This window comes from Marmota flaviventris, chromosome 4 (assembly GCF_047511675.1).
Source record: "Marmota flaviventris isolate mMarFla1 chromosome 4, mMarFla1.hap1, whole genome shotgun sequence".
Classification (NCBI taxonomy): domain Eukaryota; kingdom Metazoa; phylum Chordata; class Mammalia; order Rodentia; family Sciuridae; genus Marmota; species Marmota flaviventris.
Genome location: NC_092501.1, coordinates 134,059,463 through 134,131,551, shown reverse-complemented (window position 1 = coordinate 134,131,551; position 72,089 = coordinate 134,059,463). Strand labels below are relative to the sequence as shown.

The 72,089-nt window shown below is 34.5% G+C and overlaps 1 protein-coding gene across 1 annotated transcript; it reads left to right on the top strand.

The window, feature by feature from the left end:
• The first annotated feature begins 44,428 nt into the window (after window positions 1-44,428).
• Window positions 44,429-57,417, top strand: Ufm1 (ubiquitin fold modifier 1). The gene is made up of 6 exons (XM_027928879.3): window positions 44,429-44,530; window positions 44,607-44,663; window positions 48,242-48,299; window positions 51,245-51,284; window positions 52,297-52,329; window positions 53,840-57,417. Coding segments are annotated over exons 1-6 (258 nt in total). The 5' UTR covers window positions 44,429-44,528; the 3' UTR covers window positions 53,908-57,417.
• The last annotated feature ends 14,672 nt before the right edge of the window (window positions 57,418-72,089 follow it).

The following is a 72,089-nucleotide window of genomic DNA, read 5'->3' as shown; positions in this document are numbered from 1 at the left end:
TTGACAAGTTTCTGGGAGCTCAATGCACAAAAAACTGAGTGATTAATCTCCAGGAACCCCATCAAAGTGGGACAACCACACTATTTTTTACCTCTAGGCACTCTGACAGCTCCCCAAAGCAAATATAAGAGAAAAATCTTTTCATTGCATCTAATGGGGGGTGGGGTATGAGGGAAATGAATCATTTTGAAATATGCCAAAGCACTGGCCTACTTAAAAAAGCTTACCCCTAGGACAGTCTATTTTATTGGAGGGTGACATACTGGGGTTATATCAGAGCCTGACCTATCTGGTTAAACTAACTTACTCAATTCCAAAATGTCCTAGTCTTCAACAGAGGGGAAAGCAAAGCTGTAACCTTAGCCCTCACCAGTCATCCTGCTCCATCAAAGTGGGATGGGTTACTGAAAACCATGGGTGAATTTCAAAGCCCAAGGGCACTGGCTCACCAAAGCTTATAGAATGCCTCCCCTTCCCCCACACCTTACCACTGCATCACTAAAGGCCTATGTATCGAGTTTCTTTTACCCAGAACATCATATTCCTTCTTCAAAAGAAAAAAAAAAAGGTATAGTAAAAGTTACAAACTAGCATCAGAAACACAGTAAATAGAGTAGGAATGTTGGAATTATCAGACCAGAAATATAAAAAAATCAAGACTTTTAAGAGAAAAAAAGTAGACAACATGTAGGAAAAGATAGATGATTTAACAGAGAGATATAATTCTATGAATCAAAAAAAAGTAAAGCTCAAAAACATGTAAAAGAAATGAAGAATGCTTTTGATGGGCATATTAATATATGGGACATGGCTAAAGGAAGAATTCCTTCCAAAGTTTAGCTATTGTGCATTGTGCTGCTATAAATATTGATGTGGCTGTGTCCCTGTAGCATGCTGTTTTTAAGTTCTTTGGGTATAGAACAAGGAAAGGGATAGCTAGATGCCCTTCAATAGATGAATGGATAAAAAAAATGTGGCATATATACACAACGGAATATTACTTAGCAATAAAAGAGAATAAAATCATGACATATGCAGGTAAATGGATGGAGTTAGAGAAGATAATGCTAAGTGAAGTTAACGAATCCCAAAAAGCCAAATGTCGAATGTTTTCTCTGATATAAGGAGGCTGATTCATAGTGGGGTAGAAAGGGGGAGCATGGGAGGAATAGACGAACTCTAGATATGGCAGAGGGATGGGAGGGGAAACGAGGGGGTATGGGGTTAGAAATGATGGTAGAATGTGATGGACATTATTATCCAAAGTACATGTATAAAGACACGAATTGGTGTGAATATACTTTGTATACAACCAGAGATATGAAAATTGTGCTGTATATGTGTAATAAGAATTATAATGCATTCTGCTATCATATATAAATTTAAAAATTAATTTAAAAAGAAAGAATTTCTTAGATAGAGGATATGACAATAGAAACTTCCAGAACTGAAAAATAAAAAAAATAAAAAGAATGGAAAAAGAAGGAAGGAAGGAAGGACAGAAGGAAGGAAAGAAGGAAAGAATGAATGAATTAAGGAAAGAAGTAAGGAAGGAAATCAGAATATCCAGGAAGTAAGCAACAACATGGAAACAAAACACAGCAAAATCTATGAAATGCAGCAAGAGTAGTTCCAAGAGGAAAGTTGATAGTGATGACTCAATAAGAAATATCCCAAATAAAGAATCTAACTCTATACCTCAAAAAATTAGAAAAAGAAGAGCAAATTAAGTCCAAATTTAGCAAAAAGAAAGTAATAAATATCAGAGAAGAAACTTTAAGAAGTAGATACTAGAAAAACAAATCTTGAACATTAAACTGGGAAGATGATCCATTCACATTATTTCCTGATTTTCTACACCATTTTGCCAGTTGTTAACTCCACATTTACTTATTGGTTCCGCCACTCAACACAATAACAATGAGAAGTGAAAATGCTCCTTATCTTGATTATGGACTGTCTTAGAAACTCCAGAACATGGGAAAGCATACTGAATTCCCTTGCCTACAGAGAAACAAGAAATAAGAAGAAAAGGACAAGTGAGCTGGGCACAGTGGTTCACACATATAATCCCTGTGACTCATAAGGCTGAGGAATGAGGATCACAAGTTTGAGACCAGCCTTAACAATCCAGTGAGAACCTGTCTCAAAATAAAAAATAAAAAGTTGCAGATGTAGCTCAGGGGTAGAGCATTCCTGGGTTCAATCCCCAGTACAGAGAGAAAGAGAGAGAGAGAAGGAAGGAAGGAAGCAAAGAAGGAAGGAAGGAAAGAAAGAAGTAAGGAAGGGAACGAGGGAGGAGAGAGAGGTTGGGAGAGGGGGCAAGTGACTGTTTCAAATGGCTTGAAGTTGGTCAGAGATATTCTAGATCTTCTAACAAGTTTTATCACCCTTAGGAAGATTTCCAGTCAACCACATCATTGTTAATCTAGTGTCTGTGTCCTACATGATCTGGGTGGGAAAGGGCCCCAAGCGTGGAAAGTAGGATGTAAAGATTGGATTCCCCATTTGACCCAGCTATTCCTCTTCTCAGACTATACCCAAAGGACTTAAAAACAGCATACTACAGGGATACAGACACATCAATGTTTACAGCAGCACAATTCACAATAGCTAAACTGTGGAGCCAACCTAGATGGCCTTCAGTGGATGAATGGATAAAAAACTGTGGCATTTATACACAATGGAATATTACTCAGCATTAAAAAAGAACAAAATCATGGCATTTGCAGGTAAATAGATAGCATTGGAAAAGATAATGCTAAATGAAGTCAGCCAATCCCCAAAACACAAATGCCAACTGTTTTCTCTGATATAAGGGGGGTGACTAATAGTAGGGTAGGGAGGGAGAGCATAGGAGGATTAGATTAATTCTAGATAGGGAAGAGGGGTGGGGTGGGAGGGAAAGGGAGGGGGAAGGGGATTAGCAAGGATGGTGGAATGTGATGGTCATCATTATACAAAGTACATATATGAAGACTTGAATTAGGTGTCAACATACCTTATATACAGAGATATGAAAAATTGTGGTATATATGTGTATTAAGAATTGTAATGCAAAAAAGTACATGTATAATGGCATAAATTGATGTGAACATACTTTATATACAGAGATATGAAAAATTGTGCTCTATATGTGTAATAAGGATTGTAATGCATTCCACTGTTGTCATATATTTAAAAAAATAATAAAATCAATTTAAAAAAGATTGATGTTTCAAGTTGCTGCCCGAACTTCATATGCTACCTAATAGTTTTGTCCAGAGGAGATGAAGTGAGTGGTTAAAAATAGCAGTTTTAGAGGAAGAATTGAAACATAAAAAGGTAAACTAAAGAAGACAAGGTTTGTATTTTTCTTATATTTTGAAAGATTTTTCAAATTCACCACCATTAATTTCTGAGTTACCAGTATTTATTTTCTTTTGTTTTTATATTCTAAGGAAACATGCATCTCATGTTTCTCCTTCATCTTCTTTATTTTAAATATGTCCTCTGTGTGAATATGATGTTGTTAGGGCACAATAATGAACAAAATAAATAAATAAATAATCTGAATTAAATGTATCACAGAACTTATTTCTAGACTTCCAAAACCATGGCAAACAATTTTCTACAGATAAGCTCTCTGGGGAAACCATACCACTGTCCACATCTCTCAAGAATGGGTACTTAGAGAAGGTCATGCTCAGCTTCATATGTCAAATGTAGAAGCAGGTGAGAATTTAAAGCCATTGTAAAAAGCCACAGTATGAATCCCAAGGCCTTCTAGAAAATAAAATGCACTCTCTTTAGACTTTGAAAGAAAGGAATGTCATAAAGGAAATAGATCTTAACTGAGACCTAAAAGAAAAGGAAGAATTTTCAGAGCAGAAAAAGGGAAGAAAGGGAGAAAAGGCAGCCTTGCAATGTGACCCAGAGTCACAGAAGAAAAAAAACAACTAACTTATTTGTCAAAACAGCACGTCAGGGTATAATATCAGCTTTTGACATCAGTTATATTTGCATGCCCAACCTTAATGATTTCAATTGTTGTGATTTGTGTTTATTCTTATAAATCCAAAACATATTTTCCTAGTCGAGCTCTTACTAATTGTCTTCACAGAGGTACATCCAAACACTTATTGGCATTCCAATTGCAGATCTCAGAGAAGTCTAAAATTCAGCACGACAAAACTAGTATCCCTCCCCAAATCTCTTTTCCTAAAAATGTGCTTCATATTTTCATTTATTTGGTTTAGGCCCTGATTATTGATTTCCTCTATTATAGTGACAACAACCTAATTGATCTCTTGAAACTCCCAACAAATTTCTCTGCATCCAGAGGGTCTTGATCTCCATTGGAATCATAAAATTCTTTCTCTGATAAGAGTAATGGCTACTTTCTTACAGAAATGCACATATGCACTAAACACAGGATTTTTTCCCTACAATTTTAAACAGATATTATATGCAAGGATTCCATCCTTAATCCCTCTACCAATTCTTGAACCCCAGGTTAATTAATAGTTCTTACACTAAGCTATTCTCAAAATTTCTGCCAGAATAATCATAAAGAGCTAACTCTATGGTGACCCTATCCTATAGAATATAATTAAAAATCCTTGACACAGCACAGAAGCCTGTCATTTGCCACTCTTTACCTTTCTAGCCTCTCATTTGCCACATATCCTTTTCTTTGATCTGAACCAGTCTGTTTCTGGAGAGAAACGTCCCTGATAATTCTACTTTTTTATGCATGTTGTTGTCACTGCTTCATCCAAACAGGTTCTCACACTTAAAGACAGCTTAGCCCTCATGTTCCCCAACAAATCTTATCGAATATCCTTTTTTCTCCTCCATCCTCTGCCTGGATTAGTCACCACTCCTGTAAGCAACCTCTGTTCCAAAAGTAACTCCAGAGTAGATCTATGAGTTTTCAAGTAAATCCCCCCAATCCATGAACAACTGGAAGCTCCCTGTGTTCATTTGGCTTGGGAGAGAGTTGAAGAATTTTGTGTTTGTTTGTTTGTTTGCCCATTGTTTTTGGTACAGGGATTGAACTGAGGAGCATTTAACCACTGAGCCACATCCCCAGCCCCCCCCCTCCTTTTTTTTTTTCTTTTTTAATTTTGATACAGTATCTCTCTAGGTTGCTTACAATCTTGCTAAATTGCTGAGGCTGGTTTGAACCTGCTAACCTCCTTGTCTCAACCTCCTGAGCCTCTGGGATTACAGGCCTGGGCCACAGCACCCAGCTGTAGAAGGTTTTGATAGAAGGAGAAGGAACATTTTTAACAATTATCATAGAATATTTGATCCATGACATCAATGGGTGAATTACCATTTTCCTTCCTTCCTTATTCAATCTTCTAATAAAGCATTGGGGAAAAGTGTAAGAAAGAGAGTTCTGCTACTTTATACTAAGGGTTTCAATAGATATTTCCTCTAATCCTTAGTAATAGTCTTTAGCATGGGAGGAGGATGTCAACTGCCTTTGGGTGTTAGCTATCTTTGTCATTTGACCGTAAAAACTTCCCTTCTTGATGCCTGTGTCTTCTTGCAGAGGTTTTTGTTTTTGTTTTTTCCTGCCTGTAACATGCATCTTCATAAGGCTCACATATAATTCATGAGGCTAGATAGCACAATTTGAGCCACCCCACTATATACCTTCATTCATCCCTATAAGAATCCTATACACAAATGTTTGTCCTTCCTAAGTCCAAACCCCCAAATTCTCATGCATATTAACTTCTGTCAGTTTTATTCCATTTTTGCAAGTAGTCCTCAACATTTCTGAACTACTGTTGGAGGATATTCAACTCAAACCTGGATGCATACTATATAGCTATTAGAGTACTTGCCACACTGCAATGTATTATCTGTTTGTTTGCTTTATGGAGTATGGCCTCACTGAGGCCAACAACTTCATGTATTAACTGGATGTCCTAAGCATCTGGCACATGATTGGCAGTGGTCAGAAGTATATTGTTAAAAAAGTTAAATAAGATAATGTTTAAGAAACTATTGCCTGGCACACAGTGAGCATTTAGTAAATGTTATCTTGTTATTGTAGTAGGCAATGATTAAATGTTTGCTGATTGTTAAGGATAAATATAAAAATGGCTTAAAAATATCTTTCATCTCCTACAATTTTAATATAACTGGAACAATATCCAAAACATATTTTCCAGTTTTAGATTCCAGATTTCTTAAGTTTTTTGAGACTCCAGGTGTCCATGTGTTTTAAACAAAGACATTTCTCAGTAGGAATTGTTGTAAAATGGAAGAGTCTCACTGAGAACTACAAAAATGTAATAGCCTACACCTTTTTACAGCTGGGCACAATTTCCTGAGGCTATACAGTATGTACTGCACAGAGAAGAATAGAAATAAAACTGACATTCTTAAAATTATATCACTAAAAACATCAACAGCTTCAGGCAAATGAACAAATGGGAATTTATAGTACATCTGAGAAATGCAATGTATTAGAGATTTTAAGGACAATAATAATAAAAGTAGGAGTACTGTGGACCAATCTAGTAAATATTCATGTTTCTGATGCAAAGAAGAACTTAGCTAGCTTATGGGAATACATGAAAAAATATATTTGATTAGACTAATCAGTACTTTTTGGTACGTTTTCTTATAATGCTAAATAGACGAGAATTGTCATTTTTATCCTTAGCAGCATAATTTTTCCTTGATTCTGAGTTACTTTAATTTTTATGTTTTTGTTAGTGAATTATAGTTAAAGGTAATAGTAGTGTTCATTTCAGCATATTTGTATATGCATAGGATAAAATTTGCTCCATTACAATCCCTAGTACTTCCACTTTCCCTCCCTTGCTCTTTTTCCTTCTCCAGTCACCTTTCTCTACTAGTCTTCCTTTGATTTTTCTTTAATTTGGTAATTTATAAAGGTGGAATTTACTGTAGTATACTCATATATGTACACAGTATAATTTGATCAATTTAATTATGAAGTTCCTCCCTTTTCCCATTCCTCCCCTTTCCGCTTAAACCCCTTTCCTTTCCTGTACTGGTGAGATTTCATCTCACTCCAGTTAGAATGGCAATCATCAGGAATACAAATAATAATAAATACTGAGAGGGATATGGAGAAAAAGGTCTACTCATACATTGATGATAGATCTTGAAAATACTACAACCACTTTGGAAAACAGTATGGAGACTCCTCGAAAGACTAGGATGGAACCTATATGACCCAATTATTCCATGAACTGGAATTTATCCAAAGGAACCAAAATCAGTATGTTTTAGTGATACAGGCATATCACTGTTTATAGCAGTTCAATTATAACCAAGTTAAAGAACCTAGCCAGGTGCCTATCAACAGATGAATGAATAAAGAAAATGAGATATACATACATACACACACACACACAAACACACACACACAGTGGAGTTTTACGCAGCCATAAAGAAGAATGAAATTATAGCATCTTTTGGTAAATGGATGGAACTGGAGAATATCATGCTAATTGAAATAATCCAGACTCAGAAAGCCAAATGTTTAATGCTTTCTCTTACATGTGGAAGCTAGAAAGAACTAAGGAAACTAAAAAGGGGGACAGGGATTCCATAAAAATATCAGCATATCTTTTAAAAAAATATTTATTGCAAAATTTACACACAACTGAACTATATAAAACAGGAAATTGTGCAAGACAACTACAGGTTCTTTTCACTACATTCTGCTTCCCGAAAGCTTATCTTCTATGTAGTTTCTTGCATGGTTTGAATATGGTGTGTTTTTCTTAAGCTTTCAGTACTGAAATTTAGTCCCCATTGTGATACAGTAAAAGGGGTAATACTTAACCTGGTTCTGATGCTTAGAGCTGGGGCCTTTGAGAGATGATGAAGACTAGATGATGTTAGAATTGAACCCCAATGATTGAATCCTGATATGTTTATAAGGTGGAAATACCAGAATACATATGCATACACTGCTCACCATGTCTCTTGCCATGTTATGATGCTCTGTGCCACCACCTGGGAACTCTGGCACAAATAAGGCCCCCTACTTTGCACTTCCAAGACTCTGAACCTAAATAAATTATAGTAATGAAAAACAGACTAATGCAGTTCCATAAAGCAAATCAGATTCCTTCCATTTCCTACTTAAAACCATCCAATGGGTTTATTATGCACACAGAATAAAAAGCAAATATCGCATCCTTACAGTGTCCCACAAGATCTTGTCCCCACCAATCTGTTTAACTTCAGTTCATCCCCTCTACCTCCTATCTGTAAGTTGTAGAAAACTTCACTATATTATGTCAAGCTCAAAATTTTGTTCAGAATTTCACACAGGCTCTTTTCTCTGCTGGAAACATTCTTCTGTCTAACTCATGAACTGGTGAATTATTCCCAACAATTGACTATTTACTTATAAAAACTGACACCTCCTCAGAGATGACATTCCTGACCATTGAAATAATGAAGCCACCCAATCACATTCAGTCACTATCCTGTTTTAACTCTTCACACTTACCGTTGGTGTTTTTGAATTTTTTTCCTCTCTCTTCTTCCTTAGAATTTATATTCTAAGTAATATGAACTTTATTGCTTTTATTGGCAATACATGATATCTCAAACAATGCCTGGTATAGTAGGCATTGAATGGATGGATGAATGAATGAATAAATGATGAGTGGGCTCGTTTCTTTATTTTTTCACACCTTCTTCTCCTTATTTTTGCCTTCTTTGCTTTCATTTTATTATCCTTAAATTCTTTCAGAGAGATTCTTTCAAATACTGTAGAGAATTTTTAAAGTGCACCCCATTTTAAAATTTTTCCACATTCTCAGAAAAAGGCACTCCAGTCCTATAGATAGAGAAATGCTAAGTTTATTTGTTGAGAGAAACCAGTTTCCATATTAAGACACAGCATCCCTCAGCCACTTATGCCCATTCTTTCTCTTCTATATGAAAACATTTTTTGTTATGTAAACATAAGTTTTCAACTATATCAGTCGACAAAGAGTGTGATCACTGTCAGGAGTCTCATCTTCACACATTAAGGATAATGAGAAATTGATTTGCTCCCGGCAGATCAGTTTGTTCCTTTACTGAGATAGCAAGATGTAGAAGGAAACCAGATGGCTGTGACTAGGAGGAGGGGTGGCTCTGGAAAATAAAAATGCATCAATGCAAATTCTGTGAGAAATACTGAATATTTGCAGTTGATTTTTTTAACTCCTGTCGCTAGTTACATAAATTTTCAAGATATGCATGGTAGATCTGCGATTACCATATTTTTAAAAATCATTCTAAACATATAATGGGATTTTATTCTCAAAAGAGTACAAGGCACTTTACTGATTATAGTAATTTATATTTTCCAACATTCCTGTAATGTAGATGGGAAACTAGACTTATGCATACATGAATTTTTAGTTCCTTTTGGTCCCCTTTTTCAGCCCTGTGACCTTGAGTAACTTAATGTCTCTTTAAAAAATCTCATTTTATCATCTATAAAATGAAAAGAATAATAGCTCTGCTATATGGTTTCTGTAAATTGTAAATAAACCAAAATAAACATGTAGCCATATTCCAAGACAGAGCACACAGTAGATATGCAGAAAGCATTAAAGAATTCCTGCTTTTTCATTTCTTCACAGCAAAGGAAACAATCAAGTGTGTGTAGAGAGAACCTAAAAATGGGAGAAAAATCTTTGCCACATGCACCTCAGATAGGGCATTAATTTCCAGAATATCCAAAGAATTAAAAAAACTTAATAGCAAAAAACTCCACAAATAACTCATGCAATAAATGGGCAAGGAAACTAAACATACACTTCTCAAAAGAAGAAATGAGAACAATCAACAAAAATATAAAAATATATATTGCAATTAGAGAAATGCAAATGAAAACTACTCTGAGATTTCATCTTACTCCAATCAGAAGGACAATTATCAAGATTACAAGTAACAATAAACTCTGGAAAAAATGTGGGGAAGGGGTACATTCATACATTACTGGTGGGACTGCAAATTGTTGCAACCACTGTGGAAAGTAATCTGGAGATTCCTTTGAAAGTTTGGAATTAAACCACCATTTGACCCAGTTATCACACTCCTCAGCTTATACCCAAATGACTTAAGCATACTATAGTGACCAGTGACATCAATGTTTATAGCAGCTCAATTCAAACTAGCCAAGCTTTTGGAACCAACCGAGGTGCCCCTCAACAGATAAATTGATAAAGAAAATGTGGTATATACACACAGTGGAATATGACTCAGCCACAAAGAAGAATGAAATTATGGACTTTGTGGTAAACAGATGAAAATGGAGAATATCATGTTAAGTGAAATAAACCGATCCCAAAAAACCAAAGGTCAAATGTTTTCTCTGATATGTGGAAGTTAAACAAGAGTAATGGGGGTGGAGGGAATAATAGAAGTTCAATGGATTAGACAAAGAGGAATGAAGGGAAGGAAAGGGGTTAGGAAAAGGAAAGACACTGAAATAAATCCGACATAACTTTTCTATGTACATATATAAATACGCCACAGTAAATCTCAACATTCGGTACATCCACAAGAATGGGGTCCTAATTAGAATAAGATATAGTCCATGCTTGTACAATTATATCAAAATGGATTCTAGTATATAATTAAAAAGAACCAGTATAAAAATAAGAATTCCTGCTTTTTACATAAGAGAGTTCCTGAATGTTTAAGTTATGATGTGATAATATATTTTAAATTTATAGATCTCTAGATCAAGAGCACAGCCATTTCAGCTCACCTCAACTCTTTTAACTGCAATCAGATTCTTTATAACAATTCAATGCCCATCCAACCTTCTTGTTTAAGGAACAGAACTAAATGATTTTCAGTAAAAAATTCTTGGGCCATGCACTAGATTCTGCATACTGAGGTTTCTTTCATTCAATTTGTTGTGACATATTTTGTTAGTATTCTTTTTATCAAAAGAAAATCTCTTCACTTAAATCCTTGGTTCTATAAACTCATGGCTTTGACAAATACACCAAGAACTATACCTTTCATTTCTTGCTTTTTTAAAACTCTCTGTTTTACTTCATCCTTTACATTACAATTTAAGGATACTTTAACATTTCCCTTTCTTAAACAAAATTCATGAGCCCATATACCTTCCCAGCTATTTCTAGAAATCTACTCTACTTCTATTCACAGCAAACTTTTATGTTGACTGCACTCTACTGCTTTTTCTTCATTCTCTTTTTACTTGCTCTCCATCCTTCTCCTATATGAATACTGTTCCCACCATTCTCAACATCTATTGCTGATAATCTTCAAGCTTCAATCAAAGAACTATTTACAAACTTCTTCTTGACTTCTTGGTAGCACCTGGCAAATTTATCAACATTTCATGCCTTTTCTATTGATTTCTGTGACATCCATCTCTAATCATTCTCTTACCACATCTATGAATATTTCTTCTCAGTATCTTAAGTCCAAGTCATCTCCTTTCTCTGATGTCTAAATGGGAGTTTTCATCACTTTGTTCTAAGTCCCCCCAGTCATCGCACTTGTTCTGAGTTTATTCAACCCCAGCTTCAATACTATAAACACTGGTTTTCAATTCTATATCTCCAATCATGTCCTCTTTCTCTATCCTCAAATTCCTGCAATAAATTGCTTACATTATTCCTTTTCTTAAATATCTTATTCCTATCTCAAACTTACATTCAAAAGAATGCCTTCTTTCATCTCTAAACCTGATTATTCTGTAGTCATTCTTTATCCTTATTAATCGTACTACCATCTAAGGTTGATTTTGACTCTTCCATGTGACTATCACATTGAAAGAGTAAAACTTTATAACATGATAGCAATTCAAAAAACCCAACTCTTTATTATTTTTTGCCCCAGTGCCTGATCAAATCTGCTATTTCTTTTTTTCAGGCCCTTGACATCTGAAGTAGATCACTCTTTCCATTACTTAATTACATAAGGATTAGGAGCTATATGTTGTTATCAATGCCCTTAATTGTGAGAGATTATTTTACCACATATTGATAGCCCAGGTAGAGATCTGAATTCAAAATCCAAAGTACCACTTTTACTGAATAAATAGCACTTTTAACCACTGTAAAATAAAAAATAAAAAAATCACAAATCAAGCCATCATAGATCAAGGACCATCAGTATAGGCCTACTATTCTAATATGAAAAACTATGCTGAAGCAGATTAGTTAAGTCCTCAGGTGCACAGCATACAGATATTGATTTGATGAATGTGTTTTCCTGTCTTTATGAGAAAAAAGAAACAATTGTACTTTAACATAATATTGATAATAATGTCTATTTACTCTATGGGTGTTAATATGCTGCTTTCTTTCATAATGTAATTTGAAGAGATCCTGGTGGTCTAGACAGCCCTGAACATCACACTGATTGATTATATGAATAACATGTAACTCCAGCATGCTGGAGTCCTGAGCATAACACATGTATTTCAAAGACTGAGCCCGTGGTAAATAAGCTCTGTGAAGACTCAAGAACCTGTCATGTGGCAAAGTTCCTCTAGTTCTCCTCTGAAAGGTGGCAGACCTGTAGAATACTTTCCCCAAAACAAAAGACAAGTTATTGCCTCTTGAATTTTTTGTCATCTACTGCAGCCTCCAACTTCCTAAAGAGGAAATAAAGAAACAAAGAAAGCCCAAACCTTTTAAACCTGGATTTTGTGGGGGTTTGGGAGGAAACACATTTCAGAATTACTAATACTTAACGTGAAAGTCTGCTACCTCTGAGTGGGTCCTCAAGTGGTGAGGAGGGGATGCAAGTTCTCTTGTAAAGACTAATCCCTCTCATGAGGGTTCCATGCTCATGACCTCAAATAATCTTAATTATCCCCAAAAGATAATACTAAAAGATCAATATGATCTCCTTTTCCTAATATGATCACATGAGGAAGTAGATTTTCAGTATATGAATTTTGAAGGACACAAACATTCATCTCATGATGGAAGCAATACCTGGAAAAGGCCATTTCTGGATATGTCCTGCATGGGAAGAGAGTGGGTAACTGTCGGAGATGTGGGCTGGCTGCGAAATTAAAGCTATGAAAGTAGCATTACAAAATAAACACAAAAGACAAGAAATATACAAACATACACACATATACATATATATTTTAATACATAATATATATATATATAAATATATATATATATATTTATATAAAAACAGGAGCAGTGACGGGTGGATTAGACTTGATGGTTCTGATTCCTCATCAAGAGAAAACCCCAAGAATACTTTATTTATAGCAGTACAGACCAAAGGGGATTGGTAAGGTGCTTCTTCAGGAAAAACAGCATATTTGGTGCTTGGCAGGTTATGACCATCTCTGTGCAGCAGTGTTTGATTCTAGGGCTGTGAGCTAAGGCAGGGTTCCAGTGTGATCTGGGCTTTCTTGGGGAATTTCACTCAGGAGTTCCCAGAAAAGCAGCTTCCCTGCCTTATGTTGGCTCAAACAAACCCATAATTTATACATGGCTTCCGACAGACCATTACTAATACATTTGGAATTAAATATACAATCATATAGCTTGTTTTATATTGGTGCCACATGCTCCTTGTTACATTTTAATTGTTAATAGGTGCGGAATTCAGTCAAAAGATTTATTTGCATCTACTGAGATTATCATATGGAACTCAGCAAGAGGGAAAGAAAAAAAATTACTGTCTATTATTATTCAGGATAGTCTGCTTTATCAAACATCTCCCAAATCACAATAGTTTATTTTTCTGTTCATTCTCAAGAGATGGAATTTCATCATTTTCAATTCGAGTGGTTATCATGACAATAGAAATAGAGTATGGATAAGTTTATGCCAAATATTAAATATTTCTGTCTATAAGTGACACTTTATACTATCATGTCTTGGGCAAAGGTAAGTAATGTGGCTTCAGACAATAAGGAAATGTGAACACCCAATTATTTGGAAGTAGAGGAGAACTCAATAGCAGTGAATAATTACCTTCCACAATACCCATCTACAGTTCCTATGTTAACATTGTAAAAGAATGGAAAGATAATGAGCCATTAAATCAATTTGAGGAGTATGATGAGTTTAACCTAGTAAACAGCAGGGAACCTTGATAGCTTTAAAATGGAATGACATGTATAAATGTATCTTCTTTATTCTTTTACCCAAGAGCTTGTAATCACATGCATTCTCATTTTAAAAATCTTTGCAAAAAAAAAAAAGTCTTTGCTATTGCCAATGGTAGTAGAAATAATAAGAACAGAGGCAAAAATATTACTAAAAACTCAATCCACACTATCAATTATGTTTTTTAATAGTGAAAGATATGCAATGCACCTGTCATTGATCTCTAAGCAACAATTGTCTAAATATGGACTAGTTCCATAAAATAGATAATAGGATGCACTTAAGCACATCTTAAATGACTCCTCTTTGTTTTGTTCTTCAATGCATTTATTGTATTTAAACATGTGAGTTTAAGAACTGTCTTGTCATGCAATGAGCCCAGTCACTTATTCATTTAGTGAATATTTATCTAGTTCTTTCTCTATTCCAGGGCATTCAGTGGAGCCAAAAAGGTATATGCCTCAATAAATGTATATTCTCAAGTTTAATGAGATTTAGATTTTTGTTGATAAACAGTTACATTTTCTTTTAACATTAGCTTAAAACTTTTCAGTGGTCAAAAAAAAAAAAAAACCCTCAATCTTCAAGTTCAAAGAAACGTTTGTTGTCAGAATCTTTCCTTTCTTCTCCTTAAATAAACATATTTTCCAGGTATGATTCAGACTCCATTAATGTGTTGTTTATTCCTTTCAGTGACTTATACCTAGGGACAAAAGAAAACCTAGCTAAAATTAAAAAAGCCATAATTTTAGTAGCTTTGGTTTGACTCAATCATTTAACTTTATGATTAACAAAGGCATTTAAAAATATTTGTCCTAATATGTAGAACCAAACAAAATAAAATTCACCTCCTAGTCTGCTGATGCACTATTATGAAATCTGAATAGAAAATTAATAGCTACTAATCAAGAATGTGCCTTGGTAACAAGTCATTCAAAGTGAAAATCACAGACTAAATAAGAACCTAGAAAATAAAGTGAGTTAGAATTCAACATGACAATAATATCTCATGCATGAATATTGGACTTTAGACTCAAGTACTCTTAAACTAATCTATGATGCATATCAAAGTACTCTTAAACTCATCTATGATGCATGTCAAAAGAAAGTGAGGAGGAAGGGCCAAGGAGAAGAGAGCATCTTTTCAAATTACAATATCTAGAAAGCATATGAAGGAATCAATCACCTTAAGTTTTATATCAGTTTCTAGGGGAAATTGATAATTTTGTTCACAACAGTAAGAATCTATAAGCAGAAGCAATAATCTTGTAGCCAAGTAAGTAAACTTCTGCTAATTCAAAGAAATTTAGATTAGAGAATATCCATAGGCAACCACCAGGGATATTATGGTCAATGAAGCAATTTAAAGCAGCTTAATGAAGAATACAGCCCACCTAAAAGAAACTGAGTTCACAGGAAGTTACCCAGAACTTTTTTAGTAAACTTTGGGAACTGCTGGGAAATTCTGGTGAAAAGGGCATAGAAAACAAACAGAAGGCTCTGTGGATAAACTATAGGCAGAAAGGCTAATGAATAAAGGCTCTCTATCCTAGAATAGGCATTTGTGATTCTGGATCTAGAACAAGAAATACTTACATATTGAGATTCAATCATGTTGTCATGTACAGTTGAGGTATTAGATATATAACAAATTTTACACATAGTAGTTTAGCAAAGTTATAGACCAATATGAAGCCAGGACAGAACTCTGACCTAGGAAGCTTAGAAACTGGAAAAGAGGACACCATTACTATATATCAAAGGGCAATTAAGCTGGAAAGTCAAACTAGAGGAAAAATTGATAGAATGTGTAATGTATATGTAATTCAGTGCATGAACCAGGTGACTTTCAGTACAGAAAGCCTATTTCATGTAGATACAAGATAGTTTGGTTCTTCTTGAAGCATATTTTACTTTTGTCAATAAGCATTTGCTGCCAGTTATTTTTTATATATGAATCCTTCATGCTGCCTCATCACTATTTTAAATCCAGCAATATCCTTCAACCCATTTTCTCATAGCCACCTAAGTTTTTCTCACTTTTTTCAACCTAATGAAGATGAAACCATAAAGAGAAAGAGAATAAAATTATGCATTCTAACAAAAAGGTTCTAAGGCTAATTTTATAAATTGGGCCCTTTCTAGTTGGCAAAATATTATCATTGCAAGTGTTGGCAGGAGTTTATAACATTGCTCATTTCATATTCTGATTCATTAAAACCAGCAATATTAAGGGTTGAAGAGGCCACTGTATGGAGTTGGGTGTTATGGTGGGTCTGGGTTAGAAGGACAGATGTAAGGGGATGATAGATAAATTTTGATTATTTAAGACAGTTTGTTATTTTACCAGGAAAAATATCTAAGAGATGATTTCCAATTTTGTAATGTTGAGTGAATTAATGTACTAAATGTGAATAAAACATTATCATCCAGTTATCACCATGTGTCAGTAGCTCACTTATTTTGAATATATTTTTTCTGATGGGGAGATATATCACCTGAAAATCAGGCTGAACAAACAAGAATTTATCAATATAGGCATAATTATACATATCCTAAAGGGGAGATAGACAATGAATTACCATATATGGAGTGTATGAGGGTTCATTGTGTTGCTGGTAGGAAAAGGGTGAATTAATCAGCTTTCTGTTACATTGAACAAAATACCTGACCAGAACAATTTAGAGGAGGAATAGTTTATTTTGGCTTATAGTTTCAGAGATTCAGTCTATGATCATCTAACTCTATTGCTCTGGGCCCAAGTGAGATAGAACATCATGGTAGAAAGTTGCACAGCTCAGGATGATAAGGAAGCAGATGGGGAGAGAGGAAAGGGACATGACAGATATCATTCAGACCATGCCCCCTGTACTACTTCCTCCAGCCTTGCCCTACCAGCCTGCAGTTACCTTCCAGTGGTTCATTCAAATTATTAATCCTCAATTGGATTAATCTACTGATGAGGTTACAGCTCTCATAATCTAATCATTTCACCTCTGAACAATTGCCATGCTGGATGTTTCCCAGCACACAACACATGAGCTTTTGGGGGACACTTCATATCTAAACCATAACACAGGGACAGTCTTATTGAGGCAGAACTTGGTAAGGAGAGGTTCAAACTCCCCAGTATCTCTTTGGGGATGTCACTGACAGTATTGATTGATTAATCTAATTTAAATCATCAAAATGTAGACAATGAAGAAAATTCAGATGGGTATATCCAAGAACAGAATTTATGGTAAAAAAAGGGCCAAATCAGTGACTTTCAACAATTCCCCAATGCTTCTATAAAGATGATATTATTAAGTTGCCTGAAAAACACTCATATCTAGAATACAAACTGAACTAGTTTATAGTGTATGTCAAATACTATCCAAATAAATAATGGCAGAATAATCTAGGAACTCCTCATCAAAAGGAAGTTTTATCTGTTGATCTTTGATAAAAAAAAACTGCCCCTCAAATATAGTGGTTTAAAATAGCAACAATTTATTCATCTCATGCTCCTGTGGATTTAGATTTGGGCTGGGCTCAACTAGGTAGTGGTTCTTCTGATGCCACCTAGTGCACCTATGTATCTCTCATGAATTTCAGGTCAGCTGCCAGGAAACTGGCTAAAGAGGTCTCAACTGGAATGGCTTCTTATCTTCTGGCAGGTTAGCATGGATACATACACGTGATAGTAGATATTTTTAAGAGCATAAATTGAAGTGAGCAAATTATCTTTGAAGTTAAAATCTTCACCTCTATCATACTGTGTTATCCAAAGCAAACCATAAATCCATTGTATACTCTAGATATGAGGAAACAGACTGTACTCCTTTATAAGGCAAGTAGCAAATAATTTCTGGTCATTTTAAAAATTAAACATAGAAGTTAAAAGTCTACTCGTTCATTTCAAAGACTAGCAATCATTATCAGATTTCCACATGTCTACTGAGAGCCAACAGGTATGAATGATGGCAGAATTAACCTCTGTTTAATTGTTTTTAAAATAATTTAATTGTTTTTAAAATAATTCCCTCAAAATCTGCATTTCAAATTAGGAAGCAAATAGTTTTGCTGCATTTTTGTGTCCTGCTAAAGCAATAATTTGCACTTCCTAATTTTTTCCTAGCAACCATTGTCCTAAAGTGAAAGTGTGTTTTTGGTGAGTAAATTTTTAGAATGGCATACTCCATATGATGCATTTTGAAGGATCAATCTAAGCTATTCATGAAACAAAATACAATTATTTGGAAACTGGAAACTGAGCCCATCACACAGTAAAATTGGTGGACTATTATAATGAAATGCTCTACTCAGAATAGAACATATAACTTCACATGGTTGCTTCTAAAATGATGCATCTTATGTATGACAGTTCTCTTTATAGGCCATGTTATTATTTCCTTCAAAACAGCCCCTGCTTTTTTATGAAACTGCTTACAATACCCTTACAAATGTTCCCTGCATCACTGGAGACCTCACAATGTCTTTTGCTCCATTATTAAGTCCTGACTTTCAATACTTCCATGTGATTTTAATACTACCATGTGATTTTAAGTCTAGAGACTTGAAAAGTAGGAGGGAGTGGTCCCCAGGAAGTAAACAGAGTAACAGCCAAAACTATCAGAAAAACATTGACATATTTTTGCAGAATCCAAGTTGAGATAAAAAAAATTGTCCTAAAAATGATAACTTTACCAATAACACAAAAAGGATTGGATCTATCATTTGGTATGGCCATCTGCTCAGTGGTTTCTTGAACCATCCAGGTTTATTCATTTAAGTTTTTGAGACAGCAGTGAAGCCAAGAGACTGACTAGCTCTCTTTTAATTTGTAGTGGAAACTATGGTACTCTGTCAGCTGAAGCCTTGGGGCTACTCAAGGATTCAACTACCCAGACCCAATCATATCATGCAATGGACGGGTAGGGGGTGAATTTGTCAATTTATTTTAAAAGAACTTCTTTCAAAATACTAACAAAGAGGTACAAGATCAGTCTAAATCCTATGCTAAGGAAAGCATAGGAGAAAAAAGCCTGAAGAGATAGGTACAATGAAAGAGTTAAAACTGAGAGTGAAAGTCAGAGAGAAGGCAAGACCAATAGTCTATATTCAGAACACATACTATTTTCCATATATGACATAGGTAATATTCCTATGTTATGATTAATCTTCTCAAAAATAACCCTGCAAGGTGGGTATCAATGTATTCATTTTATAGATAAGTAAACTAAATCCTTTGTTGGTCAAAGATTAGAGCTTCACATCAATGATTGATCTATCTTTAATATAAGCATCTTTTTCTTGCCATCTTCCTAATTCAAATTATTGTTTCATACACTAATATAACAATAGCCTCCTTATTGATCTATATTTGTCCAGAATCTTCTTTCTCCACTTAATTTTTAAGTCAAACTAGATTTAGTTTACTATAATCTGTCTTTCATCATATTACACTTAAAACACTGAAATGAGTGTCCAAATCTTAAAATTAAAGTAAAACTCCATATACTTTCTTCCAACAATCTGAGCTCAGACACTATGCCAACATTTTACTACTTCTTGAAAATCACTCTCATTACCTTCTCCCCACATGGTTCACTTCCTAAGGAATCTACTCAAATCTTCCTCTTACAGATTTTGCTTTCTTTTCCAGTTTGGCTGTGAATGACAGAAACGCACCTTCATTCATGTCCCTGGTTGACTGAGTTACAGAAAAACACCACACAAAAACTGGACTTAAACTATTTCCTGGAAATTTGAAATTGGAATTGGGAAACTCTTAAATTGTCTCTTAGATTTTGGGACTATAAAGTGGTATGGATCTAGGATAGCAAAGAGTAAGTACTAAAGAGAAGGTGCATGTTTACAGACAGGAAGGGACAAAAGTGGTTTTTCAGAGAAAAGTAGTAATAAAAGTCCTTAAGAAAGAAAAGTGAGGAAGAGAACAATCTGTTCCCTTAGAGTATTGTTTTGTTTATTTTTTAAATTTCCTATTAGAATGGTCTGTGCAAGCTCAACAGGGGCAATACCACTTTCAATGGAATAATTAGTTCTCAGAGTAGAGGTAAAAATTTTTAGATTTTGCAATAACTTTGGCCCCCTCCAAAGTTCAACTCGACCTGAAAAACACCTTATTTATTAGTGTTTAATTCCAAGGGAGGAAGATGGTAGAGAAGAACCTCTTAAAAAATGATCCTTACAAGAGTGATGATGGTTTAAGTTGAGAAATTCAGTTCTAGCTCCTTATTTATTTAATTAGCAGTAATTACTGAACACTAGTTATATTCAGTATAAACAGTATTCCAGGTACCTAGATATCATAATCCATAAAGCAGTAGTCCTGCCCTGGTAAAAGCATCATATTCCAGAAGACATGTCAGTATCCTTAATTATATTTTATTTTTTGAAGCAGTTTGACTAGATACATTTGTATAAAGGAAAACCCTTCACTAAGGCACTTTTACATAAAGGAAAACCCTTAACTAAGGCAATGAACTTCCCTTCCAACCAACTAGGGAGATCTTTAATCCCAGTTTGCATGCAACTTCTTAGACTGATGATTATATTCACAATTTATTGAACATTGTCTATATATTAGATATTGAATATAAATTCGTTCAATTCTTTTCCAAAAGCCACAAGATAGAGATATACTTGTTACTATTTTTAAAATGAGGAAATTGAGTTTAGGGAGGCTAATTTGTTTAAAGTTTCAAAGCTGGCAAATCAGAGAACTGAGAGTTTTCACTAGTACTTCCTGGCTCTAAATTAATGCTTTTTCTGCTATACCATCCTGCTTTTTACATACCTAAACACCACATAAAAAAATATGACATCTATGTTTCTTCATCTGCTCTGAGGATTTAAGGGTTGCCAAATTTCTCTGAATTTTAGTTAGCTCATCTATACAATCTGGGAAATAATGTCTGAATATGGTAGATAATTTCTTAACTTATTTCTTAGAGGAGGTAAACTAAACACTTAAAGCATAAGAGATTTCATCTACAGTTCCTCAATGTCATATCACTTATAGAAATGTCACCTTGCAACTTAAGAAGTTTCCTTCCAAAAGGGAGTCCAGCATTCTTCCATCAATTGTAGAAGCTTATTATGGGCAAGTTTTTTTCTGTTATTTAATCATCAAATGTAGGATTCATTCTTTTCTATGATGTAGAGGATTGTTTCATAAATCTTATGTAGTTACAGACACTTCCATGAATTACTATTATACTTCATTTGCTTTTAGACAATATTTAAATTATTTTTAAAAATTACATTTCTGTTTTTAAATAAGAAATGTAAAAGTTCAAATTTTACTAGAAAATAAATAGGGAAATGGATGATGGGGAAGGATCTCTCTCTCTCTCTCTCACTCTCTCTTCTTTCCTTATCTGTTAACAAAATTAATAATTTTCACAGTGAGCCAATAAGAGGTAATATTATTTTCACATTTCTATTTATCAGTGAGTAAAATGAGGCACAAGGCATTAAGATACAAGAGGTTAAGCAGCTAAGGCTCTAATTATCAGTCACAAGTGCCATGTTAAGGAACCACACTCTTCCCACCAATTAACACTGTCTCCTACATGTTCCATACAAAATTCACTCCCCACAGAGGAGAGCTTTTCCTCTTTTTGCTCAAATTTTTTTAACATCAACTCCATGAGGCTGGAATTAATGATAATGAATTCCCTCCCAGGCAAATATTTTCATTCCTTTTTTATTTCATTCAGCCCTCAGGCAAAGCAATTTATGGTAAAGGCAAAAATATCATTTATGTTTATGTTGTTTCAGAACAAAGTCGTTCCTCTCAGGAAACATAAAATCATGCAAAATTGGAGATTTTGAATAAGTTCACACTTGTGTTTACTACCAAAAGGTAAACTTTTAAGGGAAAAAGTGCCTTGACTGTGTCAGGCCTTCTTTTGGCCCACCTTCCTGCAGCAGAAGAAGGTTCTCCAACTGTCTCCACAGGCAGAATCTGTAGTGTTCACCATGAGATGATTACTATGCCTCCTATACATGTTGCCTCAAAAGCATATAGATACGTAACCAACAGCGCAGAATATTAGAAATTCAGGTGGCTCTTAAAATTTAACAATGAAAGTAGGTGTAATCCAGCTCCTGTCTAAAGCACAAGTGAGATAACAGAAATATGTAGCAATCCCTCTCTTTAGGGCACTATCTTTGAAGAGTAGTTTTCCAGTATCATAGACTTATGGAGTGGTTCTCACATCAAAAGGCAAATTCTCTAATTGGTCTTAATTCACTGAATTGGAATCTCTGGGATTTGTGCCTGAGAATCTACTCTTGAATGACCTAACTCTACAGGAGGTTCTATGCACATTCACCTACTCTGTTTCTAGCACTTTCTTTCTATACTTTGTTAGAATTTATAGCAAGAAATATAGAGAAAGTATATTTGTTATATAGAAATGGTAGAAACTATGTAATGATTATTCAGATTTGCTTTGTAAACTGTATGGATTTAGGAAATATCTCCTGAAAGTATTTTTCCAAACTATGTACAAAATATCAGCTCAAATGACTATCCATTATATTTTTATCCTTGGTTTAACTTATAAGGAAGCAATTTGTCTCTCAAGAAAAAAAAATTATGATTATTGTGATATGTCAATAGGAATTAGGTGACTCTTTATATAGGCAACTATAAATACAAATCACCAAAATATGGGCCAACTACCACTGTAGCTGCTGGAGATGTAAACCAATTAAGATATTGTCTCTGTTGATGATATTATAGTCATAGATAAGGTACAAAAGAATTAGAAAGTATGTATCTTGGCCTTAATTTGAAAAGGACAAACTAAATTGCAGACTTTCAGTTTAAACTTTGACATGTAGTTGGTTGGAAAACATGACTACTTCTTGTGGGGGAAAAAAAAAAACTGGGAAAACTAAAAATCAGTAATTTTTTACCCCAACAGAAAACTGGGGGCTCCGAACAAATTGCAAGTCCAAAATTCTAGGCAGACACACACACACACAGGAATCATAAACACTACCTACTACATCAGGAGTCATGGAAGCCATAAACTGATAAGAATACTTGAATGGTAAATCTCATGAGTTGCTAGAGGCTGGATATGAACTATCTTGAGAGTAACAACTCTTTCTGCTGCACATGATCCCAAAAACATTGTGGGCCTTATCTCTAGGAATCCCACCAGGTTTTCATGGTAATCTGAGAAAGCCCCCAGCCTGTCTCTGGCAGGAGGGGAAGGACTCACTGTGGGATACACTCCCAGAACCCTCTCCATAGCATATACTCTCTAGGGAAAAACACTTTACCTTTGACTTATTCTAGCCTGAGGAAGGAAATACTTCACACTCCAGCCCCCCCTTCTGTCTCACCTAATTCGAGGGCGGGATACAGTTAACAGGGGTCAGAACATGAAGAAAATGGATTAAGAGCACTGCAGCCAGAAGAGCTAAACCACGGGTTTTAGTGGGCCCTGACACACAGTGCACAACAACTTATATTTGATTGTAAAATTACAGGCCATTCCCCATTCTCCACCCCTTACCACCAATACATCAGGGCTCCCCAGGATGATAACAGTGGATTAGAGCTTTAACAGCTACAAGGCATAGACTGTCTCTGGGGAAGAGTACCTAGAGAAGCCCAAAGTCAGGAGAGAAGATGAAAACAAAGACACTTCAAGAATTTGGAGTCCCTGGCACGCACACATTATGGCATTATTTAGACAAAGTATTAAAAACAACCAGCACCTGGGCAGAATAATGTAAATCCTCACAGCAAAGGCCTGCTTATCTCAGTACTTATTACTCAATACATGCCCAGCATTCAACAAAAAAATAACAAGACATACCAAAAGGCTAGAAAGAAAACAAGCTGAAGAGACAGAGCAGCCATCATGCCCCAACTCAGATATGACACAGATGCTGGAATCCTCAAACAGGGAATTTAAAATAACCATGATAATATGTTAAGAAATGTAACAGAAAAAGTCGACGACATTGGAGCACAGATGGGTGGCAAGCAGAGAGACGAAAACGCAAAGTAAAAGAAAGGAAACATTCAAAATCAAAATCCATTTTTAACAATTGTAATGGAAGTCAGGAATGTTTCTAATATGCTTAATAGTAGATTAAACACAGATGAAGATAATAAAAATCCATGACCTGAAGATAGTCAAATTTCCCAACCCGAAATGAAAAAGAGAAAAAAAATAAAAGTGAATAAAGAACAGACCATCTGTGGGACAATTTCAGTGGTGTATCAAATGCTATTGTAACAAAGCACAAAGCAGAGAATTGTACAATGTTAATGAAGGACACCAAACTGTGGGTCTAAGAAACTCAGAGATAAAGAGAAAAAGATAGATGGAAAAATATAGAATGTACAAGAACAGACCCTTGGAAAAATAAAGAAGGAGCAAATGAAGAGGAAGTACCAAAAATGAAAAAGAAAATAATCTTGTCTAGAAACCAACAGAGATGGTTCCTAAGAAGGTAAATTGGGTCACTGGTAGGAAAATTGGACAGAGTTCAAAGGTGAGGTTATGAGGAAGTAATTAGCTCTGGATCTTAATAAAAATGTGAGAAGAAATTTTCCCTCATGATGCACATTTCTTTTATAGTAACCCACGGTTACCATATTTTAGAGTAATTCTGCTCAGTCAATGTTGTTAAGAGTGAGACTGAGCCCATCTCTCACTTCAGCCCTAAAGATACAACTCTGGCCACAGTGTTTTACTCAGTATACAACCTGAGTTGAATCAATGGGATTTTCCCTTATACAATTTCAGGAATGAGACCTTTTTTATTTGTTAGTATTTGAAAGTTGTTCTAAATAATGTTGTGTTCTAGGCCAGCCTGTCCCAGCATAAAACAAAAATGATGTGAGAGGGAACACTTCTTTATCTGATTGCAGCTTTTGACTGTCTGTCTGTCTGTAAGTGAATACAGCTTCTGTTTTTAGTAACTAAAGTCATAAATAAAAAATAGAACATTGTTGTACTTACAGAGAAGGGTATTAATAGATTGGCTAGAATAAAATTCACTATTTGTTAAAGAAGGAATGAAGGCAGAGAAAGTGAAAGCAGTCAATCAATGGTACTCTTTAAAAAAGAGTTTGAACAATAAATGGGAGAAGTAAGCAAGCAGAAGCATGTTCTGGGGACATTTTTCAGAACACTTTTTGTTGTTTTCTTAAGAACTAAGAAACTTTTCAGGATGGAAAGAGAATGGAAAAAAACAAGAGGGAAGATTCAAGAAAAAGAAAATTTGATGTAGTTACATTTATATTGTCTGGAAATGCTTTTCTTTGTAGGCAGTAACTTCTGATAGGAAGTACCTGTTATAGTTTGAATATGAGCTGTCCCTCAAAAGCTCACAAGACAATGTTCAGACATGAAATCATTAATTATGAGAGGTGTAACCTAATCAGTGGTTTGATCCATTTGATGGGTTGATAATATGAAATTATTACTAATGGGTGGTAACTACAGGTAGGTGGGGTGTAGCTTAGTTTATCTTCTCTGTAGTCCCTTCCCTTTCTGTCTCTGCTTCCCAGCTACCATGAGGTGACAGAGTGATTTTCCTCTGCCATGCCCTTCCTCCATGATGTTCTGCTCACCTTGACTCAGAGCAAAAAAGCGAGCTGACCATGGACCGAACCTCTAAAACACAAAGCCAAAATAAATTCCTTTAAGTTGTCAAGTGTTTTGGTCACAGTGACAAAAAGCTGATTAAAACACTACTAGAACCCTTTTCCAGAGTGACAATCACCTTTCTAAACCTGATTCCTGGAAACACGTTCACAAGTAAATTAAACCAATAGAAAAGAGAAGAAAAAAATCAAAAATAGAAAAAAGTGAACGAGATACTTTGTAATTTTAAATATGGTAACTAGTTTGTCATTTAAAAAACAGCTTTCTAGTGTATATTTAATATGTATGTTTTGAATTGCTAACTAGAGATAATTTGTAAGCCTAGGGATCTTATTTAATATTTCATGATTTTCACTCTAGTGCCAGCACAATACTGAAAATGGGTGTTAATAGTTTTAATATGTTGGCTTATTTTTTAAGGTTCTATGGCTTTAAAGATGATAAATTATAAAGAGAGTATATTTTAAAGTTTGTAATGAATTAATCTGTATAATTATATTATAAGAACAAGAGGGATCAATAGTAGACCGAAGGCTTCTGGAAACTCCCTGGAGAATCATTGGCAGAGTTCGCTTTGGAAGATTGAAGGAGCAAGTGTCTGATGTCCTGAGGAGATGGCAGGAGTAATCAAGAATTCCTTCAAGGAGAACAGAGCTTGCATCTGCTGCTGCTTCCTTGTTCTTCCAACTTTATCCCGTCCAAGCCACCATCCTATTAGATGATGCTGCCCACTTTAAGGAGGGTCTCCACTTTAGATCAGTATCCCATGTCAGTCATTCCTAGACACACCCTCATTAACAAACCCAGAATCCTTTTAATCTTGGGCATCTCTTAATCGAATCAAGTTGACAATTCAGATTAACCATTACAATACTCATACACTTTCTTTTCTGCTGGGAATAGATCCAAGGGCTTCACAAATGCTAGGCAAGCACTCTATCACTGAGCTTCCCACGGGTCCCTCAATAATATTCTTATTTTTATAGAACATATAACTTCATAATTGTAAAATTCAGTCTTCATTTACTCTAGAGAAAGAGGTCTTTGCAATATGTTGCAGAGAACAATAGAAAGTGCTTATTATAACTTGGAAAACAGGAATTTTGAATACATGTAGCCATCAAAACACAATAAAAAGTGAATCGATGTCCAATATAACATTTGTTACTTTATCAAACCTACCTCAATATTTAATATTTAATGTTCCTATTTACTTGTTTTATACTGTCTGAATAATCCTTAAACCAAAACCTAACAAGAACTTTATAAGAAAAGAAAAATATGCTATATTGACAAGAATTTAATACCCACAACAAAATGTTAGTAAGTGGAATCTAGGGAAATATGATGTTATAACATGATCAAGAAGGGTTTTCTCAGAAATGAGATTCTGATTGAAAAATTAATCAATGTAATACAGCACATTAATAGAATAAAATAGAAAAAAAATTCATGATTTTTTTCAATGGAGTCATAAAAAGCATTAGACAAAATCAACACATATTCAGGGAAAAAAAATCTCAACAAACTGAAAATATTTTAATGGGAATAGAAGGGCACATTTTGAGTTGATCAAATGTATATGCAAAGTATATATAGCTGATACTAAAATCAATGATAAAATATTGATTTTTTTCCTTGAGGAGAAAGGTCAAAATGTCTATCATTTTTTATATTTTATGGGAGGTACTATTTAGTACAATAAAGAAAATTCAAAGGACAAAAAGTCATAAAGAATGAAGTAAAATTATATTTATAAAGAATATAGTGGTTACACAAAAGTCACAAAGAAGTTAACAAAGGAAAAAACAACAACAACAACAGACCTTGTTAGAACAAACTGCACATTTAGCAAACTTATACAAGGACAATGCACAAAGAACAATTATATTTTCAATTTGTAGCCATGAACAATTGGAAATTAAATTTAAATAACAAAATATAAAGTAACATCAAAACCAAAACATTTAGAAAGAAATATAATGAGAGTCTGATTGAAAAATACAAGTGATCTGTGTACTCAACATGTCAAAATAAAATCAACTTCTGCAAATGCTGTTTTAGTCAACACTTGGTGGCTTATCTGACAATGATTCCATAATATTATATGGATTAGTGACATCAGGGCCATCTTAATCACACTGTTCTATCCAAACAATATAAAATCACCTGTCATATTTTTCAGAGTATATTCCCATGATTAAGTGATGCATGGCTGTATTTCTGAGAGGAATTCTAAAGTACCTATATAAATGGAAAAAATGCCATCCTCATGTATTTGAAGATTCAGTATTATTTAGATGCCAATCCTTTCTAAATTTTCAAGACTACACAATACTAATTAAAATGAAAGTGGAATATTTACTGAAATTTTTATGCTGATTTTAAAATGAACATGGACTTCTACATCCATAGCAATGCTGAAAAATGAAAAAGAAAATTGAGATACTTATACCGCCTGGTTTTGTAGATTCCTAGAAGGTATAGGCAGAGGAGCATGGTATAAAGGAAGGGCATCGAAAATCTGCAAGTATACCTAGTGTTCAGCCATATTGCCCAGGTAATATGATGGAAAAAGGGTGGTTGTGTTTTTTGTTTTTTTATTTGTTATGTCTGCCACAAAACTAGTTCAATTAGATTCCTCTTTGAAAAAAACTTTGGCCTCAACACTGCCCATATACCACCCACAAAAACAATTGATTCTGAAACAAAATGTAAAAGCTTAAAATTATCAGGAGTCTAAGAGAAAATATTAAGGAGTAGATATTTGGTCTGAAATTAGGTACCAATTTCTTGTACCAGTTGAAAAAGCACAAGCCATAAATTACAAAATTAAAATTACAAATTAAAAACCTAGCTTTTAAAAATATTGTTAGAAATTCAAAAAGCAAGCCAAAACTATGAAAAACTATTTTAATTCATATATCTGCTAAATATTTACAATTCAATAATAAGAATACAAATATCCAAATAAGGAAATAGACCAATTACTTGAATAAACATTTCACTAAAGCAGATATGTAACAGGCCAATAAGCATATGAAAATGTTCAATATTAAATGTCATTCTGGAAATAAAAATTAAAACTACTTTGAGTTACCATAACTATTAGAATACACAACTATTAGAATAGCTATTTTTTATGATGATATCAAATATTTGCAAGGTAAAGGATTGGAACTTCAGACAATGGCTGATGAAACTGTAAAACAGTACCACCACTTTGTAAATCTCTTTGGCCATTTTTTAAAAAGCTAAACATTCAACTACCAAGCAGTTCCACTATTAGAAATTTGTCTGTGGTGGCATAAAAAATATTTGTGTCCAAAACATATGAAAATATTAATAGCAGACTTATTTACACCACTTAAAAACCTGGAGACAACCCAAATGTTCACTAACAATTATGAATATAGGATGGAATACCATTCAGCAATATGCTAACATAAAATAACTTGGATTGAGTGTTATACTGAATGATCTGAATTTGTTAGCTGGTGGGCAGAAATTTAAAAGAGCAATCACCTGTACTTGCTTGAGAACAAGTTGCTGATGGCAATACCCTTTCAAGTTTTATCTTTGTTTCAGATAAAGCTTTCCAGAGAAAACCACAAGGGAACAACTTATATCACCAAAGGACACCTAGCCCCTCTTCTAGGTGACCTAAACTGCTCTGATTACAAGCTCATTATAGTGTTAAATTCTCTGGTTCAGAGATATTCCTCCCCATCATCTTAAACATACAATGTGTGGAAAAGCATGTCCTCAAACTAAACATGCTCAGGAACATGCCTGCTTCAATATGCAGTGACAAATCTCTCCAGTATGAACATGTGTGTTCTCCCAAAAAGTCTCTTGCTTCCTTTCTTCAAGAGGACACTGTTCTAGGAGTTTTCCTCAGTGCCTTCCTTATTGTACAAGTAAGAAATCTTAACTCTTTTTATCTCTTGGTTGTGTTTATTGTCTTTGCCTCACTAAGGGGCATACTCACTGTGTTTGTTTAAAATGTATCAGAATCATAGTAAATTGCCAAAAGAAATATTTGCAACATCCTTAAAGACAGACAGTGAAACACCGTGTACCTGAATGGTCCCTTTGTGTTCCCAAAAACCTAGCCAACGTGAGGGAACAATGAGGTCAAACCTAGACTGGAAAGTCGATAAACAATTTTTTTTTTTTTTTTTAAGAACACTGGCTTTCTTTCATGCACACTGGGAACTAAGGCAAGTTAGTGTCAACTGTAGAGAGCTATTTTCTTGCTTGGAACACCAGGACAGTTGCTCCTTGGGATGCTGGTTATACAAGCAAACTGAGCAAGCTAATGCTAATGATCAAGGCAATGAACAGAAAGACTTAATTTATCTGGGAGGGGCACACCTCCTTCAATGGTGATGGTGCTGAGTCCCTGTGGAAAGGGTATATCGTACTTGTCCAGCTAGTGCCACTGAACAAAATAACGTGAGGAAAAGGAGACACTGAGGCACAGCACCTTGAAGGATGGAGGTGCTATCTGTCCATCCTATCACCACTGAACTCAAGATGGAGCAGTTGCTGATTGCTCATAAACTTTTCCTAATAAATCATATCTCCCAGTTTATCTCCAGACACTTTCCTTGATATTTTTTGCAACCTACCCTGGTGCCCTGGCACAACTGAGCTCTTGAACCTGACAATGACAAAAGAGAAAACACCTAAAAAATTAAAATATTTTTGTAGCTTCTAATACCTTTTGGAGAACAACAACAACAAAAGAATGACAACCACACTATGGTATTTACAACATGTGCAAAAATAATTAGGAGCTTTATGAACTGAGAATCTTTCATTGTATGTTTTATTGTTCCAATTTGATCAAATTTACAGATTAAAAGGTTATATGCCAAATGCCAACATTTTAGTTTGAAAGCATTTTAACATACATATTATCTTCTTTCATTGTTACCATTTCATATTGAATGAAAAATCATGCAGAAAGGAAAGCTTCACAGTTGCAATATTGAAACAGGATGTATTTAATTTATTCTTTTCAAGAGACTTCACAGATAATTTAATCAGCTATCAAAGCACACTATTCAGTTTTTTAGTCTCTTTTAAATCAAGGCTGTTTAAACCTAGACTTGCTTAATTTTTAAAAATGTCTTCTTAACAAAGTAAAAAAAAATTATGTATGTCTATATATAATATAGATTTATAAATATATATTTAAAGCCCATATGTCCAAGTCTGCTCAATAAGAAAGTCAAAGTGCTTCCTGTAATATAATTTGTAATAAAAAGTCTAAGAATTGCTACTCAAAATTGTAACTAAAAATATATTTATAGGAAATCAGTTTGTTAGAATGTTTGTGACAGAAAACTGCTATCTGTTCACTCACAGTTGAATGACATGTTTTTATAGATGATTTTACCCAAAAACCTATGACGACTCATTATGATCTTCCTCTAATTAACTCAAGCACAAGTGAAAGAATGGTATGTATCCTCAAAATTAAGAACTCAGTTAGTGTAATCCCAGTGGCTTAGGAGGCTGAGAAAGGAGGATCAAGAGTTCAAAGCCAGCCTCAGCAAAAAATGAGGCAATAAACAACTCAGTGAGACCCTGTCTCTAAAATACAAAATAGGGCTGGGGATGTGGCTCAGTGGTTGAGTGCCCCTGAGTTCAATTCCCGGTACACACTCTCTCCCCTGCAAAAAGAACCTAGTTAAAAGTACTCTACTTGCAATATTTAAATGTCAAAACAAAACAACTTCAACAAAACCATTAAAAAACAACAAGGACTTTTGCCTGTGATAATGGCAGATCACGTTGACCCAAAGGCACTGCTGACAGCTGTGATGGCAGGGACACTGCTAGAAAGAGATAGGGGATATTTAAGTTATTAGGTTATTTTAAAATATTGTGTTAAAATAACAATAATTATTATTATAGTAAATTATTATAGTAAATAATAATTTACTATGATTCTGATACATTTTAACACAATATTTTAAAATATTTTTAAAATACTGGATTTTAGTCTAAGTTCTCTGAAAATTGGGAATCACATTAGCATTCCAAACTGGGAAACAAACTTTATTAAAATTCTTAGAAAATAAAAATTTCTTATATATGTATTGGAATTTTTCAGGACAGATGAACTCAATTAGTTGAATTTTATGATGTTCAAAGAGATGAAAATTAAAGTAATGTGAAGAAAAAAAAAGTGCTAGAAGGCCAAGTAAGTAATGTCTTTGTAGTCAGAGAATTTTAATACTTTTGGCTTCCATTCCTAAGCTCAGCCTGCTAGACCACACTTCCATAACTCCTAGAATATAAAATCAATTAAAATTCATTTTGTGTCATATATATTCAGTCTAAACTACACTGAATGTTTAAATCTGTTTATTTTGTTACCAAAAAAAAAAAATAAATTTAAAAATGTCCATTGGAAAGTCTTTGAGTCTATCACCTACTAGCTGCCAAGCAGCTGGCCAAGAGATGCTCAATAGTCCAGAAAATTCCAATTTTAGAACCTGTTTTCAGTAGATGTTGGCCTTGGAAATCCGACATATCTGGAAAGCATCCTAATAATAGAATAGATGAATTATTTTTTTTCTCCTGCTTAGCTACCAGAAAAATTCAAAATTATAAAAACCTTAACAGATTATGGTGCTGAAGAATCACAACAAAACAAAACAAATTCACTCTTTCCAAATTTTCAGATTTCTCATTCTCCAACAGTTATACAAATTCCTCCCAAATTAAAGCTTAAACCCTATCCATGAGCTAACTGACATTATATGGAGGCTACATAATCTTATGCATAAATTCCACAATATCTTTTCATAAAGAAACATAAACTCTCTTATGCAGGTTCCCATATTTAGTTATTTAATTTTTTTCCTGTTGTATTTCCAGTGGAGACCTATCTTAATCTCTGAAGTGTTATTGATGTGTTTAGACCTTTTATATTCAATGTAATCATCAACATTGTTGCAATTAAATCCACCATGTTATTGGTTTTCCATTTTTCACTTTGGTTCTTTATTTCTTGTTTCTATTTTTTCATCATCCTTTAGGACAGAATGAATTTTTATGGTTACTTTTATCTCCATTATTGGCTGATTATGTATAATTTTATTTTGTTTTAAGCTTGCTCTACAGATTTAAACACATATTTTTATATGGACTATATTAAAATAGTTTCCATTTATTTGTATTGAATGAGATTTTCAATAATGTAAATAAAAATGGAAATTTATTTTTAAAGGTGTATATATATACAAGAGAATGTGAGAAAAAAACATTTTATCATATTTCTTGTCAGAAAGTTTGCAAGCCCAAAGTTAAGAGTAGCACCTTTAATATGCTAGAAGAAAACTAGAACTCTATACTTAGAATCTTTCAAAAATGGTGAAATAAAAATGTTTCCAGACAAACAGAAGCTGTGATATTTTGTGGACAACAATTTGTATCACACGAAATATTAGGGAAGGTTATTAATACCAGATATCAAAATGAAATTTGGAATGGAAGAAATGATGACTTTCTGGGTAAATATGAATGATAGTTTGTCTCATTTTTTTTTAACTCTTTAAAAGTTAATTATCTAAAGCTTAAGTAATAAAAAGTTGTTGGGTGTTATATGCAGAAACAAAGTGTATGGCATCAATAGGACAAAGGACAACAGGTAGGTATTAGAAGTAACTATACCTAATCCCCCCTGCTAAGAAATTAGATACCACCCTGAATTCTCTGGCCTTAGTAAAGAACACATCTTCCTGTCTTTTGAGAATGTCTGGACCTGTTGTAGAATCAGGCTGGCAATTTTAGAGATACAAGAGAAGGAGGCCAATACCATTCTAATAAGAAAGGAAGGAAGTTTAAGAGATGTACTCGTTTATCCATGGCTAGAACTGGAAGAGAAAAATATACAGTTTTGTGTTATCAGAAGAAAAATACCACTTTAGCATGGCACCTCTTCAGCATGGAGGCATTTTTCTTCTTGGTGTAGACCTTGAACAAGTAAGAGCACAGGGAACTCTTAACCAACTAAGGTAAGCAGAACAGTAAGCAAACCCCCCATCCTACTGATTATTTGTTTTGGCTTTGACATGTAACATGCACATTCAGTGGATTGTATTTGCCATTGTATCCCAATTAGCTCTGCATTAAGGAAAACATCTTCAAGAAAAACAGAGTATTGACTATCAAACCAGCACACAATGAAACTGCTTTATCATCATTTTTCATGTTTTACATTAATGACTTCATTGATATTTTATTAGGAATTTTAGAAAGGATAAATCCATTTGGAAATTTTACTAAATAACCAGAGTTGATTCAGGACAAGTGAATTAGATAACATGTAAGAATCCAAAGGCTGAGTGTTCTCTCTGACATGCAGATGCTAATTCACCATAAGGGGAGGAGAGTAGGGAAGAATAGAAATACTTTGGATTAGACAAAGGGGAATGAAGGGAAGGGAGGGGGAATGGGAATAGGAAGACAGTAGAATGAATCAAACATTACTTTCCTATGTTCACATATGAATGTATGACCAATGTAATTCCACATCATGTACAACCAGAAGAATGGGAAGTTGTACACCATGTATGTATAATATGTCAAAATACATTCCATTGTCATGTAGAACTAAGAAGAAAATCAACAAAAAGAATTAGATAGGGAAATTGCTATGGTTTGGACATCCAAAGTCCCCCAAAGGATCACATGTTAAAAGTTTGATACCCAGCCTTTGGCACTACTGTGAGTTGTGAAAACGTTAAGAAGTGGGCCTGTCAGAGGTCTTCATGTCATTGGTGAGGTGCCCTTGAAGCCGATAGTGGGACCCCAGCCTTGTCCTCTTATTCTCCACTTCCCCCAGGCTTTCCCAAGAAGATGTGCTGCTATAGGCCAAAGCAAAATGACCAACTGGTAATGAAATGAAGCCTCTGAAACCACAAACCAAAACAAACCTTCTCTCTTTATAAACTTATAAAGTTGACTATCTCAGGTATTTTTTTTTTATATAGAGAAGGAAACAGACTAACATAGAAGTAGATGGGGCTATGGACTCCTGGAGATAAGTTGACTTGCATATGAAAGGTAACAAAGTTGAGCCAGTGCTGTCTCCAAGAATTGGCTAACCCTGGGAGGGGGAACCTCTCAGCTGCTAGCAATCTTGGTAAGATGTGCAAACATCATAAAACACAGAAAATAAAAGTGTGATTAAGATACACAGAAATACAAATGTATTTTTATTAGCCTTAAACACAAAACCAAACAATAAATATTCTAGAAAAATAGAAGATAACAGTAAGCTTTGAAAAAGCCTTTTGACTTCAATCTTAGGTTGTAAATTAAACGCTCTATATTATGTTTTCCATGAGGAATTATTTATGAATTATTAAATCTATATAGTGTGATCAGATATATTCAAAACAAATGTCTTCAATTTACTATTAATGCTAGGTAAAGTCAAATAAAAAGTTAACATGATTATATTTATGAGCATTACAATTGAAAAGAATTAAAAATGAAGAAGAAAAATTTAATTATGTAAATTTCTATTAGAAAGGGTTTTCATTTTCATTGTTGTTGTAGCTGTAATAGAAGTTTGAAGTTCCTATCAATGAGTCAGGATAGAAACAAAACAAAACAGGCTAGGGTATACCCAATCTCTTAGAAAATAATGACAGTTTTTGATGGTAGTAAAAATAAGACTTTCTGAGTAAAGTTTATTTATTTATCAATCATAAAATAAGTAGGACATAATGAACCAATATTTAATTTTTATCTAAATGATGTAATCATATTCCTCCAACTGCTTAAAGAAGTAAGGGAGAAATATCCATCTCTCTGTTAAGACTCTGATAGCTTCTAGAAGAAATTCTTACCAATTCTAGTTTGTGAACTGGTCATTTATATTGTAAGTCCACCTTTAAACCACTAATCAAAAATAAATAAAAATAAATAATTGCTGCAGTCTGGCTGGGCACAAATGCCGCAGTCTGGCTGGGCACACAATCACGAGCCACCACACAGCTTGTAGATTCAAACAGCAACTCTTTATTCCCGAACTCACACCAGCCGTCTACAAACACGTTCTGGGGAAATCCACGTTCTCTGCCCAAAATCCACCCCCACTGGGCTTCTCTCTCCCAAAAAATACTGTCTGAATCCCGTGAGAACTCAAGGGGAACTCAGGCAGCAGGATACGCCCTATTCCCAGCAGGAATAATCTTAAACCTTAAACCTGGAACCTACACTGGGAAGGCCCTAAACCCGATTATCCTAAACCGGGAACACCCTAAACCTGGATCCGCCCTGGTCCTTGAGCAAGGTCACCTACATGCAATGTCACTGCAAAATATCTTATTTCCACGAGTCCTTCCACTAAGCAACATGGGGTACGCTGGCAAGGAAATTGTCATACCTACTTGGCTAATGGCTCCCAGCAAATAATAGACATTTTTTAAGAGAGAATCCATTTCAATACCCCAGGAAAGCAAGACAAAATGGCTATGAATGTTAAAAAAAAATCACGCAAAATTTTTCAAGAAATTATTATAGATTGTGTATATAGAATTAACTAAACTGAGGTGAATAGAGCTGCAAAAAGACACTCAGAGTTTCAGGTGATAATAACATTGTTACAATATACTAAACTATGTAAGGCAGTTGATTATCTAAGATTTTCAGAATTAATACTGAAAACAGTTAAAATCTGTAACAATTAACAGTTTTGGAATTACCTAGACTATATTATCCTAATATCTAAAATAGCTATCAAGCCCAAACTTCCTAATTTCCCATTTTGACACAATTCTTAAACCATGGGTAATGGTTTCACATATACAATTGGGACTTAGAAATTTCCAACTTCTGAATTTTTAAATTTGCTTTTATTAGTTATACATGACATTAGAATGCATTTATGCACTTTGACATATCATACATAGATGGGTATAATTTTTCATTTTTTTCTGATTGTACACATTGTAGAATCCCATTGGTCATGCATTCATTATGTACATAAGGTAATAATATCTGTTTCATTCTACTTATCCTTCCTATCCCGATATCCACTCCCCTCCACTCCCTTCATTCTGCTCAACCTAATCTAAATATTCTTCCCTAGTCCCCCCACTCCCCTTATTGTGAATTATCATCCGCATATCAGAGAAAACATTCGGCCTTTTGTTATTTGGGATTGGCTTATTTCACTTAGCATGATATTCTCCAATTCATCCATTTACCAGTAAATTTCATCCTTCTTTAAAACTGAGTAATATTCCACTGGAAAAAAATATCACATTTTCTTTATCCATTTACCTATGGAAGGACACTTAGGTTGGTTCCATAGTTTAACTATTGTGAATTGAGCTGCTATAAACATTAACGTGGCTGTGTCACTGTAGAATGCTGATTTTAACTCCTTTGGATATAAACCGAGGAGTAGGATAGCTGGTCAAATGGTGGTTCTATTTTGAGTTTTCTGAGGATTCTCCAAACTGCTTTCCATAGTGGTTTCACCAATTTGCAGTCTCACCATCACTTTATGAGTGTACCTTTTCCCCCACATCCTCGCCAATATTTACTGTTGCTTGTATTCTTGATGATTGCCATTCTGACTGGAGTGAGATGAAATTTTAGAGTAGTTTTCATTTGAATTTCTCTAATTGCTAGAGATGTTGAACATTTTTTCATATATTTGTTGATTAATTGCATTTCTTCTTCTGTGAAGTGTCCATTCAGTTCCTTTGCCCATTTATTGATTGGGTTAATTTTTTTATGTTAAGTTTTTTGAGTTCTTTATATACCCTAGAGATTAATGCTTTATCTGAGGTGCATGTGAGAAAGATTTTCTCCCAATCTATAGGCTCTCTCATCACATTATTCTTTCTTTTTCTGAGAAGCTTTTTAGTATGAATCTATCTCATTTATTGATTCTTGATTTTACCTCTTGCACTATAGGAGTCTTGTTAAGGAAGTCAGTTCCTAGGCTGATAGGGTAAAGATTTGGACCTACTTTTTCTTCTTGTAGACACAGGGTCTCTGTTCTAGTACCTAAGTCTTTTTTTTTTTTGGAACTGGGAATTGAACTCAGGGACACTCGACCATTGAGCCACATCCCCAGCCCTATTTTGTATTTCATTTTGAGACAGGATCTCACTGAGTTGCTTAGTGCCTTGCTATTGCTGAGGCTGGCTTTGAAGTCACAGTTCGCCTGCCTCAGACATTTTCCTCAGTCTCCCAAGGCATCGCGATTAAGGCATGTGCCACCGTGCCCAGCAGTGCCTAAGTCTTTGATCCACTTTTAGTGCAGAGTGAGAGATAGAGGTTTAATTTCATTTTGTTGCATGTGGATTTCCATTTTCCCCAGCATCACTTGTTGAATAGGCTATCTTTTCTCCAGTGAATGTTTTTGGCACCTTTGTCCTATATAACTGTATTTGTGTGGGTTTGTCTCTGTGTCTTTTATTTTGTATCACTGGTCTACATGTCTGTTTTGTTGCCATTACCATGCTGTTATAACTTTAAAGTATACTAAGCTATGTAAGACCCATATGTACTTTGGCTAATAGAATTGCATCAAAAATGTGTTCCCTAAGTCTGATCCTATATACCAAGGATCATAAACTCAAATGACTGCAGAAGACTAACAAAAAACATAAAGGTTTGATAGGAACAATAGGTACTGAGCCATATGGATCTATTCCAAATGTAATGTGCACTTAGCTGTACTGTGTAGAACAACCCCCAAACTCCCAGAGCCACTTGCCACCAGCATACATCTCTGCTCTACACATCACCATCTCTATCACCATGGAAGCTACCAGAAAGGTTAATAACAATGAGCAATGTTGTATCTGTAAGTATAAAATCCTGAAAGAGTCAGTAGTGAGGTTTCTAATGCAGGATCTCTGATTCAGAATGTCACATGTTACAGAAAGTAATGGTGAAGGAACATGTGAGGATATTCACATATTTTTATTCCAATGGCTTCTTTAGTCACACTTGATAAGAATCTTTAATTAGCCTTTTTTAACCTCTGCTTTTACTAGCAGCAGTAAATTTCATGAATTGCCTTGTCCTTTGAACAGACAAGCCTTAAAATAAGAACAACGCAAGAATCTAAGTGTGTAAGTTCCTGCATTAAGAGCTTTTATGAGTGCAGTTAATGGAATCTACAGATATTAGTGCAACTGGAAAGTATTACCAATCTGTAATATTTTTAAGCAAACATGAATTCATTCAACAAATATTGTTTGTGTACCTGCTGTATGGCAGATATTTATTCTAGGTTCTGGGAAATCAGGAAAAACTCATTGAGAAACTCATTAAATGAGTTTATTAATTCAATTATTTGTAGTTTAAACAATAAATATCAAAAAAAAAATAACTTGCATGGGCTCAAATTAGGTAAGTTTTGTAAAACTACATCTGTAACTGTGTTTTTCCACAGTCTCTCAAAAACCACTGGGGTTACCTTGGGCCTGTGCGTCACCTCTTTGTGTTAATTTTGTGAGTTTTAAGAGAAACAACTGAATTCATCCTGAATGCTGAATGCCTTATTATAGAAATAAAATGGGGGCTGTAATTGCAACAAACTTAGAAAATGGCAATATGCTGCATAAATATAAAAGAAGATTATCAATCACTGTTTCTTGCTTTGGTTAAGAATGATAGAGAATTATAAATGAAAATTTTTATATATCCAAGATCAACAACATCAAATTGAAAATAACATTACTATTTTAATGGTAATTAACAGTATTTCTGAATTCATATCATGGCAACTTGTGATGCAATTTTTAGACAATTAAGATGTCACACTGGTTTTAATCCTTTCAAAGAGTCTCAGAGAATAAGCCACATCTGACAATTAGTAACATTTTACAACAACCAAAAATTCTCTTCTATCACCTTATTTATTGTTAGGGCAAAACATGAAAAATTAAGCATTAGAGGAAAAACAAATATCATCTAATACTATTAAAGAAACCGAAGAGATAAATATTAGTTAAATATGAATCTAGGACAAGAATTCACAAAATAGAATATTGTAGAACAGTAAAATTAAAAAAAAATAAGGAAAAGACAATTTTGTTCTTTTTTAAATCACATTTTTTATCATGCGTTGACTAGTCCATTCAATTTGTCAAAATTAAAGTATTTCCAGTAAATATGGAAATTACTTTTTTCCTTCTTAATGACTAGGCATTTTACTTACCATTTGGCGGCATCATGTTTCAGTTTGAAGTATATTTTCACTCCATGTTTAAACTGTAAATTAATATGAATTATGTCATTATTCTTTCTGATTTTATTTTTATAATTTATTTTATTTTTAAAATAAACTAGTTTCTTTTCTAAATAACATGCTAAGTTATCCACATGTCTCCTATTTTTTGTTGATTTTTAAAATTCTTCCTTTACTGACATTTTAATTTTCTTATAACATTAAAACTTTATTTCTTAAAGGCCTTGGGTCATTATTTGGCATTATTACAAATAATACTTTGTTAAGGGAGAGAAACTTTCACAGGGTAGTGTGGATTTATATGCTATTTGCTTCTTGCATAATTTAACTTCTGCTACAAAATGGATTAATTTATAAGATAACTCTCCGATAGACTGATGTGAAAGTAAAGTAGTAAATGAAGATTTAGGTAGAAGAATTTTAGAAATGAGAACTACAATCCATACTCCCATCCCACTGCCCAATGTGGTGTAGCATAAAGTGGTGCATGTCTTCAATTCACAATGGCACATCTTCAATGGATTAATTTTTTTGGGGGGATGGGTACTAGGGATTGAACTCAGGGGCACTCGACCACTGAGCCACATCCCCAGCCCTATTTTGTATTTGATTTAGAGACAGGGTCCTACTGAGTTGCTTAGAGCCTTGCTTTTCCTGAGGCTGGCTTTGAACTTGCTATCTTCCTCCCTCAGCCTCCCCAGCTGCTGGGATTACAGGCATGTGCCACCACTGTGCCTGGCTTTCAATGGATTAATTTTATAGAGCTGTTCTGATGTGAGAATGATCTCTTCTTGCCAAATTTATCTATATCTCCACATTTAGAAATATGATTCATTTTTTAATCCTAAATATTTATTGTTGGATAATAACAGACTATACATATTATTTTTAAAAATTTACATCATATTCTACCTTTAATATTAAGAAACTAAAACCAAATTATCACCATGTGAAATTACTTCAATATATATTTCATGTCTACACAGTGAGTTAAGAAATCATAGTTAATTAGATAATATCTGTTCAACAGGTAAATTCAACGCAGATATGACAGTCATAAATACATTCAGATATAGCCATGTTGAATTAGCAATTCAAATACAATGAGTGCTATAGCTATCGATGACACAATTTCTCAGGAAGTTAAGTAAATCCAATACACAATTTTTACTCTCTTCTATACTGAACATACTATTGTGAATCCCTTAGTACCCTGCCCACTAAAATTTATGTATCATTCTCAGTCATTTGTTGTAACTGTTTTATTTCTTTTAGTTTGGAGGATTTTTTTAAGATGAGCTCTTTTATTGAAATGTAACACACATAAAGTACACAGCTTGACAAGCTTTCACATAGTGAACATACGATAAGCACCCTTTAGTTCAAGAAACATTATGGAATCAAGGATGCTCCTCTTTTTCCCCATCCGAGTTGCTATATAGGTAAATAGTGTGTGTGTGTGTGTGTGTGTGTGTGTGTGTGTAACAATAAAATCAGGAGAATAAGCATTTCCATCTAATCTTTTTCATGTATTGGAAACTTCTCACTCTTCTGGTCATTTTGAAATATATCATAGATTATTTTAGTAAATAGTTAAAACACTGTGCTAAAGAATAACTAAACATTATTCCTCCACTGAGTTTGGTGCCTCTTACTGAACTTCTTTGCATTCTTCCTCATTCTGCCTTTAGCAATCTTTAGCAATCATTATTCCCTTTCATTCTTCTACAAAATCAACTTATTAGTTCAACAAATGAGTGAAATTATGTGGTATTTGAGATCTTGATCAATTTTAAGTCATTACTATAATCACTGCCCCAGTGATATCAGTGCCTTTTAGTGTACTGTGAATAAAGATAATAGAATAAAATGACCAATTATTTACTCAGACATATAGCAACTTATTATGAATTGATCGAGGTATAATTTTATAACATGAAGTATTTGAAATAGAAGATCCTAAGATTTACCCCACTGTGATCTCTTTAGGATGACATAATTTGACTATCACATGGTCTTAGTCATAACAATACTTACAACCATACAAGGTGAAAAAGTTTAAGAAGGTGAATTTTTTGGCATCCAAATGTTGCATGTTTTCTATTTTACTTAAACCTTCCTAAATAAATTATTATTAAAACGAATTTTAGTCCTCAAGTCTTATAATCCTCACAGAAATTTCATTTCCTTCTGATTCCATTCTGATAATGAGAAATTCATATGCTTTTGCAAATAGAATATCAGTATGTTTCACAATGAGATCTAATATGGTCACACTGAACTTGCGCAATCATTTCTGTCTCTACATGATATGAATTGGATCTCTTCCAAACCCATTGGGCCATTTATCCCACTTCTTGTCTTAAAATGTTACATTTGCCAATTATATTCTAAAATTTCTGTTTATATCCATTAAATATATTGTAGCATTTTAGCTTTTCAGTAAATTAGAAAGTCCTTGTTTTGCTATAAAATTTGAAAACTGAAAATGCCTTAGGAACATTTTAAAAACTAAAAAATTATGAATGAATCCATTTATAAAAATCCATTTATAATTTCCTTTCTTATGAAAAAAATCAGAAGGCTCTAGAAATTATGCTGACTCTGAGAACACACATGTAAGAGGATAGAGCTAGAGAACTGAGATGAGAAAGAATTCTAAATATTTTGAAATAGATACTTTTCGATATGTTTTGAGAATATAATATTGTTTGTTCACTATGTGAAAGCTTGTCAAGCTGTGTACTTTATATTTCTTTTGTTATTTTGACATATATACTCCAAAGAGGAATATGAATTTGAGTACTTAAGTTAACCTCCTTGGATATGACTTTACTACTTTATATAATACAATAGAAATTCACTAATAAAAGTATATTTTTCTCTTTAGTATTTGTCACATTTTATACAGGAGCAGAAACCAACCTATGAATAACTGAATGTATTGTTTTACTTAAAACATGTAATATTTATTAAAAATAAAGACTAGATATGTATACTAATCTTTCCATTGTTATTTGGCTAGCTGATGTTATCAGTAGGTTTATCTTTACTGCCATTCTCAAACATCATAGTCATGCCCACAAATTTTGTAGTTTTATTTATGAAAGGTATAACTATTGTCCCCCAAATCTATCAATATTTGCTTCCATCTCTGTATATGGCAAGACCTACAATTTTGAAAGTGAAGATAATGTTCCTGCAAATTTTGGTCAAAATCAGAACTCTCCTTTGGAAGATCTCACTACAGAATATCAGCTAAAAATTTGGCAAAGATGAAACTGGTCTTCAGCACCCCCACTATATTTTCTTGCCTGCTAGTCTCTTAGACATCTCACCTTAACATCTAACTCATATTCTAGGCAAGGGATCTACCACTGAGCCACAACTCCAGCCCCCTAACTCATATTCTAAAGATAACTACATCTCTCCATTAATTTAGTGCCTACCTTTTTTCTGTTTTGTTTATTCATTGCAATATTTCTTAAAAAGCTAATTACAATTATTTTGAAAGTAATGCTTATTTTATAGAGAGGTTTACATTTGTATGAAGTATAGAGGACAGCCCTCTTGCCTCATTATACAAGCATTACCAACTGTTAACTAGTGGGCTGGCACCTACCTGTCTTACTGGTTTTGAGATCCCCCAGAGTTTAGCTTAGTGACTGGCACCCAGAAAGGATTCAAAGTTCATCGTTAAACTGAAGAAATGCAGCTGATGATTGGCAATCTAGAACTCCAGGTTTATTTTTATTAATGAACTACTAACATCTTCTATTCAATCTTTTCAGCTGGAGTCAAAATCGCTCAAATACTGGGATCTTTTCTTTCTTAAACACCTGAGCATGAGACTTCACATATACTATTTGTCCTTGATAACAGTCTTATTTGTTGAAATTTAATAGAACTCAGTATTGGAAAGTAAAATAAGAGGAATAAAAAACGTACAGTAGGATTGGGATACTGGAAAGGCAAAAGAAAATGTTTGACAAAGTAAGGTTAAGAGTCCAGTTTCTTGAGCATCTTTGGAGCTTTCCGGTGTGCAGGTTGCCTAGCAACTTTGGGAAAGGCCCCGCCCACCACCGCCCCTGCCCCCCGAGTCCCGCCCCTGACCCACTCGCACCTCTTGGGTCTAGTGGATTCCCTTACTTCCGACCCAACCTCCCAGTGGAGCCTAGGGTCCTACTCTCTATGCTCAGACGTATTGTGCCTTACTAAAAATGTAACATAAATTAACTGAACTTAGAAAAACAGTATTTGTATGTAACTACTGCTATGTTTTCAAGGACAGAAGTCTAAAATCCGTGGTATTAGTGACTTTGGGGCCTCGTCTACCTTGAGAATCTGAAACCAGTTTTCAGGCAATTCTTTGGACAGCAGCAGCTTTGGAGGTCCCCAGTTTGCGGAGGGAGACGTGGAGCTGAGTCGGGAGGGGCCCAGACGTTTCCTCACTGGTGAGGGCTTGGAGCTACTTCGCCAAATTGGCGTGGGGTGTCCGCCCAGACCTACTCCACCATGTAAGTCTTTGCTTTCTAGCCGCCCCAGTCCCTGATCCCCTACCGGATCCTAATTCTCTCCCTCGCTCTTTCTCAGGTCGAAGGTTTCCTTTAAGATTACGCTGACGTCGGACCCACGGTTGCCGTATAAAGTGTGAGTAGCTGTGCTGGGGCGAGGGCCTGTGGTCTGGGCGAGCCGGTGCTGGGCTGGACGCGGTCCAACTTTTCCAAGGATTCCCACCCCGCGCAGCTTGCTTCCCTTCCCTCCCTTTGCCCAGTCCGTGCCGTTCCAGGAATTCTTCCCGCCCGAACCCTAAAGGAGAGGTCCCCGCATGTTCCCCTGAGTGACAGCTGGGCCCTCGCACGGGGGTAGGGCTGCGTGACTCTAGTTTATCCGGATCCCCTTTGGAATTCCTTTGGTGAACGAGGGAGCGGGAGGGCATTTGAACAAGGCTCTGGTCCTCTTGAACAGCCCCTCACTCCTGGTGATTGCAAAGTCCTAGAGCCATTTTGGCAGCTGTTAGAGGAAGTTAGGGAAGACTTCCCAGCGCAGACTCTGAAGTTACTTGACCGCTTGTTGTCAAGTTTTTTTTTTTTTTTTTTTTTTTTATTTTGTTGTGTATATGACTCAACAGGATATCACAAAGTAATTGAGCCTCAAGCCACACACTTCCTGTGTTGAAAGTTAATAACGTAAAATATTAATTTCAGGCACTGTCTTACAGGTTACTACATTCTCTCCTTCCAGCTGATTTACTCTAATATGTCTTATACAAGTCTTTTTGTAATCCACTGATGACAGTGGCTTTTTATTCTATCACTCCCCACTCCCCAGTGCCATATCCCACTTATTTTTTCCTTATCCAGCTTATAGTTTGTGGTCCATTTTAAAAATCATTCCCTTGCAAATGCCCTCAATTCTGATGTCCCCCTTTCTCTTCCTGACATATTTTGCTTCGGGAGACACCAACTCTTAACCATTTTCATTTTCTATTTGTGACTGAATATTCCTGGAAAAATACATAATTAAGCTGATGTGTTTTATATAAAATTAATAATGAGCACTCTCCTGTATTCCTCAAGTGTGCTCACTTTTCTCTTATTGTCAGAAAGGATTATATAAAAATTTCAAAACTTTCCACAACTCCTTTTCCCTTTGCTATCAAGATAATAGAGGGGGAGTTCTCTCATTTTTACCATCCCCTCCTCTGTAAATTTACTACATACCTATAAAACCATAGTGTCCTCTGTGCATTTACAGTCAAAACATATCTACCCCTATGAAAAGCCGCCAACTTGGAAAATAAAACACATTGCCACATTGGGTAAAATAATGTTTAGATGAAAGGCAATAAAGTGGACTGAGGAACAAGAAGAGATTTAAACTTCTTGAAATCTGTCTCTAGAAAGAATTAGCTGATATATTAAACTTAATTGTATCAAAAAAGGTAAAATACATAAATCTACATCTGTGGACATTAGCTTTCAATTTTAAAGTTTTAAAAGTTTTCAAGTGGGTAATTGTTCTAAGGCTGCCGCAGTCCGGCTGCAGCAAAATAACCGGGGGGTGACGAATAACTTGTGTACGTTGATACAGCAGGAGTGGAAGCCGTTTATTGCAGGACAGGAGCAGTATTTATACATTCCACACAGCTTATCTAATTAGCATAAACTAGATACATCAGTCAACCAATAAGGAATCTCCACACTTAATGGCTCGCTTTTGTTACTTCTCAAACCACTCCCTCTGGCATTTTGCCAGGCACCATCCAGACTTGTTTACGAACTCTAACATTCCCCTGGCAAAATGCCAGGTGTTATTTTGACTTGTTTACAGACTCTAACATTTCCCCCTTTTGTTTAATTTAAATAACGACCATAGTGGTTTTTACAGAAACACCATAAATAACCTGCTACAAACAGAAAGGGAGGATACAAAATGCCACAATACCAAGCCCCTTGATGGCTCCATGCAAGAAGCCCTTGGAAAAATTATACCAGCAATGACACTGTTAGCAAAGATACCGAGTTACAATTTGTTGTAGATTATAGTTTGTTGTCTCAGTCCAGGTAAAGCAGTGTCTCAATAGATTAACTCACAGTCCAGGTAAGTTCTGCAGGCAGCTAGCTTAAATCACAGTCCAGGTAAGTCCTGCAGGCAGCTAGCTTAAATCATAGTCCAAGTAAGTTCTGCAGACAGCTAGCTTAAATCACAGTTCAGGTAAGTTCTGCAGGCAGCTAGCCTAAGCTGTAGTAGCAGAAACAGCAACAGCTCCGAAGTCTCGTCCATTTCTCAGCCCAAGTTTCATCCGGTTTTCAGCAACACTGGAAATTCTTCCACCTTGGTCTTTACTGGCACTGGGACGAAGGCAGGAACTCTGGATGGCTAAAGAAAATCCTGTAGCATTCTACTAAGAAAACAACCTTCTGAACAATTTAGTACATTATCTCAAGGTTTTTTACATTTGAAATAAGCATTAATAGTGCTCATTACTTATCAGCTTCCAGGTGTGGGAGAACCATTGTAGTTTAGTTATTGGCATTGAAAATGACCAAACATCAGGGACGCTGGTAGCGTCTTCTGCCAGCTGTGGCATCCTGGGCAGCCCCAGATGGCCCTGGGGAGTGTCCCAGACTCAAACTGCTACTGGGCACAGGGAGCAAGAGCCTGCGAGACTGTGCCTCCAGGTCAGGTCTAGATTTGGGCTCACGGCAGTGGAAGAGCCAGCTCCCCGGGCAGGAGGCGGGGAAGGGCCAGTCGCCGCCGCCTCTTGGAAAATCCTTGCTGCGCTGTGACCAGCTTGCACACTCGGCAGCCGCCTCTCCGCTTCACGTACCCTCCGGTAACGAAAAGTATTTAGTAATAGCCTTTTGCTGCAACTTTTTTCCTGATAATCCTTCTTCTTCTGAACTTTCTTTTTCTTTCTGACTAGAGTTCCTGGGCTCTTATCAACACATGCCCTAACTATTCTTGGTTCCACTGGGGTGCCTTCTTCCCTTAGTAATTTACTTCTCACCCCTTCCATATTTTCATCATAAAGACAATACAATACACTGAGACAAAACAAGACACAAACATACTGTATCAATCTTTTCCATTTTCTCGAAATGGTCATTTTTCCTCTCGCCCTATCTGCCTAGGGACGAGCAGATTTGCTCCCGTCCTATCTATGGACGGGCAGCTTTTTTCGTCACTTACCCCCGAGTGTCCCGGGGCTCCCCGTAACGGGCCACCATCTGTAGAAGGCCGGCTGGCTGCAAAATAACCGGGGGGTGACGAATAACTTGTGTACGTTGATACAGCAGGAGTGGAAGCCGTTTATTGCAGGACAGGAGCAGTATTTATACATTCCACACAGCTTATCTAATTAGCATAAACTAGATACATCAGTCAACCAATAAGGAATCTCCACACTTAATGGCTCGCTTTTGTTACTTCTCAAACCACTCCCTCTGGCATTTTGCCAGGCACCATCCAGACTTGTTTACGAACTCTAACATTCCCCTGGCAAAATGCCAGGTGTTATTTTGACTTGTTTACAGACTCTAACATAAGGCTATTTGCTTCCTTTTTTTAAAATTTTAGAGTCAATGAAAATAGTACTGTAATCAAAACAAATAATTCTGAAACTCAAAAGACAGCTTTGTCTAGATCACTTACAATGGAAGAAATAAGAAAAAAGGTTCTTGAAATAAATCCAAGTTTTTAACATTCTTTAATTCTTCTTCCAGACTTAGTGTTCCTGAGAGTACACCTTTTACAGCAGTCTTAAAATTTGCAGCAGAAGAAGTAAGTATGGAAATTGGAATTATCTTTATGTAATAACACTTTGGCAATGGCTTTCAAAAATTTTTGAGTTTGTATGTATTGTGACTTGGCATTTCCCTATGGGTTCATTGTTATGTTTATGGTAACGGTGAAAGTTAAGGCTTACTTTTAGACCAAAAAAAATGAGTTGAACAAATTGTCACACCAGTTTTATGCAACTGTTAAAAACTGTAAGGAGAATTTTCCTTGAAATTGAAGGTAGTGAACATATATAAACTTTGAAAAAAAAAAAAAAAACAACTTTATATCACTCTAAATTTTGAACACTAATTTTTACTTGTTTTGATTCTGGAATTATATATTTTTAAAAAACATTTTTATCATATTTTCCAAATCTTATGCCTGACCTTGTAGATTGTGAGTAAAATTGTTTTGAAAAGTGTCTAGTTTTAAAAGGTGAAGTTTTTAGCTGTTGAGAAATAAAAAAAATTTTCATCCATTATCAGAAACATGTATAATTAAATCTTTGGATATGACTCATGGAAAAGTAGAAATGGCACTGAAATGTAACTTGGGAGACTTTAGATCTCTTATTTTAGTTAAGTCATTAAGTAGCTGTATGCTATAATAAATCCTTCAGTTCCTTTCTTCTCCACTTTGCTGGGGGTGTGTGTGTGTTGGTTCCTCCTCCCACCTTCTTTGCTATAGATCAAACTCAGGGCCTCACCCATGTGAGGGAGGCTCTTCACCACTAAACTACATTCCTAGCACTCTTTCTTTATCAATTTGTAAAATTAGTAGTGAATGCTTGTCTTTCCTATCTGATTAAGTAATTTTGTATAAAGATATAATACCTTTTACCAAAATTTTATGGGGAATTAAAAGTGTTAGATAGGTTCAGAGTAACCCAAAACCAAATGTTTTGGTCTTAGGAAAGTATAGTCATATAAAAATGATGTTAATAACTAAATAAATAAGAAACATGATTAACTTATAACCCTTCCCTGTATTTGTGTGGTTATTGGGAAGTCAGCCAACTAGTTACTGCTCTTAGCTCCTAAACTAATGTTAGTTCACTAGCATCATTTGTTCCTTACTTAGAATTAAATTACAAAGTTTTATAGTCAATTTTGATTTATTCTTTATGCAAAAAGAATAGGTAAAATAAGATGAGACACAGATATGAATACAGGATGTTGTTATTGCTTTGCTGCATGCATAATTTACAAGAAATATTCCCTGTCTTGGGCATAGTAGGTTTCTGATTTAAGAAGCAGATCTGTAAAAGTTATAATAAATCATTATTATTATAATATATTTTTTAGTTATTTTATGGTGTATCTTGTATAATTTTAATACATTGTTATAACCTTGGTTTTCTCAGGAAAGTAGAAGAAAATCCCAAGGGACATATAGTAGAAAATAAACTAACAACATTCACTCAACCATATATGTTAATTAAAGTTTTGATGTAGCATATAATTATGAATTGTGAGTATTACATGTTTTGAAAGAATATGACTTCAGGCAGAGGTGAGGGGGCTCTCACAGAGAAGCCAATAGTCCAGATTTAAGACCCTAATAAAATTATTTTAATAAACAATAACAAAATTTCCTATTACATGACTCGGAATTAACTTCACTGAGTTGTCAAAACTTCAGAAGAGCTTCTTAGCATCCTAAATTAAAAGAATTGTTAAACTGGAATAGAAAACAAAACTGAGAACATTAAATATTGTATCCAAGAGAAAACATGACAGTAGTGTAAGATCAGAAGACTAATTACTGTATTTGATGTCACTAGTGACACCCAGCCCAGGTTTCACCTTAATCATTGCTTCTGTATTTTGGAGAAAAGACAAACTGTGTTAATAGTTGCTTTTGGCTTTTAAAGTTTATAAAATACTCAGCCACTACAAAATGTGATTTAAGAAAATACACAACGTATGTTAAAATGGACATGATTTAAGAGTTGAGTCATGATTTAAGAGTAAGTAGAGTAATTGAAAACTTTGTAGGATTCTTTGAAAATCTGAGTTGTTTAATAATTTGGTATTTGATCAGAGCTTTATTAAGAGTATTGCTTCAGTATAAATGTTTTTCAAACTTATTGGTCACCAAACTGAATGATAATATTCTATAAAACTAGTCCATACAGACATACTTAATAAATATTTGTTGGATAAAATGAATGAACTATAAAGACATGAACACTTTGTCAGCTCCAGGTCTCTAGAGCGTTACAAGATGGACTCTCCCTTATCTACCAATAAGTTCCATGCCTTATCCTTTGATTCAAAAAGCACATCTTTTTATAACATCTCTGAAATAGGTCAGGAGTGTCTTCCTATCGCAGTTGCCCATGTAGCAGTCACATAATTGTCTAATTGACATTACCTGTACCTAACTGAACTTCATAGTTATTTCCTAGCAACATAATTGGAATATTACAGTCCTTTGAGATATACATCAACAAATCATTTAAGGAGATTTTGAGGAAGGAATACGGCCCTTGGTGGTTATCTAAAAATCTTCTGGAGGTACTCCCATTAAACACAAGAGAGCATCTGTTTGAAACCTGCCATTTCTATGAAGAAATTGTAGAAATATTTTCATCAACTATACTTATTTTTTTGCTTATGTAGGAGAATTATGCGTGATAAAGGTAACATGTCTAAGCCAAAAGAATAGGCCTTGATTGGACCATAGATTGACAATGTTTTCTTTTGTATAGTATATAAATAAGGAATGTTTTACAATTATTGGTCTCCTTTATGCGGTCAAATGCATTATTTAGAGTACAGGGCTCTTCATTAAAGCAAATTGTGCTTGCTTTAATGTCACTTATTCTGAAAGATTAATCACATACATTTTGGGATTTTAGAATTGGTGATATGTATCCCATCCTTGTTATTCTTCTTTGGTAGTTACACATTTTTTAAATTTATTTCCTTTTTCCCTTTTAGTTTAAAGTTCCTGCAGCAACAAGTGCAATTATTACTAATGGTAAGAATTTACTTTAAAACTATTACCTCAGAGATACAGATATTGTTTAAAAGAAATCAAATTAATTAACAATAACTTATATCCAAAAAGCCCAAATAATACTAATATAAATGATAAAGTTAATGGTAAACTATGCCAGGATTATTGTATCAGAAACTGCTCTAAAATACAGGAACTTAAGCAAGCATGTTCTTTTACCATGCCTTGCTTTACCTTTCCTGGTAGAAAACTCTTCCAAATTTGTAGTATTTTATCCATTTAGGGATACAGTTTTAAAAATTTGAATATCTTTGAATTCTGATAAAAGTTTAGCATGATGGAACTATTCTTATGATGAAATAGTAGAATAAGAAAATGGGAGTGAAGCTTGCATGGAGGGTTTCATCGTCTTTTAAGTACACAGACTAATATAAATGAGTGAGCAAGTGGTTTATGTCCAGTTAGAATACTAAGAGAGGTGAGCTTAAAGTATGGTATCATGATGTAACTTAGGTATGTCAGAATTTCTTACTATGAAATATGCTGTATGTTATTAAATTAAAGTGTTTCTGTTTATAAGAAAGCTTTCCTACTTTCTGGAAAGTTTTAGGTTCACAAATGAATAACTCAAGAAAATATTTTTAAAATTTCAAATTGTAATTGGAACTTGAACTAAATGACTTTGTGTACCCTACAACCCTTAAGATTTCATACCTCAAACCAGAATGGAAATTATTAATGGCATACCTAAGATGCCTTTAGCTTTTTAGAAGAATTGACAGACATTTTTATGCTTTGTAGCAAAACAGGATTAAAAAACTGTGTCTTCCATAGAATTTATTAGAATCATCACATTGACAGCTATTTTTGTTTAATACAGCGATGTACATAAATACATAACAGTAGATTTAAACAGGTAACTTACCTGGAAGATTCTCACTCATGTTCTGGGGTTTATGCAGCAGCACTATATTGGTAAATCTCTTCTGGTTCTTTAGAAATAACTTACATGACTTTATAACTTGTTTTCTAGATGGAATAGGAATAAATCCTGCACAGACTGCTGGTGAGTATCTATTTGAAAATCATGAAGTGGGAGTGAATTATATGTCTATTGATGATGAGTATTTAATTCATTCTAATTAAAGATTTTCAATAGGTTGTAGCTCTTGTTTAGGGAAAGTTTTTAACTAATACATAACAAAATGTATGAAGGTAAGATTGTACTCTCATGGAAATGATAATTTTGGCCTCTTAAGGTGGTTGTGAGGGAGCAGGTGTTTAATGTTTGCATTATGCATCCTTAGCATGCAGTAGGTCCTAGCTATTATTATTTTATTTTAAAGAACATAGTCATTTACATGTAAGAGGGTTGAGTCCACACTCCAAACTTCTGAACTGTTACACATAATTCAGAGTGACACATTGATGTTCTAATCAACATGCAAAGTAAAAGTCCTTATTAAAAGTAGTCTTAAGCTTTTTTTAAAAAAAAAAAAAAACAAACTTATTATTTCTGAAATATGTTCTTTTAGGTTAACCATCTAATTTTAATGTTCTGAAATTACATATGATTTAATATAATATAACCTCATTCTTAAATAGTAGTTACTTTTTAATTACTATATTCTAAGGTACTTTTATATTATAATAAAAAAAATTTTTCCTTAAAGACCACTAGTGAAATTTAGCCATGTAGAAAGTAAGGAATGATATAAAATTATAAATTGTTAATTAAATCAACAGTTTTAAGTATATATATTTTTTTAATTGAAAAGGGCTTTTATTGAAAATTGTGAGGCATTTTATTATATACATGTATTCAAACTTAGTAGATTAAGGTTTTGTCTTATTCTAGAAATTTTGTGTAGTATACGTTAATTTTAGCTACTACTTACTCTAATATTATGCTTATTATATTACATTTCAAAATTAAATTGTGTATCTCACTGGACATGAAGAAATCTCAGTGAACAATTGACCCAAAATAGATTCAGAGTATCTAGATTTTTGTAATTTATATAACTTTTGTCTCTTGTGATAATTTAATTTTTTTTCTGTCTTTAGGTATTCTATTGTGTATTAAGTCAAGTATTCATGATGAAATTAATTCTTGTTATTTGCTGGTTGTTAGTATTTTCATGGCTAGTGTTCTTATTTAAAATTTTAAAGCAAACATTTGTTGGTTGTAAAGCTATGGGAAAAATAGGAACAAAACTTAAAAGGCTTGGAATTGAGCCAAATATGATGGTACACACTGGGGAGGCCGAGAGGCGGGAGGATGGCAAGTTGCCTCAGCAATTTAGCAAAATCCTGTCTCAAAATTTGAAAAAAAAGTGAGCAGGAGTACTGGGGATATAGCACCTTGGTAGAATGCTTCTGGGTTCAATACCCCAGTACCACCAAAACAAAAAAACAAAACATTGGAATCGGATTCTGATGTTACTTGATCTTTTGCACCTACTTTACTTTTTAATACACAGTTTGTTGTATGTAATAATCGTTGGATTATTAAGATAACTTGTCAATTTGTCATTTTTTAGAAACCTAACTTTATGTTTTGTTTGTTTGTGTAGGAAATGTTTTTCTAAAGCACGGTTCAGAACTTCGAATTATTCCTAGAGATCGTGTTGGAACTTGTTAATATCTGCTACTTGGAACATACAATTACTTTTCAGAATAAATATTGGTATTTTTTGTTGTTGTAAATTTGAAATCAGGCATTTAGCATACTACGAAAACACGAGAAGTCAGTGAAACAATGAAAAGTGGACTCTTCTGGTCCCTTCTTTGTTCATGATCTTCATGTGCAGAGGGAATGCTTGTGAGTAGCGGGAACTGCCACCACAGAAGGTCTTAGAGTTGTTGATTGCTACCTCACAACACAAGTACGGAGTTCATTTGTGAAAATGGATTATCCAACTGTGTTTTTTACCTGGATGATTCTGATAATTCTTTCTGGAGAACTTTTGGAAAATTAAAATTTACTTAATCTTACATATTTGTATTTGAGTTAAAAATGTAAAAGGAAATGAGTCATAGATGGAAGTTTACTAGACAGCATCTGACTTACAGACTCATAAATAGTTTGATTTTTAAGTGTATAGTTTGTGATGATGATAGACTGATGATGGTTAACTGTCTTTATCATTTAGTTTTGTAAGTTTTAGACTTCATGTGTCATGTAAATTACATTTAATTTAGTACCAGAGGACCAAAAATCTTACTTTTGATCTAACCTTTATGTATATAAAGTCACATCCCATAACAAATAAGTCTTTTAACAGTCATCTTGGCAGAATCCAGTATATGTAATAGTGGGAATTGACAATACAGTACAAATGTCCTTTACTGAATTATGCATTTCTGTATCAGTCTTGTGTAGTACAATGTTTGAGACAGAAATCTTTTAGAAACCATTGTCCTTTGGAGGATAATATTTCTAAATACTTTGAAGAAGAGAGTTGTTGCAGAGAAAATATGAAGAATACAACAAAGTTTAAAGATACCAATTGAAAATTCCAATGAATTAAAGACCTGACTTTAAAAAAGTGCTAATATTTTTCAACCAAATGGATAAGAAACCAAGTAAAGAAAGATGAGAAAGACTGGTTGACGAGGCTTTTGCAAGGAGGAAAGCAACAAGTACCCAGTGAAGAGGAAAGTAAAGTGTCACAGAAATAGCCAGCTGGTTGGACAAAGCTGTGGAGGGTATGTTGGAGAAAACTGAAAGTGAAAACAAAATATTTGACTTAATCTAGTAGCAGAAGGCAGTTAGACAGGGGCCTTGCCTGCATACAGATTTCAAAGTACCCCTTATGACAATTCAGAGAGTATAATAAAAAATTATACTTGATCTTACAGAGGATATCAGTATCTGGGTATGTCTTGAAAGATAAAATGAAGGCTTTTAGTGATTCAGAATCATTTCTTGACGTGCTGTATTTTGAATGACAAACTCCCTAGAGGCAGGGCTTGTCATGTCAGATTCTTTCTAGAGCTGAAAGTGTAGTAGACATTCGATAAATACTTGGTGAGTTATTCATGAATAAAGTCTAAGACCAGTTTTTATCTTACCATGTTTCAGTGTCTTCCCTGTTATAGTTCCTAGGTTTGATGGGGAAGAAATAAATTACAAGAAAATACAACTGAATCCTCTTAAGGGTGACATCGGTAGTTTAAAAAATTACCAAATATTATTCACAGATTTGATGAACACCAGGATTCTGAATTATCAAAGTACGAATTTTTTTTTTTTTTTTTTTGCCAAGTTAAAAAAATATACTCTTAATGTTTGGAATTTCATATATATATTTTATATATGAAAAAAAAAAAAGAATAAAACAGTGATATGAAGCTTAAAAGCCCTTATTTCTTATAATTGAGCATAAGTGAACCAGAAAGTTATGAATAACTATTCCTTGAATTTGGGGCTTAATTTAAAATTTCTTCCATTTTGCTTCTAATACAAAAACCTTTCTGTTGTTTGCTTAGATAAGTTTATTGTGTTCTGTGCCATAAAGTGATTTATTTAATACTTTTGTTCTTCAGTTTTGAAAATTAGATTGCAGTTCTCAAAAACCTTTCATTGAGTGAGATATTTTGTTACTAAACAATTATGATCTGTAAGCTCTTTGTGCAAAATATTTTGAAGTATTGTATTTTAGTTTAATTAATAGTCCATAATTAATATCTTATGAAAATACTTTTGTTATACTGTAAACTATATTGCCTATCCTTATTTTATTATTAGAATTCTTAATCAGCACACTGGTTGTGCCAGTTTATTAAAAATGTAATTATAAAAAGCAAAGATAATTAAATACCATAAATCATGGATAAGAATGTATATTTCCAAGTGTCAGTTTATTTGACAACATAAAAAATTAAAACTCTGAAAAAGGGGTCATAGTAATTAACTGTACTAGTAGGTCCTAAACCTGGGTGATTATCAGTCATGTAGGGAATTAAAAATACAGATTTCTGGAAACCACCCATTAAATTCAAGTCATTAAATCTGGAATAGTGTAAAAGAACCTCTTATAAAAAGTTCTGGTGATTTCTGCAGTGCAGGTGATTTTAGAATTAAAATCAACCTTTTTACTATCTACCACACATTTTTACCCAAGGACTTGAAATAAATTGGAAGAACTAATATACTTTAATGTAGTGACTCTAAATTAACTGATATTAGTGTTCTCAGGGCCATTTGTAAAACCACAGGAAACATGGTTTATCTATGGATTATATTGTTTGAAGGATAATTTTATTTACGTTGTCTCAGTCTTCAAACTGCTAAATCATTGTCCTCACTTTATAGAAGAATAAAGAGGCTTAGTTAGGTTGAGATTTGAAATTTGAACCCTTACTTTGACTTTGACATACTGGGAGAAATTTATAGTATTCATTTCTTGTAATATACTAGAGCTGTGTTGAATTAGGAGTTACAAAAATTACAAATGTAAGTCTTAAAATTATATGTCAGTACTAAATACACATGTAATGATAAGGAACTATATTAATTTTTAACAGTATGATTGTATAAATATAAAATTCTAGGGCATTAAATATGAACTAAACATGAACTAAACAATTAAAAATGATAATACTGATAGTACTCCATAGGTGGCCTTGTAGAAGTAGGAACTGTCTCTCTTTTCCTCAGTCCCATCAGACCATTTGTTTTTTTAATCTTAAGTATCACAGATTTAGCTGTGAGACTACTTCCCTAATAACCTACTCTTCCCACCAGGTTGTTGTTCATAAGCCCCTCTAGAATACAGAAATTCTGGAATTGTCCTCTGTTGGTTAATGCTAGAGATGGATGAAACATTATTTAAACTGGGACATTTAATTAGACTATTATTGAAATAAATATTCTTAAAAGGCTCACTCTTAACATCCACATCCTGAAAACTGTCTATATACCAGATATGTTTTACTCATCATGATTCCTTTCTCACTATATAAAAGCAAACAGTTACCTTAATTCTAAGCCATACCCATTGTTCAGTTAAAGCCCTTTTTATATTATTAAAAAAGCCACTGTTATTCCCATTTTTTCTTTCACAGTTGCTATAATGAGCTTTTTGACCTGATTGTGTACTTCCCACTAAAAAGTTCTGCTAAATAAAAACGCATACTTTCCATGACACATGAGGCCTTTTGTAGTTGTTACTACTGCCTTCCTGGTTTCCTTCTCTATGCTCCAACTACATTCAACTGCAAATGATACTTAGTTTCATCTTAGTGTTAACAATGATACACAGTATCATTGTTGTGCCTGTTCTTGGCATGCAGTGCCTTTACTTTCCCATATGTGTACCTGGAAAATACAGAACTCATTTTTCAAGTCTGAAAGCCATTGAGCCTGTCTTCGCCTCTTCTAAGCAGAGTTAGGAATTTAACTATGTAAGCAACCAGTGTATTTTGTACATTCCTTTATTATAGCTCTTATTAAATATAGAATTATTTGTAAACTATAAATTTTATATAAGTCTAAGATCATGACTGAAACTGGGTTTCAGAATTGCCTTGCTCATAACAAATACTTTGAAAGACTACATAAAAGAAAGACAAATATATTAGAAATTGAAATTATTTGTATTTTGTCCATAGTAACTTCTTTAGACAAGATATTTAATCAACTAGTATATTCATATTTCTATTGAGGTGGAAATTTACTCTCACAGAAATGAACTAATGAGTTAAAAAAGTACAAAGTATTCTATCATTTTAAAAATATATTAGCTATAAAATATGCTGGATATTAACTACTGAAGGCAAAATATAACTAAGACATATTTCCTTTTCTTGGACTTCTTGGGATTTATACATTTCAAAAGCAAAAAAAAAAAAAAAAAACTATCTGGTAAAGGAGTCATAGACATGAAGATATATATCAGATGCTTCTTTATGTACTAAGTACAGGTCACCCCAGGCGTTTCACATGCATTCTCTCATTTGATTGATCAAATGCTCGTGTTTATTTCTTTACTGTTAAGGGAGCTGAGACAATTGTTAATGTATTCAAGACTTGACTATAAGGTTTATATGATGATAACTACACACAATCATATTTTACATCATTTTTTCATAGAATTATATTTAAATGTTTCAAAATGAGCACATCTGGAAGGAGCTTCATAGATTGCTATTGAACATTACTATGCTCTCACTGTGCTTGGAAATTTTAATAGTAACTACATAAACATTGGCACTTACAGATTCCCTCTCAGTAAGCATATTCATTTATATACCACAGTTGTGAATATTTGAAAAGTAGGTTTATGACCTATTCTCTGCTTTCCTATATAAAAAGTGCTGTAATTTTGTCACTGGATGCAAAACACTGGCCAAGGTTGGCAGCAAATGCAGAGAGCCAGTGTTTTGGCATAGATATCTGATTTTCTGGCAAAACTCTTTTAGCAATGTAAAAGCTGTTATTGAGAGCATATTGTGATGATACATCATGTCAATATTTGTTTGGCTGAGTAACACTTGGATTTAATAAATTCTTAAATGCACAGTTTACAACTGATGAGCTGTTTTAGAAATCAACTGTATGTATTGTTTGTTGTCAGTGCCACAAACATTTTGACAAGTCTTAAATGGAGTTGCTAGCTTCTCTGAATTTTTAAGATAAATGTATGGACAGATTAGGACTTTTGTAGTTATCCTCAGATGCCCACATTATGTAGGAATGAAACATAAGAAACAGTGAATGAATACATGGGCAAGCCACAGAGATAAATTACCAAAAGAGGATCACCATGTGTTTGTAGGAAGCTACATCCTTGAGCCTGGAAAGACTATTTCTCACAACAGTGGGAAATGAAGGCCTTGGACAGTGTGGGCATTGTGATCTCTGGTGACTTGTAGTCAGTTCCACACGCTTAGTAAATTTAATCTTGAATTTCTTTAATCCTACCATTTGAATTGGAGTAGGGAGCAAAAGAAGTAAGAGATTTCCCTCTTTAAAAGAGATTTCTGAGGGCTTAATTGCAGATGCTTTGCAATATGGAAATAGTAATATTCCAAATATCTTGACTTAATTTAAAAATTAGTATAATTTAGAAATTATACTAACAAGTTATTACCTATGAAAAGATAATCTCTGTATTCCACAGAACCTTTTGTTTGGGGAGAGATCCTCTATAATGTAATCCTCCTCCCTGTGATTCCGTAGAAAGATATATTTTTGAAATCTTTATTTAAAAATATTTTACAGGAACTTTAATGAAGCAAGCTAGATTCCAAAGATGCCATCATCTTGCTGTAAACAAATAAATAAATATAAAATTCCAATCTATTATCCCTTACCTTTTGCTTCCTGCTTTTCATCCTCATCCTTACTTGCATGAAAAAACATCTGTCTTATTCTGGAAAGTTGTTAGATTTTCATAAAATGCACTTCCTTTCCACCATTTTGAAGCATTTTTTAAAATCAACTAAGTCAGTATTTGGCATTGTAAACTTATCCTCAATCTGTCTAGACAGACTTTGCATTTCTTTGCTTTTTGAGTGTGAGATCTTTTTTTTAAAAACACTAACTGTAATGCCTGTTCTGGTTTCAAACAGATCTATACATCATCTCCTAGTCTACTTGGCTATACTATTATGTAGTAAATTTAAGTTAACCTTTGCAATCACAGGACGTGAAGAGCGTCACAGAATAGAAAAGGTTTCCCCCATATTATCATACGCAACTGGACTTTAGTTTTTTAGTAGATACTTCTAGATGTATTCATAATTGAGGATCAATAAGAAGTTTGTGTCAATGAAATATATAGTTCAGTCTTCTCTGGGTAATTAACATCATCTCTATTTTCATGTGTTTCATGTCTTGGAATAAAATTAGTTAATTAACTTGCAGGGGTCATATAATTAGTGCCAAGTGAATATGACAGATAATGTCACAATGATTCAAAGAATTATTGAAAGCTGTGCTGTTATAGAAGATTTAGCAGCAATGAGGATAATTTGAGCAGGAGCTTAATGAGAAGACATATACGAAGGCTCTCGTGAATTAGTCAACAAGCATACTTTGAGCACTTAGATCCTGGACATTTTCTGAGCATCAGTGATAGAGTAATGGAATAAAGTGTCCCTGCTCTCATGGAGCTTGCAGGACAGTGGAAAAGAAATAGTGAATAAATAAACATAATGGCAAGCGCTATGATTAAAGAAAAAAAGTCAATGTAGCATTTTAGTTAAGGTGATGAGGAATAGATGCAATTTTAGGTAAGATGAAAAGGAGTGCCTCATGTGAATGTGGGAGAATAATGTTCCAGAGAGTAGGAAAAGATAATGCAAGCTGCCTTGTGGAAAAAACTGCATTTGGTAGGTACTTAAACAGTATAAGTGGATCCTTCCTCTTGGCTCCTATAGTATCATCTTGCGCGGCTCAGAAGGTATCAATTTGAGAATGTGAAAGGAGCCAGTGAAACTGGAATGCATTTGGAGAGGTAAACTGAGTAAGAGATAAGATCACAGAGAAAGCAAGGCACCAGAACTGTAGGAATAAAGCTGGGTTTCAGAAGTCCAAATAGAGAAGATTTTTCAGCAAGAGATAATGATGAATTTGACCTGAGTAGTGGGAAGGACAGTTGGCTCTGTAAAAACAGGTTCTCTGTCCTCAGATTCAACCAATCATACATCTAAAATATATGGGAAAAATTATTTTAATATGTACACTTTTTTTCAGTGCTACTTCCTAAGCAATACAATTCTACAACTATTTGTATTAAGAACTGCAAGTTTTGTAGAGATGATTTAAAGTATGAAGGAGAATATGCATAAGTAATATGCAAATGTTAATCATTTTAAATAAGGGGCTTGAGCATCTAAGGATTTGGGCATCCATCAAATTCCTAGAACCAATCCTCCATGAATAACATGGGCCCACACATTGATTCCTGTTATATCTTCAGTTGTAGACCTGAAAGAATTTATCATTGAATATTGGATATGAGAGAAAAAGAAGAGTAAATGTGTATTTACCATTAGGGGCTGAATGACTAACTGGATGAATGGTTTTGCCATTGGTGTGATGAACAGGTTTGGGAAAAGAACAACTTGGAAGGAGTGGCAGGGCTAATGTCAGGAGTTTTTCTTAGATACCTAAGGAAGGTTATACACTCTTAGTTACAAGCTATCTATTCTTGGCCTTAATACCCTCAGCAACTGACAGAATATAGGTTTAACTAGACTTTGAACTTTTAACTGTTCTGTTTAAATGTTCAGAACCATAATCAATGTTTTCACCTTACTTTAAAAATTCCACTAAAGTTACTTAGTAGGTACACCTAAAATGGCTCACAGTATAAAAACTTGCCTTACTACTACAGATTGTCTTAAACCTTTGTAACCTGTGCACCTGTATTCCTGACAGACTGTTTTGACTCAACACTCTCAGACTTGGCCGAGGTCTAGAAGAAGCCTTTAAAAATTGGCTGCTCTTTGGAGACTGGCAACTGAGTTTTCAGACATCACTTAGGAGCAGTAACTGTCATTTTCCCTCTTCCTTTTGCAACCAATAAAGGCTGTTCATTTCCCCCCACCTAAAGTTACTAAATGATTAAATCATGTTTTATTTTATTTTTTTACATGGAGGAATACACCTGGTATTTTGAACCTTAAATGTAAAGTCTTATAAAATCACTATTAATGTTTCTGCAAATGGTAGCACACAGAAACAATTGATATTCATGCAGCTTTTACTATGTATCAGGCACTGTGTTATGTTTTACCTTTTTATTTCATCAATATAGTCTACAAGCTCGAGAATATTGTCATCATCACACTTTAGGTAACTGGAACTTTGAAAGGAACTTGGTAATTTTTCCAAGGTTACACAGCTAAAATAGACAAGCAAAGGTGTAACTCAAATCTTGCATGCAGACTTCAGAGACACCCCCTCTCAGTCACTACAATGCATAGCCTCTTTGGTAAGTTAACCTAGTTCAAAACCCAGAAAGATACTGCTTCCCATGACATCAACATCTGCCTATCTCTCTTACTCTTCTTGACCTACCCTCTAATCCTTTCATAAATCTTAAAGCCAGTGAGAAAGGAAGGCGACATGGTGCATCCATATTTTCTCATGGTGGCGCATATCTATCTATTTGGAGTTCTGTCATTACTTTATTCAGCATTTATTAACTGAAGACAAAAATATTAAATAGCTCTGCTCATTGCCCTTAGGAATCTTATGCAGAGGCTTGGGAGCAGAGCAGGCTGGCAGCAAAGTCTTAATTTTTACTTTAAAAATTCCACTAAAGTTTCTTAGTAAGTACACCTAAAACTGTTCACAGTATAAAAACATGCCTTACTACTACAGATTGTCTTAAACCTTAAACCATATTTTGTTGGTCTTAATGGATATTCTCATCCAATGCTTAAAGCCTGACAGATCCCTGCTACATTTGTGCTCACCTAAACTTAACCTTCATTATGTAACTGGAATGGTGTCTAGTAAAGAGCAAAAGAGCCCCCAGAGGAAGACTGAGGCCAATGCTTTTGAATCTGAATATAGGGTAGAATTATAAGAGAAAAAGTCAAGGCCAGAAGGCAAGATCATAGCCAGACAAAGGAGAAGGTCAAAAATAAATAGAACCTAGAATTGAAGAACTAAAAGATGAGACTAGAAAGTTTAAACTGCATCAGGAATCAGGAAGGCTTCCAGGCATGGTAGTAATCCCAGTAGCTTGGGAGACTGAGGCAGTAGGATCATGAATTCAAAGCCAGCCTCAGCTAAAGCAAGGCCCTAAGCAACTCAGTGAGACCCTGTCTCTAAATAAAATACAAAATAGGGTTAGGCATGTGGCTTAGTGGTCGAGTGCCCCTGAGTTCAAACTTCAGTATCCCCTTACCCCCCAAAAAGAAACCAGAAAGCCCATAGGAGATAGAAAGGTCAAGATGCTGTAGGTATGTTGGTGAAGGTGTGTCTCAGGAAGTGTTCAGAAATTGGACATTTAGCTTACCACACTTGCTGTCCCAACCAAGAAACAGGAGGAAATCTGATTAATTTTACTATCCTTTCTGTTCCACTCCCTACCCTCTTCCCTTCCTTCCCCTTTGTCTAATCCAGTGGATTTCTATTTTTCCCCTATCAAACCTCCCTTGTTTTAGGTTAGCATCCACATACCAGAGAGAACATTCCGCCTTTGGTTTTTTTGGAATTGGCTCATTTCACTTAGTATGATATTCTCTAGTTCCATCCATTTATAGGCAAAGGCCATAATTTCATTCTTCTTTATGGCTGAGTAATATTCCATTCTGTATATATACCACATTTTCTTTATCCATTCATCTGTTGAAGGACACCTAGGTTGTTTCCATAACTTGGCTATTGTTAGTTGAGCTGCTATAAACATTGATGTGGCTGCATCACTGTAGTATGCTGATTTTAAGTCCTTTGGGTACATGCCAACAAGTGTAATAACTGGGTCAAATGATGGCTCCATTTCAAGTTTCCTGAGGAATCTCCATACTGATTTCCATAGTGGTTGCACCAATTTGCAGTCCCACCAACAATGTATGAGAGTACCTTTCTCCCCACATCCTTACCAATATTGTTACTTACATTCTTAATAATTGCCATTCTGACTGGAGTGAGATGGAATCTCAGTGTAGTTTTCATTTGCATTTCTCTAATAGCCAGAGATAGTAAACATTTTTTCATATATTTGCTGAGCATTCATATTTCTTCTGTGAAGTGCTTGCCTAGTTCCTTTGCCCATTTATTGATTGGGCTATTTGTTTTTATGGTGTTAAGTGTCTTGAGTTCTTTGTATAACCTGCAGATTAATGATGTATCTGAGTTACTGTTGGTAAAGATTTTCTCTCATCCTGTAGGATCTCTGTTCATGTACTTGTTTCCTTTGCTGTGAAGCTTTATAGTTTGATACCATCCCATTTATTGATTCTTTTTTTGAATTTTTTTTTAGTTGTCAGTAGACCTTTATTTTATTTATTTGTTTATATGTGATACTGAGAAACCCAGTGCGTCATGCATGGGGCAATCCTCTACCACTGAGCTACAACTCCAGCCCCATGTATTGATTCTTGATTTTATGTCTTGCACTTTAGGAGTCTTATTGAGGAAGTTGGTTCCTAAGCATACCTGAAGGAGAGTTGGGTCTACTTTCTCTTTTAGTAAGTACAGGGTCTCTGATCCTAGGTCCTTGATCCACTTTGAGTTGAGTTTTGTGCAGGGTGAGAGATAGGGGTTCAATTTCATTCTGTTACATATGGCATCATAATACCAGATCTTAAATTATACTACAGAGGTATAGTAACAAAAACAGCATGGTATTAGCACCAAAACAGACATGAAGACCAATGGAACAGGATAGAAGACACAGAGACAAACCTATGTAAATGCAGTTATCTCATCCTAGACAACGGCACCATAAACGTACATTAGAGAAAAGATAGCCTCTTCAACAAATGGTGCTGGGAAAACTGGAAATTCATATGTAATAGAAATAAGTACCAATTTTAAAGTGTAAGCCTATTTATTAGTTTTCTAGAACTAACAAAGTTCCAGAAACTGGACATGGGGTTTACTGAACAACACAGCTCTGAAGATTGGAAGTCCAATACTAAAGTGTCAGCTGGCCTCACTTTGGTTTGTAGGTGATCGTCTTCTCCATGTCATTTATATCATCTTTCCATCTCCACTGGTCTGTATCCAAATTTACCATTATTATAAATACATCAGTCATAATAGATTAGGGCCCTCTCTAATGACCTCATTAATCCAATTTTCTCTATAAAACCTCTACTTCAAAATAAGGTTAACTTTTGAGGTACTGGGGGTTAGGACTCCAGCATATCTTGCTTTGTAGGAGAGAGATAATTCAACCTGCAAGATTCTACCTCATACAATTTGCTGGTTGCTGCTTTTCAGACAGGGCTGTCAGTTAAATATATAAATTACAAAATGTGTCCTAGATGTTTTTTGCATATGTAATTACAATTCACAAATCCAATATGAAATTTATGAATAAATCTCCATAATTTAAAATAGTCAATTGAATGAAATGGAACAAACAGAAGGAAAAAAAGAGAAGCATTATTAATCTACAGATTTCACCCTCACCACAGTCCATTACCAAGCACTGTTAAGCAGCAGTTTCAGTTCTCTTAAGTCCTCCCTTGGAAATTCTAAAGAGTAGAACAATGGCCCCAAAGGTAGGTATCTGAAAGGCAAAGAATTTGGGCAAGTAATTCATACACCTAAGGATTAATCCCCAATCATCAGCTCGGGTTTTCAACAGTGGCTGAAAGGTTTTCTTTGTGAGGTGCCATAGCTTTGTGTGTGTTACTGTATACAATCACAGCATTCCAATGAACAGAATGTTGTTTGCTTGTTTCCAGTAGTCAGACTGCTTTCCATTGCCTACAATTCTTAACAAAGAGCTCAAACCAGCATTCAACAATCCCTTTGATTAAAAAAAAGAGGGGGGAGTGAGTACCCAAAATAACCTCTAAAAGAACAGACTGTAAGCAGCAAGAAGTTATTAATGCAGAGGCTTCATATTAAATGGGAAATTGAAGGAGCAGAGCCAATTGTAGTTACATTTCTAATTGTTGAAGAGACTTCAAAATAGAAGATTTAGAAATCTGCCTATAAAGGTCTTCTTTTTAAGCAAGATTGGGAAAAAGAATTATGATAGACCATATATAAAAATGAACATCCAACTTGCCTATCAAAGTAATTTCTTTCTTCATCTTCCCATATTCAAGGCACAAGATAATTGCCTCTCTGTGATGTTTTGTTATCAAGTGTTCTAAATAAACTACTCTCAGGTGGCCCCCTTAAGAATAGTCCCCCTAGGAATCCTCCATTGAGCCTCAAAACTATAATTTGTTCCAGACACTTTGGGCAAAATACATTCTTTCCCAATCTCTAAACTTGATAATTAGATGTGTTTAGTTAGAGTTAAAAATAAAATGAAGTAGAATGTTATCCAGGTGCAAATTATTAACCTGGAGTGCTGGCAGAAAGAACAAAGAGGGATTTCAAAAAGCCAACCCATATTTTTGGTATAAGTTTTATGTTTTAGACACTTTGCTAAGTGCTTTATGAGACATACCTCTTTTGATTCATGGATATTGAGAAAGATGAAATGACTGATACAGAAGTGAATGATAGATGTAGGATTTAAACACATGTTTGTTTGGCTCCGAGGCTTATATTCCTTCCACTCAGTTCCAGGAAGTGAGGCATAGGGGAACAGTGCTTAAAAGTATTCCAAACTAATTTCTGACCTCGTCATCAGGTGTTATAATCAGTTTGGGCTGCTGTAGCAAAATATTACAGACTGAAAGGCTTAAAAAAACATTTATTTCTCACCATTATGGTTTGGATGTGAAGTGTCCCCCAAAAACTCATGTATGAGACAGTGCAAGAAGGTTCAGGGGAGAAATGATTGGGTTATAAGAGTCTTAGCCCAATTAGTGAATTAATCCCGTGATAGGGATTAACTGAGTGTTAATTGAAGTGATAGGGTGTGTCTGGAGGAGTTGGGGCTTGGGGTATGACTATGGGCTATATATTTTGTATCTGGCAAGTGGAGACCTCTCTCTCTGCTTCCTGATCAGCATGGGAGCTGCTCCACTTTGCCACACTCTTCCGCTATGATATCCTGCCTCATCTGAAGCCCTGAGGAATGGAGTTGGCCTTCTATGGACTGAGACCTCTGGAACTGTAAGGCTCAAATAAATATTTTGTCCTCACAACTGTTCTAGTTTGGTCTTTTTAGTCATAGCAGTGAAAAAGCTGATTGAAACACTCATAGTTCTAGGAAGCTAAGAAGCCCAAGGCCAAAGTGACAAGAGATTGAGTTTCATTGAAAGTATGAAGGCCCATTTCCTGGTTTGCAGATGGATGTCTTCTTGCTACCTATCCTTGCATGGCAGATAGCAGAGAAATTCAGAACCACCTGTTGCATCTCATCTCCTAAGAGCACTAATCCCCATCGTGAGGGCTGTCCCCTCTTGACCTAATTGTCTCAAGGCCCCACCTCCTAATTCCATCACATTGATGGGTAGAATGTCAACATATAAACTTGAGGGGTACATAGCTATTCAGTTCATAATATCTGTGTTCTTCACGCTTTGGTCTCTGAGGTCATTATCAAAATTATATTTCTGCTATGCTTTGGCCTAAATCTTGGTTTATAAACACTTTATGGGCATACATCTATACTTTTTTTGTTCTTGCTATTCTTTCTGTCTGAAATGTCCATTTCTACTTTTCTTCTTTTGCAAGAGATTTTTAACCAGTGCAATACCATTCTCCTAGGAGATTGTTTAGAATTATCTTGGTATCTATGGTTATCACCATAGGGTTGCTATTCTGATAATAAGTGCCCTGTATTTGGGGCTTCTTAACAATCTGCAATGCCACATTGTATGGACATCTCCTCACAACAGAGTCACTCTGTGTCACATGCTGATTGAGTACCTACTGAGGACTCTAACCCTTCAAGTCGTACTACCTCCAGGAGGTTTTAGATATCCTCTACCCTTGGGCCTAAAATGCTTTGCTCCTCTGCAAAATTTAAGAAACACTTCTTTCTCTCAGTCTGTGCATTTTTGTACTAATGTATTTTGAATTCAATTATTATTTCTTTTCTTTTTACACACATGAGTTTTCTTCCTAGTCTTTCTAAGCTCCTTGAGGATAAGTTCATTTTTAATTTTACCTTTATTCACAATCCTAATAGCAAATATTTGTAGATCATGTATGTGCTAGCCACTGGTTTTAGTGCTTTATGTATTTATTTAATTTATTTAATCCTCATAATTATATACAGAATCATTCCCATATTATAGGTAGAAAGTCTGAGGAAAACAGATGGGATAACTTTTTCAAGTGTCAGATCTGTGATTCAAATCCTGGGAATTGGACTGTAGAGTATGACAGATACTTTTGACTAATAAAGTTATTGGCCTTATCCAACAAGCCTGACCTGAGTGTCTGTTATCAAACACAAAATTAAAAATTTGATTCCTTAGAAAACATTCATATAATGTGTTACATAGAGTGATGAAGTAATATATACAGAGGTCCACAGATGTTTATCTAACCAAGTTAATGAGATTTTCCAAAAGGATGAAATAAACTTGGAGCATCAAGTGTGAGACAAGGGTGATGGAAAATAATGCTGGAGAATTGGAGAAGACAGGTCATAGAAGAATGAGGTCAAATAACTTAAACGTCATCTGGTATATAATATGTTGCATTGGTCAACTTTCTATCACTTTGACAAAATACTTGATATAATCTCTATATGAAATCTGAGGATGAGATTGACCATAGTGAAAGCTGTCAGGAGGCTGTGGTTGTGCAGAGCAAGAGATATTATTGAGGATGATGATAGCTGCCTTAGTCTATGCTGCTATAACAAAATGCCATAGGTGGGGTAATTTACATAGAATACAAATTTATTTGTCCAAGATCAAGCCTCTCTGGCTTTGGTGTCTAGAGAGGATAGTCTCTCCTTCCAATATGTGTCTTGTTCCTGTGTCTTCACATGGTGGAAAGCTGAAGTGATCTTGTGAAATCTTTTACAAGGGCTTTAATTTCATTCACTAGGACTTTATCCTCATGACTTAATCATCTTCCAAAGCTCTCATCTCTTAAAACTATCACACTGGTGGGTAAGTTTCAACATATGAATTTTGTAGGAGACACAAATATACAAACCATAGCAACAATAGTGATGATAATGAGGAGAGATTCCTGAATGAAGACATCAAAATTTTGGCCATGTACTGTTGTGAAGGGTCCCCTTTAAACCACACTGAATTCCCCATTTTTCACTCACTTTTTAGCATCCACCTAATATTCCCCACATAGACCATACATCTTGTATTGGATGAATGGATTGCAAATCTAGCCTGTGTTTTATATTCTCAACATCTTATGCAGAGATGAGTGCTGGGCTAGGGCTCTTAATATTTGGATTCAGTCCTAATGTTACTTTTGATTACTTGTATTACTTAACCTTTATTAATCTATTTCATTATCTGTATAAATTAGGGTACAGAAAATGTCAGAAAAGAAGGCATTTCTACTTTCTTCAGGAATAATTATTGCTTATCTTCTGAACACTAAATGAATATATTATTATGAGCTTAGAAAAATTTAAATGTTTTCATCTTATTTTGACAGAGACTTCTATGTTCTTCTTTTGCCTGAAATAAGTTTTATTTTTATTATTTTTTGATTTGCAAACTAGCCTAGCTCTATCCTTGGTTCACTTCCTTGTCTGTTCTATATGAAATCAGTGGGATGTGGAATGATGAGTCTGGCCTTGTATTCCTGTCTGATTAGGGTGGCAGTAGGCCAGACCAAACAAAGTGCTACATTTGCACAAAAGATGTCTCTAAACCATGAATTTCAAAGGGGCTGCAGATCTATATGGTCCTGTTTCCACCTTCTCCTGACCAACAGCCTACTTTGTAGGCAGGAGAAGGACATCTATAAAGAGCATACATGAGGAGAAAGCATGTGCATGTGTATGTTGTGTGATATGTGTGTAATGAGTGGTGTATATGTGTGACATATTTAAATATTTAACATTTTAAATGAATTACTATTCATCACTGTTTTTGATATGTGTGTAATAAGTGGGGTATGTGTGCAACATGTAAATCTATTGTGTGTATCCATGTTCAGGGAAAAATAAGGATGGGCAAGAATTCAGTAACAACACAGTCTCCTCCTGGAAGCCACCCAGCAAGTAAATGTCTCAAGTTCAGCATATTTTTCCTAGTTAGCTCTTGATGCACCTGCATCCCCAGTCTATTGCATATGAACAAAGAATGTGTTTTCTGTATTTTTAGTCAGTGGCCAGTGTGGTGCTTGGCACACAGGAAAAGATATCAAATGTGTGTGATTACATCAATCCACATTTTTATAATTAATTTGGAGCAGTTGTTTCTGCTCATCATAACTGTTGCTCCATAAATGTCTCTTAAGTGGAGAGAAGAATATTTTAATTATATATGGTAGGTAGAGTGTTTACATATAAGTGTCTTTGCAATTTGATAAGAAAAGAAAAACAGTGATGAATAGCAATTCATTTACAAGGAATTCAGAAGGCTTGTTAGTGTATTTATTTATTTATTTTGAAAATATCATTTGTTTCTATTTACAGAGAATTCATAAAAATCTTTTTCTCACCAGTTCTATTTACTGTGGATTTATAGAATTGACATTCACATTACTTGTAGGGTCCAAAGCAATCCAGAAGTATAATAGAATACTAAAACACAAGAGGAAAGTGTTGAGTATCTCAGACCCCAACCATATAAAAAACCATTCTGCCCATTCAGTTAAGACCAGAATCTTCTCCTTCGCTCCATCTGTTTCCAGTCAATATTTACCTGATCTAAATTTTAATTGATAACAAAGCTCCTAAACAATAATATGTCACTGATTTGAAACTTTCTTGTGACTGTATACCAAAAGGGAATTCTTGTCTTCAACAATATCACCTAGACCCAAAATAAGACTAATCTGATTATCTATAACTACACAGAAAAGTTCATGGTCCGTGTTCTGTCATTTCTTCCTTATCAGATTGATTATCAACAACCAGAAAACATTATTTTTTTCACCTCCTCTCTGTTCCTATTCTATAGTCTTCTTTTTTTTTTTTTTTTGGAGGGTGCTGCTATTGTTTTTTTATTTATTTTTATTTATGTATGACAGCAGAATGCATTACAATTCTTATTACACATATAGAGCACAATTTTTCATCTCTACAGTTGTATACATAGTATATTCACACCAATTCGTGTCTTCATACATGTACTTTGGATAATAATGACCATCACATTCCACCATCATTAATAACCCCATGCCCCCTCCCTTCCCCTAATGCTAAGTAAAATTAGCCAATCCCAAAAAAACAAATGTTGAATTTTTTTCTGATATAAGGAGGCTGATTCATAGTGGGATAGGGAGAGGGAGCATGGGAGGAACTGTTAGTATATTTAAACATTTTCAAATTTCCTAGATATCAAACAACTAGAAAAGCTAGAAATTCAAAACTCACTTGAGGCACAAAATGATACACTGAGATGATATTTTTTTCTATCAAATACCAAAAACTAAAATGAAATATGACATTCAGAGTTGGCAAAGATTTAAGAAGCAGACATTCTCATAAGATCAGAGGTAAATGTAAAATGATACAATCTTTCTGGATGGTTACTGGGAAATATTATCAAATGTCTTAAATATACCCTTTTATCCAGTTTCCATTACTAGGAGTTTTTTTAAAAAGAAGAAAACAGAGATATGCACAAAGATTTTTGTACAAGGATTTTTACCATAGCATTATTAACATAAGCAAAGAAGAAAACAAGTGAGTCCCCAAGCAACTTAGCCAGACACTGTCTCAAAACAAAAAAGTTTTTTTAAAAAGAGGTGGGGATATGTCCCAGTGGTTAAGTACCCTGGGTTCAATCCAGAGTACCAAAAAGAAAAAGAAAAAAGAAAAAAAAATTAATCTAAATATTTAATAATAGAGATTCAGTTATGAAGCTGTAGCATTCAAAATAAAAAGCAATACCTTGATAATATAATAAAATATGCTAAATATATAGATTCTTCAAAATTCAACTATATATATATGATTTTAATTTTTTGAATTGTCCAAGGTTTTTATAAAATAAATGCCTTTCATTGTGTTTGTGTGTATGTGTTTAATTTTAAAAGAGTTCCTGTTATCAAATCCTCAAAACCAAAGGAAGAAAAGCTCATTGAAAATATATGAAAATTTTGGAGATAATAAATGT

What these genes read in the sequence shown, in the direction of transcription:
- Ufm1 (XM_027928879.3), top strand. An exon ending in CCACGGTTGCCGTATAAAGT is followed by an intron (nt 44,664 to 48,241) that starts GTGAGTAGCTGT and finishes TTCTTCTTCCAG; the next exon opens with ACTTAGTGTTCCTGAGAGTA. An exon ending in TAAAATTTGCAGCAGAAGAA is followed by an intron (nt 48,300 to 51,244) that starts GTAAGTATGGAA and finishes TTTCCCTTTTAG; the next exon opens with TTTAAAGTTCCTGCAGCAAC.